This window comes from Battus philenor, unplaced genomic scaffold (genome assembly GCF_028537555.1).
Source record: "Battus philenor isolate CCGP_79_NKW_IND1 unplaced genomic scaffold, ilBatPhil1.0.hap1 SCAF_28, whole genome shotgun sequence".
NCBI lineage: Eukaryota > Metazoa > Arthropoda > Insecta > Lepidoptera > Papilionidae > Battus > Battus philenor.
This window is the reverse complement of record NW_027181691.1, coordinates 10,418,671-10,490,759: the sequence shown is the minus strand read 5'-3', so window position 1 is coordinate 10,490,759 and position 72,089 is coordinate 10,418,671.

Genomic DNA, 72,089 nt, shown 5'->3' with positions numbered 1-72,089 from the left:
AGTGGAAGTCGTGCAACAAAGTGCACCGCTCGCCAGCCCGCTGATAAATGCGTATGCGGCAAACAATGCGAATTACACAACTGCCACCGTTAAATCACTCAACACGTGTTTTTGTTCAGCTAGGCATGCTGATCTTAAATATTTAATGGAATCAGGCGTTACTTCGCAGAAGTCCATCCTAAGTAAGAAAAGGACCAATATTTAGCCACTTCCGCACATGCAGTGGCAGTCGTGCAAAAAAGTGCACCGCCCGCCAGTCCGCTAATAAATGCGTATGCGGCAAACAATGCGAATCACACAACAGCCTCCGCCAAATATTGGTCCTTTTCTTACTGAAAAATAGTAAGACAACACGTTTTAGAAGTTATAAAAACTGCACATTGTAAGCCATAACAGTACTTGGGTACTGTTTCTGTAAATTTAATAGCGTCATAAGTTATTGGTCAGTCGCATTTAAATTGAAAAAAATATATTATTGTAACATTTTTCCAACTTTATTCAGTACCCGGCGATAAATATTTGCAAGTCATCATCATCTGGAAACTTTTTTATGAGCTGTCATCGGCTTAGATAAGTTGATATTGTTGCCAGGGATTTTTTTTGGTAAGATATTGTGTCCTGTAAGTCTAAAGGAAATTTTGAAAATAATAAAGTACTATCAAAATTAGAACATTTAAATAATTTGAAAAAAGAATAAAAATCGGAATAAATTTTGATGACCTTCAATATTGAATTTTTATTAATAGACTATTTTATTTTATTTTCAAACACACACAATAGTATATATAATATTTGTAAGTAGCAACTTTTGATTTTCTCGTCGGCTCTTCTCAGCAGAACTGTCTTCCGGGCCTATTACAGCTTCCTGTAGGGACAACAACGTCGACATTAACACGCGTGACCTTGAAGTTATTTATAGATTTTTCTGTACAGTTCTCGGAAATACTAACCTAGTACTATCTCGAACTTACTAGAACCTTATCCGTACTATAAATAGGTGTACTATTCATGGCGACAGTTCAGTGTTGTTTTTCGAGTTATAAGATTAAGATCTACAATCAGTGATACAATTTGACTATTAGTGATATAATTAGACAGTGATTTTTAAACAATTTGTAAGTGTAGTTTGGACTGAGCGAAAGTATACTTTGTGTTAAAATAGGGTGACCATCTGATTTGTGAATAAAATACTCCCTGTGAACCAGTGGTGTTTCATTTCGAGTCAGAACCCACAGTACGTATCAATATGTTGAGGTTTTTAAAGTGCTTGTATAGTCTATTTTAATAAAGAATGATTTTATAGACGCTTGAGATTTAGGGAACCTGTAAAGAAGAAGTAAAAAAGGCCTAAATATGTATAAACACATTGAAAATGTACAAGAGTTTATTACCAAACTATAAGACAATGAGGCACTTGATGCGAGCAAATGGATCCATTTAACAAGGCAATGCACGATTTCCTAGTAACATAATAGCGGTCATCGTGTTTCGGGAATGAATGTACTCAATTGATGCTAAGTTTGATTGATGTTATTTCCTTGTTTTGATCCGTATAAACTTCTTAGAATACCTTTAACTAATGCATATATATAATAATTCTCAGTTGCGATTGCATCAACTATATCACTGCTATTTTAACTGATTGTATGTCTACTGTATCGTCTTTACTGACTGTACTTTCACCTTAATATTTGGTTCAAGATTATTCAATAACAACTTTGGCTTTTAAATCAAAATTTATCAATGAATTTCTTTTATTATATTATATACTATTTATAGATTTTTTATTTGTTTCTGGTTTTTTGCATTGATTCTGGCTTTAAATCATTTAATCCCATCGCACTATAAAAGGATTTTTAAAAAGGTTTTGCTTTTATGAACTTATTAAATTTATTGCATGATTCAGAGACACAAGAGGATGTGTTGTAATAATGTACACTTATGTACTTTGGCCGCAATGTAATAACTGAATCTATAAAGCCCAGAGACAGGTGTGACCTTGAAGGAGAAATAAAATTGGAGTGTCTAATTGTAATATTGAAATAATCACAATTTACTACACGTTTATATATATATTTATATATATACATATATATATATATATGAATTTTGAAACTCGTATCTGTGATGTCAGATAATTAGTGTTGTGTTCCATGTTTATCTATTGAAAATATAATTGGTTGAAGAGATTTTTAATACAACTGCAAAATTTTGCATTCGTAATATGGTATGAACATTATGAAGTGTTCACGGACTAATCTGTGTTTGTTGTGTTTTTAGAACGCGCTTTCATTTCACTTTCATTATGGATTACACTTTTCAATATGGATCAGTTCATTCTTATTCAAACTATTCTATCAGATTATATATATATATATATATATATATATATATATATATATACCAAAACTATTTTTTTTTAATTTTGGTCTATCTATTTCTTCTGACTTATCCAAAACGGTTGGATTGATTTTGACCGGTCTTATACCGGCAGATAGATCCTAGTTTAGTTCTTTTTTTTTCTTAAATTACACCCGGAAGAAATCGCGAGCACAGCTAGTAACAAATAAAAATAGACGTTATTATATTGGGCTTAGTGTACCGGGCGATCCAATCCCAAACAAATAAGGAAAAAGAAACGAGATTAGGTATCTAGAAATTGTATTTATATCATTTCGTACAGCTCTGGTACTTGACGAGCTATTTCGGAGATTCTATGGTGAAGCTTCCACGCGGACGAAGTTGCGGGTATATTTAGTCAAACATTACATTATCACCATATCTACCTAGATTTATATTGACTCTGCATAAACACTTTACTATATTATCATTATTTTAGCTGTAGAATTTTTGACCCCACTGTTGGACATAAGCTTACTCCGGATAATACACTAGCGACGTCAAAAGATCACAACTTCACAGGGTCTTTTTATAAGGTCTTTCATTTAAATTAACTTCCATACTCATCTTTCGCCCTTCTCCTTATCTTTCATTCTTTCCTCTAATTTCATTCACAATATCATTCATTCCTTTCCATACATTCCTTCCATACATCGCTTCACTTTCTTCGTCATCCCTCCAGAGTTCTATGATGTTTACGTTTATTATTTTTATCATTTGTTTAACAATTTATTTATTCTTAATTCCTATTATCTTACTATCTATATTGCACTTGATTTACATTATACTTGTTCTTTTTATTTCTTTATTGCTTTTTCCTATTACCTTTTTGGAGAAATTCAAAAAGGTCTGGAAACACCTTTACTCACCAGTGAGGCAATGTTCTCTTCTATTCTCTTTGCTAACTGAGACTGGTATTCTGCTCTAACAGCACCAAATACAGGACAGTCAGTGATCAGGTGCATCACAGTCTAGTTCACACCCGGATCACAGATGTACGAGAGACTCTTGCATTTGTAGAGTAACTCTTGAAGAGGGACGTTCTACGCTCGACGTTCTTGCTGGTGTGACCATTTGATCTGCGAGATATCTGGCCTGTGTTCTGTTACATTTAATTTTCTCATTAATTATTTGATCCTGTAGAGAAATCCAGAGCAAAGTCTCATTAAATTAGCCTATTTTTGCAGATGTCTAGTTTGGCGCTTAGAAACGCATTAGTCAATTAATTTTTATTCCAAAAGCTAACCAAAAATTTACTGCAGCTTTGTAAAAGTCACAGTCATTTAAAGAACTACGGATTGGGGCTTTGTTTGTGTATTTTTGCAGGAGATTAAATCAGGGTTGTGCAGATCTGTAGATGAATAGAAGTATCTCACATAGCTCAGGTAGTTGAAGTTACTTTGACTTAGCTATAATTACGTGCAGTGCAGATAAGATTAGACCTTAAGATTTTGAAGTAGACCATGAAGTATACATGATAGGACGTCTACCTAAAACGGACCATAGACCAAAGCCGTCTGGCCTTTGTTAAAATCGTCGAAAGTTCTTGGAAGTAGACCGCTTATAATTGTTTGTATTGTAAATCTATGGGTAGTGTAGAGACAATGAGTATCATATTGCTGAAATGTTGATGATGATAAGGATATACGAGTATATGTCGACAGGCGGGTCATATTGCAAGCATTGACAAAGAATAATGGACACCAAGGGTAGAACTACCTGGCTAGGACCAACAAATAAAAGATTAAGAGGCAAACCAAAGGAAAAATGGATTGAAAAAAAGAAAAGCCGGTGAAAACTGGATCACCAAAGTAAAAGATAGAGGAGGCTTTTACGCGTATGATTTAAAAAAATGCATATTGATTTAGATTTTTTTTAATTTAAAATTTATATACATTGAAATTATTTATTATGATTGGAACTAAAATTTAATGATTGTTAATAGTAATGTTTTTTTTAATGCATGCACATATGTTATAATTAATAATATGATATACCTGTTTAATATATTATTCATCATGAATATAAAAAGGCTTTAATAATAATAATATTAGGTGTAAAAGCATATTGACGTTTAAACCACAAGGGCATACGGATATCGATAAGGTCCTAAAGGATATAACATCTGTGAGGGTTACAAAAGTAGGTATATTTGATGATAAAATTTAGGCTGTCTTATTTAGATTTGCTAAATAAAATAAATCCACGTAATGACCGATAAAATGTTAATGCCGTCGGCCATTTTGTTTTAAGCGTACCTTCCAGCTCCGTAGCGTTTCGAGCCTAAACTAATTTGCATCAAGTTACGTTTGAAACGTTTCGTGGAGTCGATGTAACGCTGATATAGGCTGCTCGCGTCTTTCGTCACGCGTACACAGATCGTCCTATTTACATATCTATAGTACTATATTGGCCACGTTTCTTAAAGGATTAAATACCATTATTTTTATATATAACTAGCTGATCCCGCAAACGTTGTTTTGCAAAAAAATATTTCTAATTTTCAATTTAAAAATAAGGGTTGATCGTAGAGGGGTGAAAATTTAGGGTTGTATGTATTTTTGTATGCTGTATGATAAATAAATAAAAAAATAAAAATTCGTCAAAAAATTAAAAAAAAATATTAAGCCCTAAATAATAACCTATATCACTTAGGGATTGGAAAATAGATAGTAGCCGATTCTCAGACCCGCTGAATACGAATATAAAATTTGGTAAAAATCGGTCGAGCCGTTTCGGAGGAGTTCAAGTTCGAGCACCGTGACACGAGAATTTTATTATATTAGATATTAATTATTCTAAATTGATCCGTAATATTTAAAGGAATCAGGCGTTACCTCGCGAAAGTTCATCCTAAGTAAGAAAAGGACCAATATTTATCCACTTCCACACATGCAGTGGTAGTCGTGCAATAAAGTGCACTGCCCGCCAGCCCGCTGATAAATGCGCATGCGGCAAACAATGCGAATCACTTAGATCTCTCGATTAGTGCCGAACACTCTGTGTTTGGCACTAATCAGTGTAACATAACTCCTGAAGATGCCCCGTGGAGGAGTGAAACACTTGTTGAGTAATTTGGCGGTGGCGGTTGCGTGATGCGGTGCACTATATTGCACGACTACCACTACATGTGCGGAAGTGGCTAAATATTGGTCCTTTTCTTACTTGATCCGTAATGGAGAAGAATAGAGAGAAACAGAGAGGAATGGAAGTCTAGAAGAGGTCTTTGTTAAAGATAATATGTAAAACGTACTTGTTAGTAATATCTAAAATTATATGATAATATGATTGCTTTTGCAAATAATTATGGACTTGAAGTGAAGACATTGTTCATACCTGCAGCCGTTAGTGTCGTGGAAACAAGTTTCATCGACAGTAGTATTGCGCGTTCTATTGTGTCAACATATATCCTGTTAACATCATCTATGATTAGTGTTACTAGAGTGACAGTGTTCAGTTCAACAGGAGGCTTCTGTTTACTCTGTCAATGGAATCGTATTTAGTTTAATTGGTGCCTGACATGGAGTCCGAGCGTGTTCATTTGCTACAGGCTCACGTTTTATTTTATTTAAAGACCGAAGGCATTCAAATTAACGTATCAATATTTAGTTTCATACAATTATAAGGTTATATAGGTAAAACATTGTATTAGTTTCGTCATGTACATTATAGTATTTAAAATAATTTTAATTAAAAACCATGCTCATCTTTCATCCTTTTCAATGTCTTTCATTCTTTTATATAACTTCTTTCGCATTATATTTCATTCCTTTTCATTCGTCGGCTGACTTCATTTGCCTTCCGTTCAGAGTTTACAACGCATTTATTCTTAATTATTATTTATTTTCTTACTATCTTTATTGCACATAATTTGTATTTCTAATATCACAGCTATTTTATCACTTATTATTATACGCTTATTATTTTTACTATCTTTGTTCTTTTTATTAAGGTATTTTTATTATCATTTTGCAGAACTATAAGAAGACTGTATTATTGTAAATATATTAAACATTAATAAAGGCCTGTTTTAAATACTCTACTAATTACTTCCGTACATTTTTGATCCACAAAATAGATATATGATCTTGTTAAAGTAGTAGAAAGGTAGTATATATATGTTATATACATACAGCTTTGAACCAATGTTATTCTAAATATATGTGGCAAACGTGTGTCCAGCTGTGTGTCCAACTTAAATCTTGATGACAATGAGGGTATACAAAAATTTTAGAATTTTTGTTAGAGGTTGATAACAACACACCAACGGCAAAGTCGCATTGTCGCTCCAACCGCGAGAGCGTTCGGACGTCTCGTTGTTTCGCTCTTAGTCGTATATAAGAGGATTGAATGAGACAGATATATCAGACTGTAGTATCGAAAATTTTGTGATACCTTTTTGTGATAGGCTTTGTGATACCTGTAAATAGAAAAAAAAACTACAAGTTTTAAACTAAAATATATAATAGTGGTAACGGAAAGTAATATCGTTTCTGATTGTCATTTGGTAGCTCATTACATACTTGGAAGACATTTTATGCTAGATGGCAAAAGGTTGTTGATAACGAAGGTGAATATATTGTTGATTAGAAATAAAAACTTGCAGTGCAGTCGTGTGAATTTAACTTGAGAAAGCGACATTACTTTCCGGTCCCCTTAATAAATTAATATCATATACGAGTGTTTGATATATTGTATTTATAGGTACTTAAAAATAAAATCAACTTAAAATTTTCGATAATAAATTTATGAACACTTGTTTAGTTTTAAGAGCTTGGCACAGGCGTAGATAAAGTTTTCGAGGGAATATATTAATTTATTCCATAAGAAATCCTGAATCGAAACTTTTCGTATCTATTGTGTGATTTTATTCTCGACAACAATTTTATTTTCGTCAAGCCGTAAGAGAATGTCTAGACACTGTAATAGAATAACTCGAACGCAAACAAGAAATAATAATATAAAATTAAACCTTTATATAAATACTAACCAAATAATACAAGCAATCTAACTACTGCAAATTTAATATATAAAATATAACTTCATAATAAAGCGGCAATTTTTTTTAAACCTATAGGATAAAGGTTAGGTAAAATGGTCGATTACAATGACGGTTTTTTTTAAATTAACGTAATTAAATACGGCACTTCACCAAACAGGTTACATATTTTTTTCACGGAGGTCACTAGTATTATTATTTTTTAAATATTTTTAAATGGTTTTCCTTGTCTCTGCGTTTATTCATCTTGTATATAGAAATTAATCAGAGTCAAGATACGCTGCCTTTCATTAATATTATGATTCTAATCCACATGTGTCTGTTATAGTCTAAATATAATATATATATATATATATATATATATATATATATATATATATATATATATTTGGTGAGACAATATTTAACGATAGTGATTTAGTATTCAACTATCTCTTATATTGAGATATATAAATGGACAAATGCCAGTTAAAAAATCCTTTGTTGGTCTGGGTGTAAGCATATATCGTATAGAAGTATCTTAGACCTTCCGTATATTATTATAGCATAATACTATTTAGTTGATCGATATATAGATATAATGTTTTATATTATTTAAAAAGCAACTGTTGAATTTCTAGCCGGCTCTTCTCAACAGATCAGTGTTCCTAGCTGGTGGTATATTACTACTTATAATGAATTAAAATCTCATGTAAATGCCTACTTTAATAAATATGTTTTAAATTTTACAAAAAAAATGTAAGAATATATATTAAATAATTTGTCCCAGAAAAGTTACAAACGTCATGGTGCACCTACATTTTTTTATTGCCCAGTGACAAGACGACAATCTTTCTATTGGTTTCCCATGACAATGACTTCGGACAAAGCCACAGTCTACTACATGTGTCACCGGTATGACATACGGTGACAAGTGTATTTAGAAATAATTTTTGTATGCACAAAGGCCACTGTAAGAATGTGTCGCTTCCAGAAAAATAGGAATAATACATTGCGACAGTTGTCAATATGTTACTAAGCAATTTTATTTTTCTTATTTTGTTTGGAATATTTTGTGTTGTATTCCAGTGTTTCCCAAACTAGATCCCACACCCAATAGTGAGACAATTTAATTTTTAAGGCATGCAATTTTAAAATGAACTCGTCACGGGTTTAATCCTTCGGCTTCTTTTAAATGCAATGCAAGATTCAAGTACCAAATTTAACGATAAGGCAAACTCATAAATAATTGCGGCTTTTTGAGAAAATTTAAATTAAATATCCAAATTCAACCAAATCAAATGCGAGTAAGCTAGTTCTACCGTTTCGATCTTAATTTTTAGCCTAATTTGGATTTAGTGCTAGAAATAATTTACTGATAAAAAAGGAAATCGGCTATCTAAATGGGAACCTAATATTAAATCACCATGTATTTAAGATATCTAATTATATTAATAAATTTATTTAGAAAAATCTTAATTAAATTTATCAGAAATTTTAATATAGTTCTCTCATTTTTTGTAACGAAAAAAAATTTTCTTATGATTTATTCCCAAAAACCTATCATTTAAGTTTCTTTAATAAAACAATTCATAGGTGGAGAGGGAGTTGGTGTAAAAATTTTAGAAAGGTTAAGGTGGGGCGTGGTATAAAAAGTTTGAGAAACACTGTTGTATCATCTTGGAGGGAAAATCGAAGTCCGGAAACCTTGACAAGGTCATTGGAAGGCGCTAAATGTAGACCGATTCCAACTGATCCTATTGGAAATCTACCAGGAAGATCTATGTCCAGAAGTAGACTCCAGCTGGTCTTCTTGGCAGAAGATTTATGACCATAATTTTTCATTTACCGAGGAACTTCGCACGTAAATATTTATGTGCGATTCCGTGCAGGCTTTTAACGTCTATCCATCCCAATGTTGGGCTATATCTGGATTTTGAGCCGTTCTATCTTCCCTAGAAAAATCTCTTTAGGAATATCTATGAAAATAAATCCATCACCGAAATCTTTTCTATATTCTTATTATTTTCCTTACAGGATTATTTACAATTAACACTTGTGTATATCTCTTAAAAAAGTCAGAAAAGCAATATTTTAAACAAAATTAGATATTTATCGAAATCTCTCATAAATGCATGCTATATCTTAAATCCACGAGAATTCCTTTTTTAAAAAAATCTACGTGAATAATTGTTATGTTTTTTTCTATTCCATAGACATTAGCGTCGGTGCCTTTGTTTTTACAATTACGTTTAATATCAACTAACTTAAATCGTAATTTATGTAAAACTTGGTTCAAGTCAACTAATTAATATGATTTTTTTTAAATCATTGATGCCTTGTTTTTAACAACGCCCTAACAATGTTCAGTTTTTAAAATTACGTTTCTTGTGACCACTTCCTCATCACTACTCCATATTGTCATTCTCAGGTTGTTCACCAGTATCTGTGCTTTTTTGTTTCATATTTTTACATGCTAGTGTTTTAGTCTATTAAATTATTTGGTAACTTAAATCATAAATTATTAAAAATTAAATCTAGAGTTCCAAACGTGTAATTTGAGAAGAATCCAAAATAAATTAAAAGGTTTTTTTTTTTTTGGTGGTTACATTTATAATATTCTTACTATAGTAGCAGACCAATTCATTCCCAAGTTATAATATCACTTAAAGAACCCTTCACATTATAGTAGAATTTAAAACATTGTTTTAATATTTAATATTCTTTATTGTACACGCTAGAAAATATACACATAGTTGAACAATAGTAATTAAAAGGTACAACGCGGTCTTATCACACAAGGTTTCACGGAGTTTCTTATAGACAACTATAGTATGAAAACAGTAGAAGTATATATAACGAGTAGTAAACGTGTAAAAACACAAATATAATAAATTAAATCCTAAAACTAACTTATCTTAGAAAGAATAGATAAACAGATAAATAAAAACATAATAATTAAAAGATTAATAATCACTGGTCAATAAATTATACGAGTTTGTATTATAATGTCGTATATAGATGACCAAAAACAAAACTGTTAGTAATTTTATTATATAAATGTACATGTATTCTTAAGATATCTTATTTCGTTAAACCCGTGATTTATCTTAAGTCCAATCATTAACACCTGAGTCTACTATTACGTGAGATGTAATTCTAAATATAAAATCATACTTCAATGAATAAATAAAAGAAGTCGGAAAGAGGAATGAAATAAAGTGCATATTCAACGACTATCACAGATGAGTACAACCTTTTTAGAGACGATATAGCCTGGTAACATAACAGCCATTTCCGCAGTTTAAAGACTGAATTTCACTTCATAGAATAGCGTGTTCTGTAAAATTATGAAGCAAAGGACAACCTACTAACTTATCTCTTATTTTAAAGGCTATAAATGGAAAAGATTCTGTATTTCAATAGCTTTAGTAACATGGTATTATTAATGTCAAGTTAATTTCTCTTAATAATGGATGATCTATTACAATGTTCATATTATTTAAATAATTTAAATATGATTTATTGTACACGCTAGAAAATATACACAAAATTATATAATAAAGGAAAAAGTACAATATGCAGTCGATAAGCGAGGCAATTTCTTCCAGACAACCATAGTATGGAAACAGTAGAAGTAGAAATAAAGGCTAGTTAGCGTGTACATATAGAAAAAACATACATATATACAAAAACATACATATGTATATAGCATATATTTACTTATAAATAACACAGTATAATTCAATATCTTCTTAAATTTTTACCCAATGTCTCTCTCTTCTTCTCTCGCATCTCAAACTCTCTTTCGCTCTTTTTCAGTCTCTATCAATACAAAAAGAAATACTTTTATAACAGAATTTTTTTTTGTAGCCCTGGTCGCCACTTTTTTTCCCCTTGCCAATTATTTATTAATTTATGTTTATATTTTAAATTTATTTTGTTTGTGTTTTACGTTACCTTTATTTTTTTTGTATGAATTTTTTTGTCTTTGTTTTATGTTATTTATTTATTTATTTTGTTTGTATTTTATGTTACCTTACAAAAGAAATATATGATCATCGTTCTTCGCCAATCCGATCGTAAGAGGAAACGACATTGCTTGACTCAATACACGAGAATGCAGCGACCATTGTGTACACAATCTTATGTTTATTGCATCCATTTTGTTATTAAACCTAATGGCTTCACCGTTGTCGTTTAGATTCGCGGTGATGTCACTCGTTGAATATTTTGCAATTTTCTCTCTTTTATATATTAAAAGTAGAATTAGTTCAACTACTTTTAATATATAAAATAATATATAGTTTATTTGTTATATAATATATAGTTTATTTGTAATGTAAACAATTTATTTAACCTCTGTTACGTTCAATGTCAAAAGAAAATTTGATTTTTTTTCTTTGCAAATACAAATAAATAAAATTATAATGTTTGTATGTTAGATTAAAAGTAGCACTTAATCTAATATATAAAATTCTCGTGTCACGGTGTTCGAACTTGAACTCCTCCGAAACGGCTTGACCGATTTTTACCAAATTTCATATGCGTATTCAGGAGGTCTGAGAATCGGCTACTATCTATTTTCCATACCCCTTAGTGATAAGGGTGGTCCACCCCTAAATATTTTTTTTAATTTCTTGACGAAATTTTTTGTTTTAATTTTTTTATGATACAACATACAAAAACACATACAACCGTAAATTTTCACCCCTCTATGATCATCCCTTATTTTTTATTTGTAAATTAAAAACATTATTTCTTTGCAAAACAACGTTTGCGGGATCAGCTAGTACTTTATGTATATATATGTACGTGTATATATACGGTACAAATATATATACCAAAATTACGTTATTGATTTTGTAATTTTTGTCAGTCTGTCTGTTTCGGATAATCTCTGAAATGTCTGACTTATACCGGCAGGTAGCTTATGTTATAAGTAGTTAGTTACTAAAATCCTAAAGAAAGCACAACAAAATATTTTTTTAAAACTCCAATCGGACAAAGTCGCGGGCATGGCTATTTAAAGATAAGATAAAGATAAAATTAATTTATTCAATATCGGAATTTTTAACACAATATTTATTGATAGTCAACAATTTTTTAATCTCTTTTATTTTGGACTGCTTCGCAAGGTTTTATAGTTGTGGAAAATATGCAGGAGAAACTCCATAACAATTCATAATTTAATTTAATTTACGGGGAAGACGTTGTTTTATTATAGTTTACTTTAAAAAGAAGAAGGAATATTATCATCAAGAGTTTTATGTCAAATGTTGGAAAGTAAGGAATATTTAACAGAAATAATTTGTCTGAAGAACTATGTACAGTAGTGCATGTCATACAGCTGAAACGGTGATGAAATTCATGAATTTTACTTCATCATTTGCATTGTTATATCAATTGGACACATGACGATATACTATTATATCTTCGTATATTATCGCTTATAAAAGAGCAAGATATAAAAGCAAGATTTATAAGACAGCTTGGAACTATTGTCAGCTGAGCTAAACACGCGACAGCGTCCGATTTCAATAACGAATTCCTTCTCGCACATTCATATTTATTATCATGGAACTTTCTAGAGCATTTGCCTAGTCTTCTAGACAATGACATCACCGATACTAATAACGAACCATTAAAATGATAAAACCATAAAGCTGGGATTAAATAAATTTAAAATTCGCACTATAATTAAGTATATATTAAGAATATAGAATCAAGGTTTCTTTATCAGCAGCTTTCCAGTCAGGAACATCCACAGATGTACACATGCTTTTCGCTTAGATTCCCAATAAGATTTGTTGCAAATGGTTTGCATCCAATGTCTTTCGATCTTAAGGGCGCCCATCATATTATTGGTGGAGTTTCTCCACTGAACAGGCTGTCTGGGCTATTACCTCCAGTTCCTTGAGGCCCCAGAGTCCATCTGCTATCAGCGTTATGTGATCTGCCCACCGTCACTTCAACTTTAACTGATCCCCTAAACTTTATCAATAACACAACATAAGCTGTGGTAACAGCAGTTATTGAATCCCAGTTGCTTGGATTAATTATCTTTCCATTGTTAATTATACCGAAAACTAAAACAGGTCGGCTAAACAAGTATAAACAGGAGGAAATAAAAATGAAAATAATACAAGAATTGTAAACAAAATCTGAAGATAGTAAGAAAGTATATATTAATAAATCTTGCTATGAGAAAGTGTGATAACGATAAGAAAATTAGGAAGTAAAAAGCATATTAAAAATATTAAGCCTTTCCAGATAGGAATGTACGAGTATAGAAAATAAACCTATCATTGCAAATCCTATAAAAATAAGTTACTTAAACAAATATTTTTTGATTAGATAGATTTGTTTTAATAACACGACTATAAAATAAGAAATGTTTTATATCTATAACATCAAAAGAATCGTAGATAAAAATGAGAGGCAATATATGCAAGAATTGTTAAGAATGAAAGAGAACGAAAGAAACTATGAAGGAAGATAGAAGGTAAAGAGTGAAAGAGAATTTGAAGTATGACATAAGTAAAAAGCAAAAACTGAAAATGTAAATAAACCTTAAGAATAATAAAATCACTATACATGCTTATAATGACGCCATAAATAAATACGACTGGAAAATTTAGTACTACCATTCATAATATACTAAGTGTAAGTGGGTTGGTCACTAATAAAGGATAAAGAGATTACTAACAAACTAGATTACTTCTAACAAGAAAAGATCCAGAGGTAGATTGACCAAAAGATGAAGTAATGTGAAGTTAGAAGAGAGAAATTGTGGGAAATTTGTGGTCTAGATAAGAGATAGAGGACTCTGGAACAAGATAAAGGCAGATTATGTCGCTTTAAGTGACATTTAAATTAACAACAAAGCCTTTAGGAACATTAAGAACATATAATACCAGCTTGATAAATAAATAAATATTCATTGTACAGATAAATGGCATGTAGTACTCTTTTGCATTGACTTAAGATGTTCATTTGTTTTAAAAATCTTATAAATAAGATTGAAGATATAGCGAAGGCCAAATATAAAATCGAAAGGATTAGGGCAACTAACGATCTGTTCGTTTTAATACCATAAGGTTTGTTTTGGACTGGCGCCACGATACGAAGTGATTGGTGTTGTAAGATAGAAACTGTTTGCCAGTGGCAATTAAGATTTATGAAAATAAACACGCTATAACACATCTATATTTAATGAACTGACTTTTTATCTCAATTTTCCTCAACAAGGTTATTCTATATATATCTCCTGAGCATTATTAATCCCATCTGATCATGGGGTCTGCTTTCCTTATCTTCTTTCCACCTCGCGCGATTGGACACATCCTTCGCGGAAACTTTTCAGGCAGTGGCAGTGGCAATGTCTTTCGCTATGGTATCTGCCCATCTTGTTTTAGGTCTTTCTCTTCTTCGGAACCCAGACTTTTTATCTCGGCTTTTCTCTACAAGGTTACTCTCTCTCTCTCCTGAGCATCATTAATCCCATCTGATCATGGGGTCTGCTTTCCTTATCTTCTTTCTCCACCTTGCGCGGTTGGACACATCGTTTGCGGAAACTGCAGTATCGTATCTGCCCATCTTGTTTTCCGTCTTCCTCTTCATCTGGACCCAGAAATGTTTAGATCCATAGCGACATTCCTGGTGTATTCAGGAGATCTCCTCTTTACGTGTCCGTACCATCTAAGCCGACTGTCTTGTAGCTTATCAGCGATGTTAGGTACCCCGAGGCTACCGCGAAAGTACTAGTTGCGTATTTTATCGAGTCTCGTTACTCCGTACATCCACCGAAGCATCTTCATTTCGGCGACTTGGACTGAACGGATATGGCTTTGTGTCGTACCCCATGTTTAACTCCCATAAGTCAGAACAGGTCTTTATATGCTTTTGTCAAGGTTACTGCTATCTATTTATATATACATATATAGATTTTGACTGGCGACCATAAGTCGGTAGATGCTCTCATGGGTAGGGTGATGATATAGTAAAGGTCGTGAGAAGTATCTGGATGCGGGTTGCGCAGGAACCATCATCGTGGCGATTTTTGAGAGAGGCCGATACCTTGCAGTGGGTGTCCATCGGCTGAAATGAAGAAAATCCTAAGGGAAAATTGAACAGGACAAGGTTCTGGTCCAAATGTTAATAGAATGGGAGTTATTCTTCGAGTACCTGCATATGTTCAAACACAGGGAAAGTCCCTTGTGTATCTGTGATCCGGGTGTGGACCAGACAGTGATGAATCTGATCACAGGTAGTTCAGCATTTGGCGTGGTAAGATCCGAATACTAATCAGCACTTTGTTATAAGCTCATGTCATCTACCAAAGTCTTTCTTTTGTGGATCTTTTCAGTTTTTTTTGCTTTCACTTTGTAATATTTAAGTCTATAATTAAATGTTGAATGTGGATAAAAGGATTAAATTTTTTTTACTATTGTTTCTTATCAAAATCATTATTTATAGGACTTTGAAAGTAATTTCGCCATATATTAAAAAAACAGAGTACGTAGTACAACTTTTAGATAGCACTCAAAGTTTTCTGTATGGCTTGTATGAAATGACTTTTCTCGTTTGTTATCGAAAATATATAAATAAAAATTATTCAATCCGTTATTTGATTATAGACATGGCAAGTTTGGCGATTCATTTATAGCACATACAATAGTTGTATGTATTTTATATTTAAAAATATGATAACATTTCCGCGCTCGCGTGCAACTACTGGATTATTCAAATGCAATGTTCGCATATTTAAATTCGCGTGATGGTCCAGCGGAAAAGCGGTTGGTTTGATAAAAACAACAGCATTAAACAAACAAACATACAACGCTTCGTACGAAGGCTGTATAAACTTAGTACACGTGTGCAAGGCACTAATTTTATTTGCGTACACTACGGATTATCGATTTTATTTAAGACAAATGAATTGTAATTTTTTATTTTAGAAACCTTTTAAATATTCCTAATAACCTCTAAAATACTATTTAATAATAATATTAAGTAGATTTTAACAAAGAAATTTTATTTCACGAGTTGTATTCAAGGTATTTTTTTAATTTTTCTTCTATCGTAGGTGGACAGGGACATTTTTTTACAACAATATTTTTTTGTACTCTGTGTTTGGCACTAATCGATGTAACATAACTCTTGAAGATGCTCCGCGGAGGGGTGAAACACGTGTTGAGTAATTTGGCGGTGGCGGTTGTGTGATTCGCATTGTTTGCCGCATACGCATTTATCAACGAGCTGGCGGGCGGTGCACTTTGTTGCACGACTACCACTGCATGTGCGGAGGTGGCTAAATATTGGTTCTTTTTTTACTTTACATGACTTTTTATTTTCACAATCTTCTCTCATACATCTCTGTCTTCCATTCATTCCTCTATCATAAATTTCCTTTCATACATCGCCTCGTTTTCATTCTTCCAGAATAATACAGGATAATTAAAATTAAAAAATAATTTTTAAATGAAAAAAAAAATAGAAATAATTATTTTAAATAAACGGTGGGCGACAATTCATTAATAAATATTTTATACAACCACAGCTTAGACTAGGTTTTGAGAAGTCGCTAGTGCAACATCGTTCACGAGGTAAAAGGTATGCAGAGGCCTTCTATTGTCTTACATAAAGAATCAAAGCCTCATTAGTTCGATAAGTAAATTCATAGCTTCAAGTAAGACAGGGTCATTTCACAGATAGATACCCGCGAGTACTCTGTGTTGGCACTAATCGGTGTAACATAACTCCTGAAGATGCCCCGTGGCCCCTCCACGGATGGGAGGTTTTATCACATCCACCATATAGCCCGGACATAGCGCCAAGTGATTACCACCTGTTCCTGTCCATGGCGAACGCCCTTGGTGGTGTAAAGTTGAACTCAAAAGAGGTTTGTGAAAAGTGGCTGTCCGAGTTCTTCGCAAATAAGGAGGGGGGCTTCTACGAGGGAGGTATTATGAAGTTGCCGTCGATATGGAAACAGATTATGGAACAAAACGGCGCATATTTGAACTAATTCCGATCACTGTAACACTTTTTATCAAGCATTGAATAAAGAGCAAAAAAGCGGAAGGGAGATATTTGACAACCTGTTAACTCCTGAAGATGCCCCGCGGAGGGGTGAAACACGTGTTGAGTAATTTGGCGGCGGCGGTTGTGTGATTCCCATTGTTTGGCGCATACGCATATATCAGCGGGCAAGCGGGCGGTGCACTTTGTTGCACGACTACCATTGCATGTGCAGAAGTGGCTTAATATTGTTCCTTTTCTTAATTACATAGTACAACATAAAATAGTAATAATTTAAAAAATAAAAAATGAAGAGATTTAAAAATTTTTAAAATTAAAAGGTGACTAAAATCTACGGTATGATTTTTTAATCTTCTATTAAAATCCCTCTGCAGGTGAAAGCCTTCTCCAAGGACGCCCAATCTTCTCTTGATTTGGCCTTTTGGAACCAATCTGCACCGGCGACGTTAATTACGCCGTCTTCCCATCTTGCGCAGGGTCTTTCATTCTTTCTTTGTCACTTTATATAGGATAATTGAAAATAAATGTAAAAATTTTAAAGCTTTTTGCTGTAAAATGAGCTATTTAAACATACCTTTAAAAATTATACAACTATAATCAATCACACCTTACATGTGGATTCATTGGTGGGGTTTCTTCCTGCTTCTTCTCCACAACGGTAACACCTTGCGAAGCAGAGTCAAAAATAAAATAGATTAACAAAATAAAAAATAATAAATCGACGATCAATAAAAGTTCTGTTAAAAGTCCACATGTTGGATAAACGAATTTTATTTTTCACACTCCCATCTTGTAACCATTTTCAATCGCCCATCATTCCTATCGTTTGCTCGCAAGGTAAGTAATGCTATTAAAAGGAACAAAACCTAATAGAAAAACTGGAACCAAAAATGAAATAATTGCACATGTAAACGAACTTATCAAATAATAATAGAATATAAGACAAGTCTAGCAATGTATTAAAAAGTTCAAATCCAAACAAATCTGTAATATCAAAAAATAAACATAAAGATTGGAAAATAAAAATGTACCTAGCCACCTAAGAGTAAAAAGATGAGGAGAGGAAGGCGATGAAAGCAAGAAGGAATGAAAAAACAAAAATTGCAAGATATTGTGAAGGATAAAAGGAAAGAATAAAAGAATTTGATAAGTATGAAAGTAAGTGTCGAATAAAGATAAAACTCTGAAAAAATTATGTGTAAATAAAGTCCCTGTCCCAAACTAGATAGGGGGTACGAGAGGCTCCCAATAGGGGGGCCCAAAAAAAACCATTTTCAAATGATTCGATCTAAAAATTAAATTGCGTTTTGTAATTTTAAAATAAAGAATAAAATCACATGCAGACTTCATAAATTTCAACTACGAAGTTGAAAATTGAATGTTTATACAAACGCTATCAATACTGGATGTGGATTCGTAATGAGATTCCTCAGTCGGTGTCAGTTCCACAAGAACACAAATATCTTTTCTCCGGTTCGTCTGGAATAAGTTGAAAGTTATTTAACTTTGTGTTACCGAATCGACGAACTGCGTAACTTATTCTGTCGTTCATTTCAATATATACGTAAGAAGTTTTGAATGCTTCTGTTGTAGCATCAATGAAATTTAAATATATTCTCACTTTGTTCTTTTTACATTTTATATGTTGTATTGTTCGTTCTTGCCGCCCTTAAAGCGAAGTTTAAGTAATCTCCGCTCCTCCGTCTCAACGTCAAGATATGCACCTCACATCGAGCCCCAGCGGTCTCGATGCACATGTAATGCACATGACACGGCGGCCGCGTCCGTCTAACCCGCGTTCAAGCGAGGGCGGTCCGGAGAGGCCCGTGTCTCTCCCGACCGCCGAGTAGTCCTCGCTTCGTGCTACATACCCAACACCCCACTCATTACACTATACACCTACACGGATATAGTTCTCCGCGTGTGAACTTCTTCGTCGTAACTGAGGTACGATACCCAGCGTAAAATTTTTAATCCGTGGACCTCTGTTTCCACGGACTCAATTTCGATGAAGCTGCACAAAGCCTAGATCATCTAGCAGCATAACTTCAAATACATCACAAACACACACATAAAAGAAATGGGTCTTGAAAATGAAAACCGCACAGCCTCACTTTAACTATTTATTTATTGCAAAGAAGAATTATATAGAATTTAAAAAATTTAAGTGAAATGAAAATTTAAGTGTTATACTTAGGCGTAAATTCTTAATTAAGACAGATCAGAGACTGAACTATGATGCTCTTACGAACAGACCGCCTTTACTAAAGGAAAGCGAACTATTTATGGTTGACATTGTTCTGGCAAACAATGTTTACTCTTTACTTAGATAACAATAAGTACTTATATCTGTTTAAAAGTATAAATTCAGCATTCAGGTACAAAAATATAAGAACATTACAATATTATTTATTTATTTCTATTGAATAAGCACGCATACAGTAATAAGATTTTATTATTTTCAGTGCGTAGAATATTTTAAGGTATAGGTCTTCCCCAAAAATCGCCACTATGACTAGTCTTATTCTATTTAATGAAATCAGGCGTTACCTTGCGGAAGTCCATCCTAAGTAAGAAAAGGACCAATATTTAGCCACTTCCGCACATGCAGTGGTAGTCGTGCAACAAAGTGCACCGCCCGCCAGCCCGCTGATAAATGCGTATGCGGCAAACAATGCGAATCACACAACCGCCACCGCCAAATCACTCAACACATGTTTCATCCCTCTACGGGGCATCTTCAGAAGTTATGTTACACCGATTAGTGCCAAACACAGAGTCAATCACCAATCACGAGCCTATATATATATGTGTATATATTAAGAAATTCTTTAAACGTCTTCTTCATTCACAGCCAAACCTTTTACCAAACAGGTCGTTCGATTGTAAAATGAGTTACCGCTGAATACAAGACGTTTTTAGGGAAATGGTTAAGAAATGTTTACTAGACCTATGATTTTTTATCCTTTAATTTTTACATTTCTTTCCTAGTTTCTTTACTTTTTCTGAGGCAAGTGCGATTCAATTTAGTTTTAATTTTTTAATTTATTATTATATTGTATTTACAATATGTATTGTACCTTATTTATTATAAGTATATATCCTTGTATACATATGTATATATGTTTGTATATGTGCATGTTTTGTACACGTTGACTACCCATTATTTATACTTCTACTGTTTCCACACTATGGTGGTCTGTAATATATATATATATACTTTACGATATGTTTTATGACAACTATTTAAAGTAGCTGCGATCGCAGCGAATTGTACTGTTTTTAATAAGAAAAATAGCATCTGCTATTCGCACGTATTAAGTAAAGATAAGCGTGCAATAAAGCGTTATGAGATATCCAAGCCGGTTAGCGAAGAGCTATATATACGTGATGCCTCCTCCCTCCTCCGTCACTCCGACGTACTCAACTGGAGTGTTATGGCGTATTTGAACTGAAGTTTTTTTTTTTGCTTCTTTACACGCATTGATGGTTTCTGTACGTTCCATTGGAGATCTCTTTATAGGTCTGTGATTATTGAAGATTTTTTTATAAACTTGTAACGTTTTAATGTTCTAATTTCGAATACAAATCAAAAACCAGTATTACAAATGCATTGTAATATAACTTCTTCTTTTCAGCCGATTTACGCCCTCTTTATCTCTTTATAGATCATTTGCTGCGAATAAATATATAGTACACCCTGTGCTAAAGTTAATGTTTCCAAAAAATGATATATAACTTAATGGTAATAAAAAATAAGCATTTTTAAAACTCGAATAACTATTTATTTTAAATTATTTACTGTATATTATATTTACCTGTAGATTAAAAAAAATTGGCTTAATTTAACGAATATTAAGAAAAAAAAATCAAACATATAAAAACAAAAAAGACTTTTAACTAAATTAAAGAGAAAATCGAACAAAATTCTTGAAAACTGCAATATACGCGCAACAGACAATTTGTAACAAACCATAACGTTTGATAAGTCGGCAAAATACAAAAACATTCGACGACCTGAATTCTCCACTTTTTCATCTTCTTCTTCTTGAAGTGCCTCTCCAACTAGTGGAGGTTGGCTATCAGCTTCCTGCTCTCTTCCTTATTTTTGGTTCTGCGTAATAGCTCAGCAGCGCTGGCGATTCCGGTCCACTCTCTAATGTTACGAAGCCACCACTTCTTTCTCCTACCAACCTTCCTTTTACCAGCGACCTTTCCCATCATGATAAGTTGAAGGAGACTGTAGCGTTGGTGTCGAAGAACGTGTCCCAAGTAAGCGATTTTCCTTCGTTTTACTGTGAGCATTAGTGCGCGTATATGGCCGATTCGTTTCAGAACTTCGACGTTGGTCACCTTCTGAGTCCAGCTTATGGACAGCATGCGTCCATATGTCCACATTTCGAAAGTGCACTTTTTCATCGTGCTCCTCAATTTGGTCGCATTATATTCTATGTTGATTTTTCTAGAAGCATGTGGTACATTTGTATCTTGTATATACTTAAATCTTCGAAACGTATTAAATATGTCAGCTGACCATTGATTCTTTCATCATCAACTGACATGATTGAAAGATAGACGTTCACTGCGATTGACCACCCACAAAGATCACCACAACTGGTCTGGCGGGCGGTGCACTTTATTGCACGACTACCGCTACATAGCGGAAGTAGCTATATATTAGTCCTTTTCTTACTTAGTATGGACTTCCGCAAAGTAACGCCTGAATCTATTAGATACAACTACAATTTTTGTAGATTTTACTCATAAATTAAACTTTACTTACAACAATTACGTATAAAGGAAGTCCGAAGAACAATAAGATATGTTATCTGTGGAACAATAAAATAAAGATAACTCCATTTTAACGTACTCATCTCGTATCATCACGATGTATATATACTATTGTGTAACGATAATTGTTAGTGTAAAACTGTTTGCAATATTGTTGCAAAGAAAACAATATTTATTACCTTACATTGCACGTTTAACATTCGAACATTTTTTACGATTGAATAATATACGTAATGTAGTTGTTACATCGATTTATTTAACGTTTTTAAATATATCTTTAAGTTATGGTAAGAGGGTCACTAGCATTTATCTGGTTAAACATAAGAATTAGAATCTATAGTAAAAAGTATTGAGTAATTTTTGACTCGACACTATGATTACTCATAAAACGTGTAAGGAAAGTAACAACATGTAAGCGGCCTGAAGCAGCGTCTTTCAAGTACCATAACAGTACTATATATATATATATATATATATATATATATTTACATTTTATGGAACAGGCGTTACCTTGTGGAAGTCCATCCTAAGTAAGAAAAGGACTAATATTTAGCCACTTCCGTACATGCAGTGGTAGTTATGCAACAAAGTGCACCGCCCGCCAGCCCGCTGATAAATGCGCATGCGGCAAACAATGCGAATCACACAACCGCCACCGTCAAATCAATCAGCACGTGTTTCACTCCTCCACGGGGCATCTTCAGGAGTTATGTTACACCGATTAGTGCCAAACACAGACACACATATATATATATACATATATATATATATATTTATATATATATATATGTGTGTATAGTAATGTATGCATTTGTATGGTTTACACACCCTAAACTGATTCTCTTTCATGTCTCTCATCTCCATCCAAAGGTTGTCTGGTAGAGATCGCCTCGATCAATAAGACCGCCACTTGTACTTCTATATAAATTGTTTATATTTTTTAGTTACTATCTAAGGTGTACAAAAAAGAGTTATTAATATATATTATCTATAAATACTTATTATTTTTATAACTTTCTCGTTAGTATACAGAAATCACTATATGTAGCAAGATATATATTTTATATTACGTAAATACTACGAAAAGGTCAAAACAATACAATATTTAAATTTGTATTTATTGCCGTGGGGAGAGGCGCTATTCAAAATTGTCTTAACGGAACAACAGCATCGCAGTGTTTTGTTTAACGATTTCCAGAATATGCCGAGTCAGCGTTTTCGGATATAATGCTGCCAATTATAAAAGTACAATATCTACTACTTTGTTACTCTGTTATATGTACCTACTATTTTTATAACAGTAATAACTATAAAAACAGATTATACATAAAACTCGACGTACATTTAGTATGTACATTTCTTTATGTGTTATGGATTCGTTGTAGGATTGTCAAAGAAGGTTCTGTATCTAATAATTATCTATGCTGTATATGACTTTGCCTGTATACGATATATATATATATATATATATATATATATATACGTCGTCATTTCAACCAACAACACTTGTAAGGCCTTCCTTAAGAATGTTTATAGCGGAATATATTTCCTCACACTTTGCAGACGGTTTAGCAATGGCAGAGGTATTATGGTAAGCAAAGGTTGAAGCAATCTTATATATTTATTTATTTATTTAATATTCTTTATTGTACACGATAAGATACATAATATACAGAAAAGTACAATGGGCGGTCTTATCACACAAGGCAATCTCTTACAGACAACCATAGTAAGGAAAAGATAAAAGTACTTATAAAGGGTAGTTCACGTGTACAAAAAAATACATATTCACAAACAAATGAACATAAATATACATAAACATACATAGACATACATACATGCGTATATAACATATATACTTATAATAAATAGGTTTAATATATATTATAAATATAATACAATAATAAATAAAAACATCTAACAACTTACATAATTATTGCAAAAAGTGTGAATATATAAGATTGTATACTGTGCATCGAATCCACGACCTAAGATCTTTTTTCTCGGCTTATTGACAAGTTGAAGCACCAAGCAGGCTACATAGCAGAACAGATAGCAGCTGAAGTCTTAATCTTCTGGAGTAGATACTACCAACTGTCATACGCAACGTGGAATATCTACCCAACATCTTGGACCAAGTCGCCGGAAGTAGCTTAAAGCAGGGCAGTTCCCACCGGTCCTGTCGAATGAAGCAATGTGCCCAATAGTGGGCGTAATGCGACTGAAACGGTGATTATGATGATGAAATATAATCTACTAAGTGTTAAATAAAACTAAATGTAACATCTCAATTCAAAATGATAATTATACGCGATTCTTTACTTATGATATTGTATAACGAAATTATTTATATTACACTGTTATACCTCTGGGTTAATATACAGGATGATTGGTTATAGGTATAAAGGCTTTAAAGGATTCAATATATACCTTTTTTGCTGTCAAATAATGTATAGATACCTATCCCAAAAACAATGGTTCTGTAAACGTTTTCAAAATTCGTATTAATACATTTTTTTCCGCGTCTATTTGCAATTACAGACTATGTGCTGGTTTATTTTTCTTCTTTATCACGTTTAAGAGGCTCCTCAGCAGAAGATAGCTAATTCTTCTCCATCTGTTATCATGTTTTTGTATATCCTGACGTTTCAGTCGCTGATGGTTGCTAACACGTTAGCTAAATAACTTCCTGCTATTTTTATCCCCTTAACAGTATTACTGCATATTAAAATCAATTATTGTTTACCACATATATAATTATTAATATTCCTGCAAACCTTTTTGAACTGTCTTATTCGAATAGAAAAAAAATAGTGGAAAAAAATGAATTATAAATAGCTTTTATAACGATAATCATGCTATATATAGCATAGCTAATAACACTGCTAAAACATTTAACGAAATAGCGGTATTAAAAATGCATATTTATAATACGTCACATGAAATATATATTAAGCGCAGTTGAATTCTACAATTTTGGACGAACTAAGCGAAATGTTTCAGCGAATGTGACCTAACTCTTGACACGTTTGCTGTACAAAGGAAATAGCGCAGAACATTTAGAAATGCTTTCAAACCATCTGCGACGTGATATGATAACTTGGCAGTATTTACTGTAATTACAAATGTATTATTTATTTCCTTTACCGCTTATATAAACATGATAATCATTATTTTCGATATGGGTTGATTGTTTATATAGCCTATAAGCCTTTAGCTCTCTTTTTGACTGTCTGAAGTAGCGATAAGCGAGGTACATCGCTTGTCTTCTTATTCCCTGTTGTTGTTGCTGTTAGCCCGAAGGCTTTTACAGCTTCATCTGAGCTGAGTTCATGGAGCGGAAGGTTCTGTGAACTTAAAAATAAACAAAGCTGGTCGGCTTATCAGTTGCATGAAGACGTTCGGACGTAGTCAAGCGCTCTACCTGAGTAGAGCTGATTGGAGTTTGTGTTTGTGTTGTGTGCGGCTTGGAACGGTAGCGAGGACTACATGCTTGCCAAGGATCGGGATCGAACCTCGGTTTGCCCACGCTGTTCGCGGTTAGGTAGCAACAAGTGTTGTGTCATCACCGTGCAACTGATGGCTGAAGGTCAAAAGAATCTCGTGACCAGGAGCTGGTAGGTAGACCCCGTGCTAGGACTGACGACATAGTTAAGTTCGCGAGAAGTTCGCAAGAAGAATGCGGGCAGCGCTGGACCACACATCGTGGTGATCACTGAGGAGGCATATGCCTTACAGTGATGGTCTATCAGCTGATATGAGTAAGAAAAGGACCAATATTTAGCCACTTCCGCACATGCAGTGGTAGTCGTGCAACAAATTCACCGCCCGCCAGCCCGCTGATAAATGCGTATGCGGCAAACAATGCGAATCACACAACCGCCACCGCCAAATTACTCAACACGTGTTTCACCCCTCCACGGGGCATCTTCGAGAGTTATGTTACACCGATAAGTGCCAAACAGCTGATATGATTCTGATGATAGTCTTGTATCTAATGGATTCGAGCGTTACTTTGCGGAAGTCCATCCTAAGTAAGAAAAGGACTAATATAGCTACTTCTGCTATGTAGCAGTAGTCGTGCAATAAAGTGCACCGCCCGACAGCCCGCTGATAAATGCGCATGTGGCAAACAATGCGAAATACAATTACCACCATTAAATCACTCAATACGTGTTTCACCCCCCCCACGGGGCATCCTCAGGAGTAATGTTACACCGTATAATATATATTATAATCTTGTAAATTGCAAGACAAGGCAATAGATCGAATTTTACTAAATTAGAAGTCTTTTATTACGGATGGAAAACGTGAAGTCGCCATATTTGAATCTGTAATTACGAAATGTGGATGATTTTAAATTAGTTTCAAAATTGTCGCGCTTCAGTTCTGTGCAATTCGCTACGGGCTTCGGAATGAGGCATCCGAGAGAGAGCTTTTGCTGTAAATATACGCGGAACAATGCGGTTCACGGGATCTGCGCTTGACAAGAAACGGGGACGTCGTGTTGAAATATTATCATTTTTAAATGAACGTACTTATTCGTATTTTGATTTTGCATTTGCTTAGCAAACATTTTTTTTAATTTAATGTAAATTAATTATATGTCAAAACTCTCCCCTAATATATAAATACAGCGATTGATATAAAAAAGCTTTTGAACTTTGAAGTTATAGCTAGCTTATTTTCTGACAACGTATGGTATACACTATCAAAAAATCAATGGTTAACTAATGTAATAATAATGTATAAAGAAAAAGCGTTTAAAAAGCTCGAATTACTACATATTAAAATTAATTTTGTTTTACAATTAGCTCTGCACATTTTGTACTGTAAAACTTGAAGAAGCTATAGGATAATGTATTAAATATAGATACGTATATGTGTATGTATGTATATATAAGTAGTAAGACTTGACTCAAGAAGTTGACTCTGTGTTTGGCACTAATCGGTGTAGCATAACTCCTGAAGATGCCCAGTGGAGTGATGAAACACGTGTTGAGTAATTTGGGCGGTGGCGGTTGTGTGATTCGCATTGTTTTCCGCATACGCATTTATCAGCGGGCTAGCGGGCGGTGTACTTTATTGCACGACTACCACTGCATGTGCGAAAGTGGCTTAATATTGGTCCTTTTCTTACTTAGGATGGACTTCCGCGAGGTAACGCCTGATTCCATTAAATATATATAAGTAGTTTTGTATATATGTGTGTATAGTATGTACTTCTATATATGTACACTTTAAACTGCCCTCTCACTCCATCCAAAGGTTGTCAGGTAGAGATCGCCTCGAGCGATAAGACCACATCTTATATCTTTATATGAATTATTTCGTTATTTTTTAGTTATTATCTATGGTGTACAGAAAGTGTAAATAAATATATCAAAGAAAATAACTCAAAATAAACATTTTTACATACGTATAGTTAAATAAAAAAGCTTCGAATTGTATTGAATGTCACGATTATTTTAAAATTTTCATCTTTCAAAGAGAACTCGAGAATTCAGGTGATGTCTCTCACTTGGCTTTGTTGTCGCCAACATTTCATACCGCGTACAATGAGATGCGGCGCAATACCCAGCTATATTGTCTTTCTATGAATGTTTGCTGCATATTTTTTTTGTCCCTTGAGTTTCTGAAGGCGTGGACTTTTCTGAATATACGATTATAAAAAAATCCGTCTGAGTTTTATGTAGTCTCCTCTGATGACCTTTAACTGGTGCCCAAGTGGCATTTGAAGAATCCACGGGTTTAAAGTGGCAGTTCGTTAAAGTAGCTAAGTTAGAAGGCTTTCGGAAGAGCCTCGGCTCAGGCCGCTACTTGCTACTACCATACCTGATAGAGAAGTCGGAGAGGTGATGTATCTTTTTTATGATTATTATTAGGATCTGAATTATACAGACATTAGCCTTTGTAATTAATGGATTCAGGCGTTACCTCGCGGAAGTCCATCCTAAGTAAGAAAAGGACCAATATTTAGCGCACACTAATCGGTGTAACATAACTCCTGAAGATGCCCCGTGGAGGAGTGAAACACGTGTTGAGCAATTTGCCGGTGGCAGTTGTGTGATTCGCATTGTTTGCCGCATACTCATTTATCAGCGGGCTGGCGGGCGGTGCACTTTATTGCACGACTACTACTGCATGTGCGAAAGTGGCTAAATATTGGTCCTTTACTTACATAGGATGGATTCCGCAAGGTAACGCCTGATTCCATTAAATAAAGGCACGGACGGTGATGTCTGTGGAATATAGATCCCTATAATAATAAAACGAAGGTTGGGAGGAGAGGACGCCCACTGCAAGAGATCGGCCTCGCTTAAAGAGTGCCATGGTAGCCTGTCTACCATTTTTATTGGAGAGTCTACCCATGTCGCGTTTACCAATTCATGGTCCCCACGGGAGAATCTTTCAGCTTCAACGGCTATTTGTCATTCTCTTTAATATTATATTTACTAATAAATATGAAGGAGATAGTTTTGAATTTCGAATGTAATTAATCTACAGAATTTACTTCGGAATTTCCAATTAGCAAGTCTTATGATCAACTTCTTCGTATATTGGGCCTGAACAATATCTTAATAATATAAATTTCTCCCCCTCAACTCCGACTAATAGATTCTTTTCAAATTGTTCCAAAATGGCGGCCAATGTATAAAGTAATCGTGAAGATTTATCTTATAAGCGAAGTCGCCATCTTCATTAACTTTGCTAATTAAACCTAAAATTTACGATTTATTTCAAAGTGATCTTCAAGAGTTTCAAATTGGACGTTTTAATTCCTTTAATAAAATTATATTGAAACAATTAATTTACAATTATCTAATCCTACAAGCCAGGTATATCTGGGCTACACCATCACCATGTTGATGATGATAGTCATCTTTGATGCAGGTAATTTTGATTTTAAATATTTAATGGAATCAGGCGTTACCTTGCGGAAGTCCATCCTAAGTAAGAAAAGGACCAATATTTAGCACAGAAGACTCCGGACTCTGTGTTTATCACTAATCGGTGTAACATAACTTCTTAAGATGCCCCGTGGAGGGGTGAAACACGTGTTGAGTGATTTAACGGTGGCAGTTGTGTAATTCGCATCGTTTGCCGCATATGCATTTATTAGCGGGCTGGCGGGCGGTGCACTTTGTTGCACGACTACCACTGCATGTGCGGAAGTGGCTAAATATTGGTCCTTTTCTTAATTTCGATTATAAAAATATATCATTACTGTTGACCTTTTTACTAGGCTCACCGACCTACAGCTCAGAGATCACAGTACTATAATTATCTTTTTTTAAAATAAATGACATGAGGTTGTAGAAATTAAGCGGCGATAGTCCCACGGTAGTGAACTGAGACTTGGTATTGTGGTCGCGGGTTCAATTCCCGGTTACTTTGTGCATTAATTATATAGGATTGCCACTGCACAAAAACAAGTTTCCAAAGGATGGGCAGCAACGTATTCAGCAGCAGCGACATTTATGGTTAATCCTACTATAGATATCTTTGGTGGAACAGAACGAAAGGGAATGACAGAAGAATTGTGGTAAGACAGAAACGAAACGAACGATAGATCATATGATGCATGAAAGAAGAGGGAGAAAATAAAAATGTTCGTGAAAAATTAAATAATGTAAAATAGTCCCTGTACCACACAAGACAGGGGGTACGAGAGGCTCATAATAGCGGGGGCCATAAAAAAAATCTTTGGGGGAGGCATATATAAGATTATATACGTTATAGAACGTAACTAGTATCAGATCTTTGGTTTAGGTCCAATACTTGAAAAAAATATATTAATAAAGCTATATTATTGTTTCCAAGAATACTATACTGATGTTAATACGTGTAATTAAATGTTGTTGATGCCCACTCGGGTCAACTGTTTAGTTTCTCGCCAGCTCTTCTCATCAGAACTGCCTTCTGAACCGGTAATAGCTTCCTTTAGAGACACCAATGGCGACATTTTATGTTTATTGACGAAACGAATTTGCCTATTCGTATAAAGAATCTTTTAATTTGATTTGATTCCTTTTGAACTGTAAAAAAGTATAAAAAACTTTATAATAACTTGATTTCAAATTTCTTCGACTACCCATCAAAATATCGTTTAGGTGTACGACGAATTAGAATTCAAAAATGGAACAATTTTAAAATATGACACTCGTTAAATATTCACAACTCGCAGATTTCTCAAAGTATTGATTAATTGTCCGTACATTATTGTCGATATTACTTAAAACATTGCATTGTCGACTTTAAGCCGTACGGAATAAGGTACAAAGGCGTAGTTAAACTTGTTCCGTCTGAATAATGCCAGCAATAAATTTCGATTTTCAGCGCCTCCGTGATAATGATTGCCGTTTATTTGAGTTCATATCTCAGCGATGTTAGTTTTCCATTACAATGACGTTGAGATATTGGTGAAATTTGTTCCGTTACAGCATTTACCTTCCGATCGGAACTATTACGTAAACATAACTCATCATCATTATGATCACCCAGGTAAACAGTCTAATGCTCTGTATAGACATCCCCCATAAGTTTAAAATAGGACAAATGGGAAACGACTTGCATCCAGTATTTACAATGACTTTAACAAGATCTGTGTTTGGCACTAATCGGTGTAACATAACTCCTGAAGATGCCCCGTGGAGGAGTGAAACACGTGTTGAGTAATTTGGCGGTGGCGGTTGTGTGATTCGCATTGTTTGCCGCATTCGCATTTATCAGCGGGCTGGCGGGCGGTACACTTTGTTGCACGACTACCACTGCATATGCGGAAGTGGCTAAATATTGGTCCTTTTCTTACTTAGGATGGACTTCCGCGAGGTAACGCCTGATTCCATTAAATATTTAACAAGATTATATATCTAACTTGTAGTACGTTCAAATAAATAGATAAACACTAAAATAGAAAGCAGTTATAAAAATCAGAATCATATAACACAATAATGTTAAAAATAGAAAAGAAGTTATATCAATTTTCTAGACTTTACTTTGCCAAATAAGCTGTCTGCAAAGTACGTGAGGGTCATCGGATGGTCATTGCGTCAGTTCTGGGCTAGGTTCCGGAGGAACCGCTGCTCACCAGAGCACTAGATCAGACTGACAGAGTCCCCAAATCGACTCTTAGATACCTTAAAAATAGAATAAGACATATATATTCTGTATTAATTTTTCAAAAAAAAATCTCGTATTTCTGAATCTTGACTAAACTGAAAACATAGTAAGATTTAAATAAATAATGTGATACGAAAAACTGTGATAAATTAAATAGTCAATAAAAGAAAAAATAACACTATTACATTAGCCCCCCACCATATTTTGGAAGCGAAGGAAAAATGAGAGATGATGTAAAGACAAAAAATAAATATGGGTAATCACGTGAAGCTTGTAAGAAGAACAAATAGATCTTGAGAAGATTGAAAGAAGAATGCAGACTTTACAATGACCTTCAGCTCTTCGGTTCCACCCCATCTGTGGCTGTTACGAGCTCGTAAAATCATGAAAAAGAATCTCCTTTGACCTCATTCTGTATATCTACTTCTAAACTATATATATTACATAAAGAACCTATAGGGCATCGAAAGCGGCGCATAGAAAAGGGGAATTCCACAGAGATAAAATTATTCATTTACGTCGGTATAAATACGGGCGAAGCTCGAATATTCACACTTCTACTTCACACTTTCTCGTTAATAATTGTAGACTTTAATACAATATCCAAATCATAAAGGCAAAATATCGTTTTATTATTTATATGAAAAATAATTTTATTGAAATGTCGGGAAAATCCCGGAGATATTTCCTGTCTCCTTGTCTTGTCTCAGCGGGCTGGTTTACTCAACTAAGCCAACAGCCAACAACTAACCAAACCAACTCCCCTAGAAATCCCTGCAGACCCTTGATGTTGCCAGGGATCTCGGAGAGACACCTCGGAGATCCGAGATGGGTAGCCCTATAGTGTGCTACTTCCGTACACCGAAGTAGTACATGAGCAGCAGTCTCGTCCTCTTCCAAGCACACTCTGTACAAAGGACTGTCCGTAACAGCTAATGTAAATAGAAGTTTGTTAAAAAGAGAGCAGGAAGCTTATGGTTGGCATTGCCTCTTTTGCTTAACAGCTCTCCTCATGGCTCGCCCATTGCTCTCTCTGTGGACTCCTAGTATACTCCGCTACTAGACATATATTAATTAACATTAAAGAAACATCTGACTACGAAAAAAATTTCGTAGTCAGATGTTTTTATTTATTATTGTATTATATTTATAATATGTATTAAAACTTATTAATTATAAGTATATATGTTATATACGTACGTATGTATGATTAAGTATGTATGTCTATGTATGTTTATGTTCATTTGTTTGTGAATATGTATTTTTTGTACACGTGAACTACCCTTTATAAGTACTTTTACCTTTTCCATACTATGGTTGTCAGTAATAGATTGCCTTGTGTGATAAGACCGCCCAATGTACTTTTTTGTATATTATTGTAAAACTTATTAAATATATCTTAACGTGTACAATAAAGAATATTAAATAAATAAAATAAATGATTTGTATTTATTGCTAAGTTCGCTTTATATTTCGCAGTATGACGTAAGTTCATAGTTATTTGTTGGTAAGTCTCACTTAGAAGAAACTTTGCGTGGAATCCGCCTCATTATTACGGAACAGAGGCCGCCTTTATTTCCACATAAGTTCGCCCATAGAATAAATTAAAGGAAGGAAACGTTCTTTCGTTGACTTCACTAGTATCTACTCTTATATGTACATAGTATAATGTTTCAATAACCTCGTTCTGAATTCTCTTTTGTCTACACATATAATAAGTCAAAGTGAAACTTTACCATGTATCAAAGTTAATTATTGTTCACTATCTGTCCCTGCAGGCTGTACTTTAAGTTATTGGTCTGTCGTGTAATATATTTCAGATTGAACACTTTATACAGGTTGTTTTAAAATCGGAATAAAATCTTTTTATTCTTATTTATTTTTCAACACTTTTTTTGAACACCATACACAGTTAATAGAGGAAAAAAAAGAAGCAAATTCATATGGTACAAGAGACAGTCTTATCGCTAGAGGCGATCTCTACTAGAAAACCTTTGAATGGTGATAAGAAACATGAAGGAGAGGTCAGGTTTAACTGAAGAATGAGTTATACATTCAATGTTTTAAAGATTTTACATCTGTTACCAATCAACTATGTTACCCAAAAGTTTATGGACGTGATTGCGTTCTGAAATCAAATTTGATTGTTAAATAATTATCGTGATGATAACCGCGCATCTGTGACAGATCTACGAAATTCTCGCGGGAATTTCAAACGTCAGATTATCCCCAAGACATGTTCTTAATTCTCCGGACAATATAACAAAACTAAACCATAACAAATATAAACACTTAATGGAATAAGGCGTTATCTTGCGGAAGTCCATCCTAAGTATAAAAAGAACCAATATTTAGCCACTTCCGCACATGCAATGGTAGTCGTGCCAAACACAGAGTCCGTGTTTGGCACTAATCGGTGCAACATAACTCCTGAAGATGCCTCGTGGAGGGGTGAAACACGTGTTGTGTGATTTGACGGTGGCAGTTGTGTAATTCGCATTGTTTGCCGCATGCGCATTTATCGACGGGCTGGCGGGCGGTGCACTTTATTGCACGACTACTACTGCATGTGCGAAAGTGGCTAAATATTGGTCCTTTACTTACATAGGATGGATTCCGCAAGGTAACGCCTGATTCCATTAAATAAAGGCACGGACGGTGATGTCTGTGGAATATAGATCCCTATAATAATAAAACGAAGGTTGGGAGGAGAGGACGCCCACTGCAAGAGATCGGCCTCGCTTAAAGAGTGCCATGGTAGCCTGTCTACCATTTTTATTGGAGAGTCTACCCATGTCGCGTTTACCAATTCATGGTCCCCACGGGAGAATCTTTCAGCTTCAACGGCTATTTGTCATTCTCTTTAATATTATATTTACTAATAAATATGAAGGAGATAGTTTTGAATTTCGAATGTAATTAATCTACAGAATTTACTTCGGAATTTCCAATTAGCAAGTCTTATGATCAACTTCTTCGTATATTGGGCCTGAACAATATCTTAATAATATAAATTTCTCCCCCTCAACTCCGACTAATAGATTCTTTTCAAATTGTTCCAAAATGGCGGCCAATGTATAAAGTAATCGTGAAGATTTATCTTATAAGCGAAGTCGCCATCTTCATTAACTTTGCTAATTAAACCTAAAATTTACGATTTATTTCAAAGTGATCTTCAAGAGTTTCAAATTGGACGTTTTAATTCCTTTAATAAAATTATATTGAAACAATTAATTTACAATTATCTAATCCTACAAGCCAGGTATATCTGGGCTACACCATCACCATGTTGATGATGATAGTCATCTTTGATGCAGGTAATTTTGATTTTAAATATTTAATGGAATCAGGCGTTACCTTGCGGAAGTCCATCCTAAGTAAGAAAAGGACCAATATTTAGCACAGAAGACTCCGGACTCTGTGTTTATCACTAATCGGTGTAACATAACTTCTTAAGATGCCCCGTGGAGGGGTGAAACACGTGTTGAGTGATTTAACGGTGGCAGTTGTGTAATTCGCATCGTTTGCCGCATATGCATTTATTAGCGGGCTGGCGGGCGGTGCACTTTGTTGCACGACTACCACTGCATGTGCGGAAGTGGCTAAATATTGGTCCTTTTCTTAATTTCGATTATAAAAATATATCATTACTGTTGACCTTTTTACTAGGCTCACCGACCTACAGCTCAGAGATCACAGTACTATAATTATCTTTTTTTAAAATAAATGACATGAGGTTGTAGAAATTAAGCGGCGATAGTCCCACGGTAGTGAACTGAGACTTGGTATTGTGGTCGCGGGTTCAATTCCCGGTTACTTTGTGCATTAATTATATAGGATTGCCACTGCACAAAAACAAGTTTCCAAAGGATGGGCAGCAACGTATTCAGCAGCAGCGACATTTATGGTTAATCCTACTATAGATATCTTTGGTGGAACAGAACGAAAGGGAATGACAGAAGAATTGTGGTAAGACAGAAACGAAACGAACGATAGATCATATGATGCATGAAAGAAGAGGGAGAAAATAAAAATGTTCGTGAAAAATTAAATAATGTAAAATAGTCCCTGTACCACACAAGACAGGGGGTACGAGAGGCTCATAATAGCGGGGGCCATAAAAAAAATCTTTGGGGGAGGCATATATAAGATTATATACGTTATAGAACGTAACTAGTATCAGATCTTTGGTTTAGGTCCAATACTTGAAAAAAATATATTAATAAAGCTATATTATTGTTTCCAAGAATACTATACTGATGTTAATACGTGTAATTAAATGTTGTTGATGCCCACTCGGGTCAACTGTTTAGTTTCTCGCCAGCTCTTCTCATCAGAACTGCCTTCTGAACCGGTAATAGCTTCCTTTAGAGACACCAATGGCGACATTTTATGTTTATTGACGAAACGAATTTGCCTATTCGTATAAAGAATCTTTTAATTTGATTTGATTCCTTTTGAACTGTAAAAAAGTATAAAAAACTTTATAATAACTTGATTTCAAATTTCTTCGACTACCCATCAAAATATCGTTTAGGTGTACGACGAATTAGAATTCAAAAATGGAACAATTTTAAAATATGACACTCGTTAAATATTCACAACTCGCAGATTTCTCAAAGTATTGATTAATTGCCCGTACATTATTGTCGATATTACTTAAAACATTGCATTGTCGACTTTAATACGTACAGAATAAGGTACAAAGGCGTAGTTAAACTTGTTCAGTCTGAATAATGCCGGCAATAAATTTCGATTTTCAGCGCCTCCGTGATAATGATTGCCGTTTATTTGAGTTCATATCTCAGCGATGTTAGTTTTCCATTACAATGACGTTGAGATATTGGTGAAATTTGTTCCGTTACAAAATTTACCTTCTGATCGGAACTATTAGGTAAACATAACTCATCATCATCAACATTATGATCACCTAGCTAAATAGTCTAATGCTCTGTATAGACACTCCCTAGACTTGCATCCAGTATTTACGATGATTTTAACAAGATTGTATATCTAACTTGTGGTACATACAAATAAATAGGTAACTACTAAATTAAAAAAAACAGTTAAAAATCAGATGGCATATAACACAATAATGTTAAAACTAGAAAAGAAGTTACATCAATTTCCTTATCTCTACTTTGTCAAATAACTTGTCTGCAAAGTACGTAAGGGACATTGGATGGTCATTGCGTCAGTTCTGGGCTAGGTTCCGGAGGAACCGCTGCTCACCAGAGTACTAGCTCAGACTCAAAGAGTCCCCAAATCGACTGTTAGATAATTTGAAAATAGAATAAGACATATATATTCTGTATTAACTTTTTCAAAAATAAATCTCAGATTTCTGAATCTTGACTAAAATGAAAATATTGTAAGTGATATATAAATATGTGATATGAAAAACTGTGATAAATTAAATGATAAAATAGTAAATAAAAAAATAACACTGTTATATTATCCAACCACCATATTTAGGAAGCGAAGGAAAAATGAGAGATGATGTAAATACAAAAAATAAATATGGGTAATCACGTGAAGCTTGTAAAAAGAACGAATAGATCTGGAGAAGATTGAAAGAAGAATGCAGACTTTACAATGACCTTCAGCTCTTCGCTTCCACCCCATGTGGGGCTGTTTCGAGCTCATGAAATCATGAAAAAGGATCTCCTTTGACCTCATCCTGTATATCTACTTCCAAACTATATGTATTACATAAAGAACCTATAGGGCATCGTAAGCGGCGCATAGAAAAGGAATTCCACAGAGATAAAATTATTCATTTACTTCGGTATAAATACGGGCGAAGCTCGAATATTCACACTTCTACTTCACACTTTCTCGTTAATAATTGTAGACTTTAATACAATATCTAAATCATAAAGGCAAAATGTCGTTTTATTATTTATATGAAAAATTATTTTATTGAAATGTCGGGAAAATCCCGGAGATATTTCCTGTCTTCTGGTCTTTTCACAGCGGGCTGGTTTCCTCAACTAAGCCAACAGCCAACAACTAACCAAACCAACTCCCCTAGAAATCCCTGCAGACCCTTGATGTTGCCAGGGATCTCGGAGAGGCATCTCGGCGATCCAAGATGGGTAGCCCTATAGTGTGCTACTTCCGTACACCGAAGTAGTACATGAGCAGCAGTCTCGTCCTCTTCTAGGCACACTCTGCACAAAGGACTGTCCGTAACGACTAATGTAAATAGACGTTTGTTAAAAAGACCATGTCCGGATAAAGTCCCTGCCAAACGCAGTCGGGTTCCTAACAGCTGGAGAGCAGGAAGCTTATGGTTGGCATTACCTCTTTTGCTTGTCAGCTCTCCTTATAGCTCGCCTATTACTCTCTCTGTGGACTCCTAGTATACTCCGCTACTAGACATATATTAATTAACATTAAAGAAACATCTGACTACGAAAAAAATTTCGTAGTCAGATGTTTTTATTTATTATTGTATTATATTTATAATATGTATTAAAACTTATTAATTATAAGTATATATGTTATATACGTACGTATGTATGATTAAGTATGTATGTCTATGTATGTTTATGTTCATTTGTTTGTGAATATGTATTTTTTGTACACGTGAACTACCCTTTATAAGTACTTTTAGCTTTTCCATACTATGGTTGTCAGTAATAGATTGCCTTGTGTGATAAGACCGCCCAATGTACTTTTTTGTATATTATTGTAAAACTTATTAAATATATCTTAACGTGTACAATAAAGAATATTAAATAAATAAAATAAATGATTTGTATTTATTGCTAAGTTCGCTTTATATTTCGCAGTATGACGTAAGTTCATAGTTATTTGTTGGTAAGTCTCACTTAGAAGAAACTTTGCGTGGAATCCGCCTCATTATTACGGAACAGAGGCCGCCTTTATTTCCACATAAGTTCGCCCATAGAATAAATTAAAGGAAGGAAACGTTCTTTCGTTGACTTCACTAGTATCTACTCTTATATGTACATAGTATAATGTTTCAATAACCTCGTTCTGAATTCTCTTTTGTCTACACATATAATAAGTCAAAGTGAAACTTTACCATGTATCAAAGTTAATTATTGTTCACTATCTGTCCCTGCAGGCTGTACTTTAAGTTATTGGTCTGTCGTGTAATATATTTCAGATTGAACACTTTATACAGGTTGTTTTAAAATCGGAATAAAATCTTTTTATTCTTATTTATTTTTCAACACTTTTTTTGAACACCATACACAGTTAATAGAGGAAAAAAAAGAAGCAAATTCATATGGTACAAGAGACAGTCTTATCGCTAGAGGCGATCTCTACTAGAAAACCTTTGAATGGTGATAAGAAACATGAAGGAGAGGTCAGGTTTAACTGAAGAATGAGTTATACATTCAATGTTTTAAAGATTTTACATCTGTTACCAATCAACTATGTTACCCAAAAGTTTATGGACGTGATTGCGTTCTGAAATCAAATTTGATTGTTAAATAATTATCGTGATGATAACCGCGCATCTGTGACAGATCTACGAAATTCTCGCGGGAATTTCAAACGTCAGATTATCCCCAAGACATGTTCTTAATTCTCCGGACAATATAACAAAACTAAACCATAACAAATATAAACACTTAATGGAATAAGGCGTTATCTTGCGGAAGTCCATCCTAAGTATAAAAAGAACCAATATTTAGCCACTTCCGCACATGCAATGGTAGTCGTGCCAAACACAGAGTCCGTGTTTGGCACTAATCGGTGCAACATAACTCCTGAAGATGCCTCGTGGAGGGGTGAAACACGTGTTGTGTGATTTGACGGTGGCAGTTGTGTAATTCGCATTGTTTGCCGCATGCGCATTTATCGACGGGCTGGCGGGCAGTGCACTTTGTTGCACGACTACCACTGCATGTGCGGAAGTGGCTAAATATTGGTCCTTTTCTTACTTAGATATAAACATATTTCAAAGCTATTCTAATACATGCCACCCTGAAAGGCCAGATAGATTTATATACTTCAACCTTCTGCTGATCATATAAAAAGAAGCGTCACTGAAGAATCTTCTGCATAAACTCTTCTTCTGCCAGCGTTAACGGTTCAAAAAGTGGTAAGAATTTTAGGTATGAAATAGCAATCGACCAAGTAGAGGGCGCCCTTGTATCGCTGTGGTGTTGAGAGACAGTCCAAGCCTACATTTCCTCTCACAAGCGCTTGCCTTAGGGTACGTTATGGAGCACCGACCTGAGCGACATATGCCGCCTTCAACCCAATAATACCGTGTTATATATCGGCCTGAATATAAGTCACAAAGCAAGCCTTCTAGCTTTGCAACCTAAACCTATATAATTAACGCACAAAGTGTAAATTACGTAACATTATAATTAGAGAATCGAACCCGCGATGTGGGATCACAAGTCTCTGTGCTGCACCAATGGGATACCACCGCTATGGCGTTATATATTTCTTTATACTCTTTCCAAAATCGGACACCATCTGTTATGAGAAATATGACACAAGGAAGAAGATTCTGTTAAAAATTATGGGAGATAGTTTTGAAAGAGGAAAAATGACCAATATGAATTTTAAAAACAATAGATATTTCGCCTGTAAAATCACGTCAAGCTCTCTGGCTACGATATATGGATATCCTTACCAATTATTATTAGATCAACACTCACTTTGTATGCGCTATGTGAGTAACTCTATGTTTCTGACTCCAACAAAGGATCTCGGATATCTGATACTGCTGTAAATGTTGGAAACATTCTATTAAAGAGATATTGGATTCCAAATTTAAAAAGTTCGTTAATTTATTACTTATTTAACTATGTATATATATATATATATATATATATATATATATATATACACATATACATATATATATACATATACATATAAATATATATATATATCCTAATAGGCGAACCACAGAATGGAATCCTCAAGAAAAGAAAAGACTTGGCAGCGCAAAGCAAACCGGGTCGATCACTGCAGATGTGAAGGCAGTTGGAATGACGTGGAGAGAAGTAAAGCGCGGGGCTCAAGACCCTTCGGGATGGTGATGAACTGTGGACGCATTCTTGGTGACATAGGAATAAATGATGAATCTATTATTATTAGATATATCAAAATGAATGTCTTTCGTATTAGATAGACGTAGAGATTTAAATCTACAAAAGGACAGGATCGAACTTAAAAGGTAGAGTCCTTTTGAGCTTCAGTCAGGAATCAATTTTCCTAATGGACTCGACTTTATTATATTATTCTTTATTCAGGGCCGGCTTAAGCACCATCTAACAGTGAAAGCTCTACCAAATCCGTTAAGTAATTTTAACACGATGCCAATAAAAGCATCAAAACGGTCACATTTATAAAGATTGAGTTCACCCACTTTTTTAAACAACTTAAAACACATTAATGTTTTCTCTTACATTTTTTTTATACATTTCTTCTCTATTTTACTTTTACTTTAGTAATTTATTAAATCCAAAATAGGAAGTCGATCATTGCAGGGATATTTAAATAAATACATTTAAAAAACTTTTAAGTTTAACGGTTTTCTGATACCCATATTGTGGTGGTTGTGGAAAAATATGTACCTAGTCCGCCATATTGGAACGGCGTCCATCTTGAATTTTAAATTTTGACATAATCATCGTGTTTTACTAGGGTAGCCCTTTCATTTGATACCCATATTGAAGGGGTTAAGGAAGAATATGTAATCCGCCATTTTGTATCGGCGGCCGTCTTAGATTTATAATGTTATTGATTTTATTATATTGTATTGTCATCTAAATTAAATGTGTGTGCCAAATTTCAGATCAATCTGACAACGGGAAGGTGCTTAAATTTCAATTTCTAATTTTGGCCCATATAAACAAATTCCGTACGGGTCGAACTAAATAAAACCGTTTAATAATAATAAAACAGTGAGATTGGTAACGCGCCTGCCAGGCGTGGTGATTATGGTATATCCTTACATATATATCCATTGGCTAGAACGTCCCAACACATAAGGAAGTTTTTTTTTCTTTTTCCTTGAAAGACTATCATCATTGTTTTCCAAGAAGTTCAAGTTCAAGATTCCCTAGATACGATGTGATATTTATCCTGCGCAGTTCCTTTCTTTGGCATTTGAAGGATAATATACTAGATATATAGATACAAGTGGATTTAGTTCGTAGAAACAATCGATGAATATATGTGTGATGGACAATGGATGTTGATACTTATATATACATATATAATTTTACTTCCTGTCTGTTATTACATAGTATAGTTTCAATGATCATTGATGTATTATTAAGTGTTTTAAAATCATCGTTGTGAGTTGATTTATGGCAGGAATCAGAATATTTTTTTTGTCACTAATTATAAGCACAACTCTTCTTCAATATTTTTCTTTTTTACTTACCATCCTTCTATTATTTCTCTCTCTCTCTCTTTCGAAATGATGACAGCTGTGAATTAAAAATTGCTTCCTTTCTAGCGGAGATCTAATATTTCATCTCTGAATAAATAACAAGAGAATTATTAAAACAGTATTGTTAGCTTTGATAAAAGCAAAATTAATATTCAGTAATGACTTTTTCATATTTAATTACGACTTGTTTTTTATTATTTAATTACATCACAAAATGTCCGATAAGATTAATGTTCTTTAATATATTTACAAATACTGTAAAGCAAATACTGAAATTTAATAACACTGAAAACAACAAAGAGAAAAGTTCAAGAGAATTTATTCAAACAAATGATGCTCATGAAACATCTGCTACGAAATTAATGTTTCTGTAGCCGAAGTTACCGGCTGCACTTTATTGGTTTAATGTTTGGATCATCTGAGACATTTTCCCTTTTCATCTTAAGGAAATTTCACTTCGGAAATTTCTTAATATCTCTCAGAAAGAAAATAGCTAAAGTTAATTAACTGCTTAATATGTGACTTCAGTCTGTCTGTGAGATAGAGTTAGGACAAAGGATTAAGGTAAGTAAAATTACTTCCTCGGTAGCCGACGAATAATATCGCCCCATGTTCATAAGGTTCTGCATGAATAATATACGTAGTAATGAGACTTAGTTACGTAAATCAGGGTCAGGTAAAACTGTGATTTAAAAAAATATAAACTGAGATGAAATTTGATTTTAATGTAGATGTTTATAAAGAAGAATTAAGTAAAAACAAGATACGGACGCAAGTTGTAAACCAATAACTAAGTCAATAGCTAAGTAATGTGATAGATGAAACAAATCTGTGATATATTGGGAATGCAGGAGAGGGAGAGGGATGAAGGGTGTGGTGAAAAAAACGAAAACGAAAAATGATAAACAGAAGAAAATCCGAAGCACAAAAGAAGAAAATAAATCGAGAAAAATCATTTAACCCTGTGAAAAAAGTCTCTTTTCCTCACGTAGGAGTGAACGAGAGATCACCAAAATACGAGAACCATTTAAAAAAACTGCTTACACTGCAATATTTTATTTGTATGTTGTTATATTACTTGTATCTCTAAATAATATATGGAGGTGCAGGAATAAATGTTTGAAATCCCTTCAACCCGCAATAAGCATTTTACTACTACTTTTTTATTGCGAACAGGCATGAAATGGAACAACCTTCCTGCGACGTTTTTAGGTAACTTTAACTTATGAGTCTTGAAGTCAACGGAGAGTAGATATGTTAAAGACAAGAATGTACTATCGTAGACCTCGTTGCTTAATATCAGATGAGATGGAGGTCAAATGCTTTGCCCATAACCGATAAAAAAAAATTGGTTACTATTAACATGAATCCGAATTTTCTATATTTTTAAAAATTTTTACTATGGCTATATAATAATCTCAAAACAACAAGAAATAATTGTAAAGTAAATAAAAAAAACTATGCAATCTGTGATAAAATGTAATATAATCGAATTATAAAATGTAAAATAAAAGATAAGATAAAGTAAAAGTAACGTGATTACCAGAAGCTGTGATAGTAAGGAACTAGGCGAAAGAAGTGAGGCGAAGAATGAACGGTAAAAAGTAAGGAAAAGAAAGATAGAAATTGTAGAATGTAAGTAGAAGAAAGATAGACCATGTGAAGTATGACAGAAGAGCATGGAAATTAAAAAGAAAAGAAAGTAAATCGTTACAAAATTAAAACGTCCCCGTCCCATATATATACATGTAAACAAACACAAGCACACACGCATATATATATATGTAATAAGTAAATATAATGTAATGGATCAGTTTATTCTTATTCAAAATATATATATATATATATATATATAGTTTGAATAAGAATAAACTGATCCATTTTAAAAACGAGTGTATCAAGAGCGTTCTAAAAACACGACAAACACAGATTAGTCTGTGAACACTTTCATAATGTTCATACCATATTACAAATGCAAAATTTTGCAGTTGTATTAAAAATCTCTTCAACCATTCATCACAACATTAATCATCTGACGTCTCAGATACGACTTTTCAAAATTCTGTTCCGAAATACATTCCACCCACTATTGATGTTTTTATGAAATATATTAAGTTTATAAAAGTTACCGCAATACAAGTTTCTATCTGACAGGATACTATATCGTCCTTTCGTGTATCATACGAAGGTCCATAACTGAAGTCGTTAAATTATAACGTATCATTGGATTCTGGAAAAGCAAGCAATCACGACCGGCCGGTATAAGAAAATACTTCTGCCTATTATGCTGTCTATTTTGTTTATTTATCGTATATTCTACCTTTATTATTACCTTTACATAATGTTTTTCTATTGTTGGTCTTATTTATAAGATCAATTAGGATAACTGTTTTTAAGCCTAATTTAAATCTATCATTACCATATACAGTAGTTTTAATGATTTCTGTATTTTATATCAATGTTTATGTACCAAGTTTTTGATGTATCTTTCAAATGAAATGATAAATTTTATCTTTTGTTGTCTACATTTCAATGTGCCTATTGTAACTTCAATATGCCAACCTCCTGGGCTTTGTCAGTGACTTTCGTTCTTTTACGGGCCTTTCAGCTTTTAATTTAATCTCATAGTGAAATATCCACGTGGCTTGTTAAGCGACTATGTAGTCACACCATATTTTAGTGCTGTCGCTTCAGATGTGTAAATAACCCAACTTTTATCTGTCAATCCACTATATTCGTAGAAATAAAACCATACCGCGAAGTAAAAGACTAGTGGCGCCATCTGTTATTGTATTGTTGAACTAATGTAAGAAATCAACCAAATTTAGAATCGATTTAAACAAGTGCCGTAATTCATCGCTGATTTAGCAGTGATAGAACATTGTAGGTAGCGGGTTCGATTCTGACTTTGTTCATTGACTACATAGGATTGCATTTGATCACAAATAAGTTTTCAGAGCATATACTGTTGAGTTCTCTGCGTACAATAATACCACATTATCGCCAAACTTATGTATTTATTCTATACTAATTTCTTTCTTATTTAGCTCTAATATTGCAGATTGCGTTAACAGCTGAGCAGTAGTATCCCAGTGGTGGAGGACTGAGATTTGCAATTGTAGGTCGCCGATTCGATTCCTGGTTTATCTTATATGATTCACACTATGTGCATTAATTATATAGGATTGCCACTACTAATAAATAAGTTTTCAGATTATAGGAGCAGCAACATTGTACTACTGCTACATAGCGGAAGTAGCTATATATTAGTCCTTTTCTCACTTATGGGAGCAGTGTCTTCTGCGTAACATAATACAATACTACGATCGATCAACCAACCAATTGCGATATTGTTATGTTCCCCATAGATATCTTTGGGGGAGGCAGGCAAGGTAAACCTTGCAATAGGTGGTATGCGTTGTAATGACGAAGTATTACCAGTAACACATATTGGTTATAGACACATTACCAGTAACACATATTTATTCTTTAGATCCTACGGGACATTGAACAAGAAGGTATAAGGCAAGACCTGATTTTTTTTGCATTATATTACCTTGTAATATTAAAATTTAAGTGTACTTTTAGACCAGATTGTTTCTCTTTAGATGAGAGACAAAAATAATCTAATGTTATGCAAATTACCATAGCTTTTCCTTCCACTTGACAACTCATATTGCTATTGTAGTAACTGCCAATCATTTTTTTTAATGTCTTTTCATGTTTCAGGAACTTTACGAATCCACAATACAACTTCATCAAATATAAGGTCAGTAATTCATATTAAGTTTAATATTAGGGGGACCGGAAATAAATGTCGTTTCTGTCGATATATGTAAAAAAATCCGATTTGTTACCGCTTCGGCATTGATTTGTATACTAGATGGCAAAAGGTTGTTTGATAACGAAGGTGAATATATCGTTGATTATAAATCAAAACTTTTTAAAAATCTAGTCGTGTGAATTTAACTCAAGAAAGCGTCATTACTTTCCGGTTTTCCTTATATATATATATCATCATAATTTTAGCCGTAAGGGATCCCTTGCTAAACATTTGTCTCCCCCATTTATTTCAAATAAGACCGGTTGGCAACGGCATCTAATATTTCCCCTGCTCAGCTGTTTATTCAATCTGCAACATAAGAGCTAAATAGAAAGAAAATTTTCGTGGAGACAAAATATCGCCATACCATAATCGCCTTACTGTGCAGACGATTTAGCGTTGGTAATGTCCTATTATGGTACGGAGAGCACGCATCTGCCCATGTTTTGGAAACTTGTTTAAGATCTGTGGAGATCCAATATAATTAATGCACAGAGTGAGAATTACATAATATTGTATTTCAGGAATATAAACCCGCGATACAAATTTAATCTTTAATATTCAAAATACAATAAATAATAACATATAAAAGTTAACATATATAGTTGCTAAATACAGGAGTTACGTAACTATGTCGCAGTTAACAGCGCCATCTTTCGGATAAGTATATATATATATACATACACACACACACACATGTATATATGTGCGTGTGTGTCTGTGTACGTGTGCGCGTGTGTGTGCGTGTGCGTGCGTGTGTGTGTGTGTGTGTGTGCTCATTTCAAGAGTAAATTCAAAGGAAAGAAAAACGTACAAACTAATTTTAATATTAATAAAATAATAACTAAGCTTGTGTGAGTGAGTATTTATATCTCTGTATGTGTGCGTGTATATAAAAAGGAAAGCTTGAACAAATAAACCAGAAATACTTATTAAGACCTATGTACATATATCAGGCTCATTAGTAAAGCATTTGGAATTTTTTACACCGTTTTTAATGTTTTTTTTAGTTTGGGGTTTTATCCTTACTAGCATATATCAACCTCATTGTGTTTACTATTAAACCATTCAACTGAGGAGACATGCCGCAAACCTGCTTAATATTTTAGCAATTTAATCTCATAGACTACCACTGCAATACATAGCTTGCATTGGCTCCCCAAAATATATCTATAGGAGGATTTACCATAATCGCCACACTTGGCAGGGCGATTAGCGAGCGCAGTGTGTTATTATGATATGCAGAAAACGTTGAGTCCTCTACAAAATTGTTTGTGACCTGAAAGTACTATATAATTAAAGTACAAAGTGTGAATTATATAAGATTGTATCCCGTATATCAAACCCGTGACCTATGATCGAAAATCTAAATGCTTACCGCTGTGCTATCACTGTTTAAATCAAAATAGAGTATTAATTATGTAAAATCTTTCGAGAAAACAAATAACTTAGTACATAACTTAATTAAAGTCATTTACTTCGTTTAATATTTAAGAATTACCCAAATTAAACTTCGTAGTTTAGTTTGAAAATTATCACGAATAAGCTTCACAAATTTCAAATTTCCAACGAATATCATTAAAAACAAAGTAATCGATTTGTAGAAATGATTCTAATTTTTTAAATATATATAACTGTCCTTTAGTCGTATTATTCAATGAAATACATAGCTACAAGGTCACCAAACTGTTGTGTTTTCTTTGTGATGTATTTCACAATTTTTCTTATTACAGTAATACTAGCTGTATCATTTATATATATGTATCTAATATATAAAATTCTCGTGTCACGGTGTTCGAACTTGAACTCCTCTGAAACGGCTTGACCGATTTTTACCAAATTTTATATGCGTATTCAGTAGGTATGAGAATTGGCTACTATCTATTTTCCATACTCCTAAGTGATAAGGGTGGTCCACCCCTAATTTTTTTTTAAAACAAATTTTTTGGTTTTTATTTTATTATGATACATACCAAAATACAACCCTAAATTTTCACCCCTCTACGATTAACCCTTATTTTTTATTTGTTAATTAAAAACTTTATTTTTTTTTGCAAAACAACGTTAGTTATATATATGTAAATAAAATCTGAATGTCGCTTTGTAATATTAAAATAACCACTTTTTACTATGTATACATATACGGTAAATATACCAAAATATTTTTTTTAATGTTGTCTTTTTGTCTGTTTGTTTCGACTAATTTAGTAGTGGTAGAGAACTGAGATTAACAATCGTATATCGCAGGTTCGATATCCGGATGCAATCTTTATAAATAAATAAAATTTTAGTGTTCATAGTAATAAAATAACCGCTATTTACTACATGTATATAAATGTAATAAAAATACCAAAATTACCTTTTTAAAATTTTTGTTTCTCTGTCTGTTTGTTCCGGCTAATTTCTGAAAGACCTGGATCGATTTTGACAGGACTTATACTGGCAGATAGCAGATGTAATAAGGAGTAACATAGGCTAGTTAAAGTCGTTGACAAAAAAATAAGATAAATATGTTTCTTTGTTAAACACCACGCGATTTCGCGGACACGGATGGTAACAAATAAAAACAGAGATAATTATATCTGGCTTAGTGTAGCAAGCTTATTCCAATCCTAAACAAATAGGGGAAAAAGAAACGAAATTAGCAACGTAATAATTGTATTTGCGTCGTTTCGTTAAGCTTTGGTAGTTGACGAGTTATTTCGGTGAATCTCAGTTTGTTTATTCATTGTGAATAATAATAATAATAGTAATAGAAAGCTTTATTTTATTACATACAAATTACTTAAAAATTAGTAATTTTAAATAATAGTTTGATATAATATAATAGACCAATATTGATGTATGGCTGTGAAGCTTGGACGCTAACTTTGAAAGAAGAACAAAAACTGCTAGTGACGGAACGCAAAATCATGCGGAAGATCTTAAGACTAGCGAGAAATCAAGACGGATCTTGGAGGCTCCGAAACAATGCCGAAATTCACACTATAGTAGCACAGCCAAATATCATCATCATCACTTGGAGTGAATGGGATCGGATCGGAGCGTGAAGGTAGCGTACCTGGAAAAACCGAGTGGTCGAAGACCAGTGGGTAGACCCAGGTATCGCTGGATCGATCGCGTTGAGGCAGACTTGCGCGAATTGAATATCAGCCAATGGCAGACGATGGCGCAAGATAGAGGAAAGTGGAAGTCTCTCGCTTCGGAGGCCAAGACCCACTTTGGGTCACTGAGCTAGCGGAGTAATAGTAGTAGTAAATAATAGTTTGATGTTTTTGTATGGATCTCAAGGTAAAAGCCTCCTCCAAAGCTTTCCATTTTTCTCTATCTTTGACAACTTGGAACCACCCATGATCTGCCGTAGCCACGATCTCGTCAGCCCATCTGGCATTAGGTCTTCCTCTCGCTTTAGTACCTCGTGGTCCCGTCCATTTTAATTTTTTTTTAATTCAATCACAATCAATAAATACTCATTATAAACAATGGATGTAATAAAAATACAAAAGGGACAAATAATTATATAAAATATCGTAAATAAACTGAGAGATCATGTGTATGCTGGGTTCATAGCGTTGACTGACCGCTAACAAACTACATTTATGGTTTTTAATGGAATCAGGCGTTACCTTGCGGAAGCCCATCCTAAGTAAGAAAAGAACCAATATTTAGCCACTTCTGCACATGCAGTGGTAGTCGTGCAACAAAGTGCACCGCCCGCCAGCCCGCTGATAAATTCGTATGCGGCAAACAATGCGAATTACACAACTGCCGCCGTTTAACTCAACAAATGTTTCACCCCTCCACGGGACATCTTCAGGAGTTATGCCACACCAATTAGTGCCAAACACATAGTCAACTTGTTGAATATAATTGACTATCTGGTCTATATTAGCAGGCTGGCGGGCGGTGCACTTTATTGCACGACTACCACTGCATGTACACCATAATGCTACACTGCGATCACCAACCCGGCTATATATATATATATATATATAAAATAAAGAAAAAAACAGCATATTTAAAATGTAAAACCCAATCCAAAACTTATATTCATCGTGTAGATAATAACTAGCGTTCATTTTCTTTACCATTGAAGAAGAAACAAATAAGTGAACGCTTCTATAAATCGGTGTACAATCTATGTCTTGTCCCGTTTCCAAACCTATATCTATAGCTTGTATCATTAGGCTACATGCGTCTTTGGCAAGGTGTGTACCCTTTTTGCGTGTACGTTTATGATCCATAAATTTATTTCTAGATTACTATATTAGTCCGGTGCTCGCATAGATCAACGTGAAATGCAGCTGGCGTGAGCATGATATACCTAAACAGGGAGGGCAATGTAAAGATCGTTTGATCGACGGAAGATTTATAATTGGCAATCAACGTTCTAGTCGTTGCAATGGATGTACGACTTTTGGACTTGCTTTTATATTCAACGTTTTATATTACATATAACGTAATATATACGTAGATTGCTTATAGATTTTTAAGATCAATATTCGTAAAAAAAATCAATGTTTTTATAAATAATTAATATCGTAAAAAAATTATTAAACTACCATTTACGAAATTTAAAACGCATATTAAAAGTAAATAGACCAGTGATTCCCAAAGTGGTCTATATCGACCCCTAGGGGTCTGTAGGAGTGGTCGTAGTACCGTAGCTTCTTGTTCTTCGGTAGCTTCTTGTTCGTCGGTTGTATCTTGTTCGTCGATTGCTTCTTGTTCGTCGATTGCTTCTTGTTCGTCGGTTGCTTCTTGATCTTCAGTTGCTTCTTCCTGCGTTGACCGCACCTCCGCTAGCCCTTATAATGAGCGCGGAGACTCTCAACAGCACGATGCAGATTTTCGTTGCGTCTACTGTGGCGCCATCTGTCATGTATCTGTTTCACTGCCGCCGCCGCCATGCGATTGACGGTCACGTGGGTAAGAGAGCTTGGTGTTTGAGTGGCGCGCGATATGCACGCCACATCACTCCCCCGCCCAGACTGTAACTATGGTCGAAAACAATTTGGTAACCTTACTCTTCTGCCGCTCCGGGTCCTCTTGTCTCCGTCTGAGGTAGTAGCAGTTGAAGTGGTTGAAGTGGCTGATTAACGGACATGGGGAAAGTGACCGTCTCCGTGGTGCGACCGATTATTGTGCTGCTTCTCTCAGATGATAATGGGAGGTCCTGTTTTGTAACCTCCTGTAGAGTTGTTTCGGGCACAGGAGTTGTAGTAGGCAGAGCTGTGGGCGTGGTCGTGGGCGCGGTCGTTGGCGCTATTGATGGTGATGTAGCGATCGTCGTTGGCATTGTAGTGGTAGTCGTTGTCGTTGTAGTCGATGTAGTCGTGGAGGACGTCGTCGTAGACTCCGTCGTAGAAGTAGTGGACGGTGTAGTCGTCTCAGCAGCGGCAGACGCTGAAGCGTTGCCGCGACGCAAGTTTTTGCCCCCCCCAGATACGGCGGGGCTGCCTGGGCAAGGCCCAGGGGTGGATTCTCCAGCATCGCTGGTACCACCCTGGGGAAAATTTGTTTTTTTAACTGCGTCCATTATTTTTTTTTTCCTTTTAAGGGTGAGGTCCCTTCGCGCTTGTGACTGAACTCCCTTCCAGCCATTCATCCCGTCGGCACGGTCCAACCTTGGGATTAGGGTTATTTTTGAAGAGATTTTCTTCCTCGCAGCTCCGTACAGGTACGGAGCCCCCGGTCCCTACTGGGATTACGGGTTGTCCGGTGTCGGCAGAAGCCGAGTGCACCTGGCACATCACCGCACTGGTCACATCCTCTGTCCCATCTCTTAAAGATGGGTACGGGATGCTACCTCAAGCCTGAGAGGCTCGTCTCTCGGACTGTGCAGTCCTTGGCCGTTTCTCGGTTCTGGGAAGAACCGATGGTACGCCCCTAACCCTGCCAGTTTTGGTCCACGCCGGAACATGCCCAATACCACCCACATCTGGGTGGCGCTCCCCCATCCGCCACCCGGGGGACGCGCCCGATGGAAGGTCTGGCAACTCCACACGGGCGGTCGTCGTTACTAGGCTGACCTGACTCATATTGTGGTTTATCTGCGCGTCTTCCGAGTGTGGTATCAGCTGGGTCCGGAAGGTGCTTCTCGTTGTCCTTACTCGGGGTCACCAGTGTAGGAGTGGTCGTAGTACCGTAGCTTCTTGTTCTTCGGTAGCTTCTTGTTCGTCGGTTGTATCTTGTTCGTCGATTGCTTCTTGTTCGTCGGTTGCTTCTTGATCTTCAGTTGCTTCTTCCTGCGTTGACCGCACCTCCGCTAGCCCTTATAATGAGCGCGGAGACTCTCAACAGCGCGATGCAGATTTTCGTTGCGTCTACTGTGGCGCCATCTGTCATGTATCTGTTTCACTGCCGCCGCCGCCATGCGATTGACGGTCACGTGGGTAAGAGAGCTTGGTGTTTGAGTGGCGCGCGATATGCACGCCACAGGTCTATGACAACCTGCAAGGGATCTACGTCAGCGAAAACAAATTTGGGGGTCTATGAAATGAAAATGTGGGTCTACGATAGTGGATCTCAACACATACACTGATAGTACCTATTTACTTACATCATACTATCTCATAATATCAAAACATTTACATTATTTATAAAAGTACCTAGGAAGTAAAAAAATTATTATATATGTTTATAAAATTGTGTAAGTTGTAGGATGCTGGTATTCGCTTTGTAGTCGCAATACATTTTGAACTTGTAAAAACCTAATAAATGTATAAATTAACACGTGTTTTTACTTTAAGTTTTTAACACTAAACTTCACTACAGTTAGAAATTTACAGGAAATCAATATCAAGTAAGTAGAGGGTCTACCCAACATGGAAAAACATGGCAAGGAGTCTACGACACAAAAAAGTTTGGGGAACTCTGAAATAGACAAACAATCCTTGGTAGTGATGTCGCTTGATTATTTTTATTCCATTTAGGCTATATATGATAAAGTGTATATATATAAATCTGTATTGTTAAACTTTATTAAAACATGTGTTGTTGTTGAGTTTCTTCCTGCTTCTTCTCCACAACTATAACACCTTGCGAAGCAGAGTAGAGTCAAATATAAAATAGATTGAAAAAGTTTATTAATATAGTGTTGAATATAAGTAATATTTCTATTATAAATTTCAACGTTGAATAAATGAATTTTATCTTCATTTTTTGTCTAAGAAACCAATTTCTACACCTTAGAATATCAACCTTTATGAGAGGCCGTGATTTAAAGTGTTTAGAAATGAATTTAAAATAATATTAAGAGACTTTTTTTTAAGCTGTTTTTTCATATAAAAATTTGTTTGCAAAAAGAAAATAATCAAGCGACATCATTGCAATTGCCTTTTCGGTCAATTTATTTTTGACATGCGTTTTGAATTTTGTTAATGTTCTGCACCATTTTAGTTAAAAATCTTATTTCGTTTATTATAAATGAATTAGACTTTGCAGTCGATACAGACAGGTTTTCACATTGTCTTGTAAATACACAACGGTGGTCCTCTTTTATAACTTATTATAATTATTAGAGGTAAACATAAACGTTTGATTTTTAATGCGTGGTCTTAAAATTCACAGTTAATAATTAACAGGCCCTTATTTAAAAACTTTGAAGATACTTCATAAATTGTTTTTTAGTAGTTTTAGTTATATTCAGCTCTTTATATATATCTATATTCGCCTAACCTAACCTTTTTTGTTCTATCCTCCACCTTAGCCTTCTTACCCCCCCCCCCTATGTACTTACTTACTCCTCTAGCTCAGTGACCCAAAGTGGGTCTTGGCCTCCGAAGCGAGAGACTTCCACTTTCCTCTATCTTGCGCCATCGTCTGCCATTGTTTGACATTCAATTCGCTCAAGTCTCCCTCAACGCGATTCATTCAGCGATACCTGGGTCTACCCACTGGTCTTCGACCCCTCGGTTTATCCAGGTACGCTACCTTCACGCTCCAATCCGATCCCATTCGCTCCAAGTGACCAAGCCAGCGGATTCGTTGAGCTTTATATTCGCCAATAATATTTGGCTGTGCTACTAAAGTCTCAATTTCAGCATTCTTTCGGAGCCTCCAAGATCCGTCTTGATTTCTCGCTGGTCCCAAGATCTTCCGCATGATTTTGCGTTCCGTCACTAGCAGTTTTTGTTCTTCTTTCAAACTTAGCGTCCAAGCTTCACAGCCATACATCAATATTGGTCGTATTACGATTTTGTAGATTTGTATGTCGGTAGTCTGTAGTCCCCCCCCCCCCACTGAAACACTGGAATAACCACTGCAACATTAGAAGAATGCGAGATTCCATTTCATTGCAATCAGATTTATTTCACCTACAATGACATTGTTCAAATAATCTCTAGTTCCTAACGCTTTGGTCTAAAACAATCCTTCAAGAAAAAAAATATGTGTTGTCTTCGATATCCTTAATGCAGTTGAAATTAATGTCTACACATAGTATTAAGATTTTTACATTATTATTCAGACTTTAAACAGTAGTGTTTAGTGAACTGTACATGATTTAATTATTTTATCTAATAGATTCAAACGTTGGTTCGTGTAAGTCCATTCTTACTAAGAAATGGACTAATAAATAGCTACTTCCGCTATATATTACTCCCTTTGCCGGTCGTTAATAGCGGTAGTAGTTATATATTAGTCCCTTTCATAGTTGATTATTTTATATATAGCTCGTGTGTCGATCTGCAGCTGAAAATCGTGCGTCGATAGCTTTTTATTTCTCCATATTTTGCTGCAATATTTGTCGTGTACCTTTCATATTCTTTTCGTTTTAAATTTATAGATAAGTTTTTAATACGAATCCTATAGATTGTGTGGTATAGAAAAGTAACGAATTTAATTTCTATTGATTTATATAACAGGTTGTCAAATATCTCCCTTCCGCTTTTTTGCTCTTTATTCAATGCTTTATAAAAAGCGTTATAGTGATCGGATTTAGTTCAAATATGCGCCGTTTTGTTCAATAATCTGTTTCCATCTAGACGGCAACTTCATAATACCTCCCTCGTAGAAGCCCCCCTCCTTATTTGCGAAGAACTCGGACAGCCACTTTTCACAAACCTCTTTTGAGTTCAACTTTACACCACCAAGGGCGTTCGCCATGGACAGGAACAGGTGGTAATCACTTGGCGCTATGTCCGGGCTATATGGTGGATGCGATAAAACCTCCCATCCGAGCTCCCGTAGCTTCTGACGAGTCATCAACGAAGTGTGTGGTCTGGCGTTGTCCTGGTGGAACACTACACCCTTCCTGTTGGCCAATTCTGGACGCTTCTGGTCGATCGCCGGCTTCAAGCGGTCCAGTTGTTCGCAGTAGATGGTAGAATTAGGCGTCTGGCCATATGGGAGCAGCTCATAGTGGATGATTCCCTTCCAATCCCACCAAACACACAGCAAAACCTTCCTGGCCGTCAATCCCGGCTTGGCCACTGTTTGGGACGATTCACCGGCCTTCGACCACGACTGTTTTCGCTTGATATTGTCTTGCTTTGTACATAGCCGCGAAATTCAAAAGACAAAAAGGCGGAAGGAAGATATTTGACAACCTTTTATATATATATATATATATAAATATATATATATATATTAGTGTGGATGTGTCTGTCAATCTCACTGTAACGTATGTATATACGTAATTATTTAAATATATTCTTTATTTACAGCTAGTGTAATAATACATAAATGTATTACTATACATAAATACATATTTGTACTCATAAAAAATATATTTTTAATTTACGAAGCTTGTCTCTCTTTAGCTCACATATTGTAGATTGCAAAAACAGCTGAGCAGTGGTATCCAAGAGGTAAGAATTAGTACTTGCGATAGCAGGTTAGATTTTCGGGGTACAATGTTACATAATTCACACTTTGTGCAATAATTGTATAGGATTGCCGCTGCTAATAACCAAGTTTCCAGAGGATGAACAGCAGCGACCTCTACATACCATAATACTAAGCTGTGACCTGTCATGCGTGGCGATGATGGTATTTACCCCAAAATATGCCTGTACCTCGCAGGGGCGTTTTGGGCTGAAACTAAATTATATTTCGATTGTATATTAACTGTAGCTTGGTCAGTTTTTAATGTTTTCCAAAAGTATGCGAGAACAATATATATTTATAAAAATGAATGTGTCAGTTTGACTGTCTGTACTTGGTAGATTTTAAAACCATGCATCCAATCGGCGTGAAAATGAAGTAAATTATTAAATGTATAAGACTTTCTGTGTCCGCGACTTCGTTTGTGTGAAATTTAAGAAAGCAATATATTTTTTTGTTTAAAATATTTTACTAAATAAAAGTAGCCCAGTTACTCCTTATTGCATCAGCTACTTTCCAGTGTAAGTCCGGTAAAAATCTGTACAGCCATTTCAGAAATTAGCCGGAATACACAGACAGACAGAAATTTTAAAAATGTACTTTTGGTATTTTTACTTTATATATATTTATATTTATGTAGTAAATACGGTAATTTTAATATTATAAGAACTTTAATTTTATTTATTTGTATACACTGCATCCCGGGAAAAGAACCTGCGACCTATGATTGTAAATTTCAATCCACCACATCACTCCACATACCTTTATCACTTAGGGGTATAGAAAATAGATAGTAGCCGATTCTCAGACCTACTGAATACGCATATTAAATTTGGTAATAATCAGTCAAGCCGTTTCAGAGGAGTTCAAGTTCGAACACCGTGACACGAGAATTTTATATATTAGATATATATATATATATATAGCGAGCTAAGATGACAATGTAAATAAACATATGTATTATTAGAATGTAATGTACGTGAGCGCATTACGGAATTGCCCGTTGCTTCCCTAGCGACATTTACATTTATTTCTCAGACAATACGCTCCCTATATTACCGATATCTAATAGGCACAAAAATACAACGCGTCCTATAAGACTATATATAATCTGTTTAATCAAGAAACGACAATACTATAAGGTTTTATAAATCAAATTTATCTTTGCATTCTTCAGTGACATCAACATCTGTTCCTCGGACTATAGGCTTCCTATATTACAGTCATCTGTTAAGTTGAAAAATACGATATGTCCTACAAGACAAAAAATATTCTCTTTAATCAAGAAACCTCTGTACTGTCACGTTTTATCTATCTTTAAAATTTTATTCTTGCTTCTCTTTACAGCAGACTTTACAAGGACTACGGTCTACTTACCACATGTCAAGGTACTTCAGTTTCTGTTCTAGATGTGTCTTTGTAAAATCTAGATATGTCAATTTTTTTACTTTTAATAAATCATAAGTTACTATATTTTTAATTATTTATTTAATGGAATTAGGCGTTACCTTGCGAAACTCCATCCTAAGTAAGAAAAGGACCAATATTTAGCCACTTCCGCACATGCAGTGGTAGTCGTGTACACACACAGACTCTGTGTTTGGCACAAATTAGTGTAACATAATTCCTGAAGATGCCCCGTGGAGGGGTGAAACACGTGTTGAGTGATTTGGCGGTGGCGGTTGTGTAATTCGCATCGTTTGCCGCATACGCATTTATCAGTGTGCTGGCGGGCGGTGCACTTTGTTGCACGACTACCACTGCATGTGCGAAAGTGGCTAAATATTGGTCCTTTTCTTACTTTTTAATTATCATCATAACAATGGTCTCTTGTATAGACCTTAAATTAGTAAGGGTTCAAAGCGACTTTAATAAGATTTTCTATCTACCTGTTCAACGATGCCTTAGCCACTTCGTTGTCACTACTATTCAGAACAGATCATAGCTGCTATTTGTTCTGCACGCTGCACTTCGTGTAATTTCAAGTCGCTGCAAGTCTTGTTGGAAGTACAAATAATCTTCCACTGGAACTGCAGACCTTCTTAGACGCTCTTGAGTCAGAATGAAAGAATCCATTGGTGTCCATTCCATTCCTTCATAGCCGATCTAATTGGTGTAACATTACTACTGAGGATGCCCCGTGGAGGGGTGAAACACGTGTTGAATGATTTAACAGTTGTAGAAGTGTAATTCGCATTGTTTTCCGCATGCGCACTTATCAGCGGGCTGTCAGGCGGTGTACTTTATCGCACGACTACTGCTACATAGCGGAAGTAGATATATATTAGTCCTTTTTTTACTTAGGATGGACTTCCGCAAAGTATTGCATGAATCTATTAGATATCTTCAGGAAGCTTTTAAACTTTGTTGCATCCTACTCTAAAGATCACTATGTTGACTGGTCTTTTGCTATCTGCATCTAGCGACTTCAGGCAACCTTAACTATTTCAGCTTGTGGTTGCCACACGATAACCTTTCTTCCTCAACAGCCTTTGATTGCACGAGTGATGTGCGCTATCCGCTGCTACTTCAGACAGGCAATTCTTCAGGCTAGATCAGTGATCTTGGTCCTTTTGCAGATCTCCTCATTTTTGATTTGAACTCGCTATGCTCCGAGCATAGTCCTTTCCACTATTCTCAAGATGATCTTGAGCCTCCGATACCATATCCTAGTGAAACTCTGAGTATGGTCCTCTCCTAAGAAAGGTCTTTATTGTAGTAGGTGTTCATAATTTTTGTTACCTATTAAAGAGAGATAGAGAGAGAGATAGATAGGCTCAGAGGCATGCACTCCCGCTTCAGCGTACTCCGTCAAGTATAATTCTCACATAATATACATCTACCGGGAATTATATGTTGCATTTAATCACGAAGCTACCTATATTATTATACATACAATTATAATTAAAAAAAAAATTGTAAATTAATTTAAAAATGCCACATCCATTTTTAATACATCAGTGTGCTCATTCAGTGATGTGCTCACAGCGACCCATATACCAATGATTGCGCATTGAAGCCGCTGCAGCAATTGTGACAGGCTCGGCATGCACTTTGTGCATTCATGTATATGTCTATATTTCCATTCATCTCATATGGATTTACATCTTCCGAACATCTGGTCACCTTTTATTTACTTTATAGGAGATATACAGTAACAAAAGGCAGTAAGAAAGTACAAACTTAGAAGCTTAGAAACATAAAATTAATTACAGTTGTTACCTTATAACTATCTCACTGAGAACACATAATGATTTATAGTCAAACAATGAAAAAACAAATAAAAATAAAAACATTACTAGACAGGGAAAAATTTTATCTAATATTGTCCAAAAATATTTTTGCGTACATACAACTTAGTACTTGTGTTTGTGAATGTACAGATTACTTAATATAAATTAATAAAACATTTTTCTTACAAAACAACTTTGTACTTGTATTTGTGAATGTACAATGTACACATTACTTAATGTCAATTAATATATTGTACACCTTATACACAAATGACGTAATAGATATAAAATATCTGTACTATTATCCCTACAGGAAGTTACCACCGGTTTGCAAGGCTGTTCTATGCCGGCGAGAAACTCAGCAGTTATTCCTTACAAATATAATTTAACGGAGGGTCCCGTCAAGATGTCTTCGTTTTAGACCATACCTAACGATATGGCAATCGCAGTGTGGTATTGTGATACGCGGAAAACTTTCCTGTCCAACCTTTAGAAACTGATCTGTGAACATTAAAGCAAACAGTGTGAATTATATAACATTACTAGCTGATACCGCAAACGTTGTTTTGCAAAAAAATTAAAGTTTTTAATTAACAAATGTAAGATAAGGGATAATCGTAGAGGGGGTGAAAATTTAGGTTTGTATGTATTTTTGTATGCTGTATCATAATAAAATAAAAACCAAAAAAATTGTCTAAAAAATTAAAAATAAAATTTAGGGGTGGACCACCCTTATCACTTAGGGGTATGGAAAATAGATAGTAGCCGATTCTCAAACCTACTAAATACGCATATAAAATTTGGTAAAAATCGGTCAAGCCGTTTCGGAGGAGTTCAAGTTCGAACACCGTGACACGAGAATTTTATATATTAGATATCCCGATAATCGAAACCGCAACCTGCAATTGTAATTAAATAAATCATTTATGGCACAAGATATACGTGCAATTAAATTTAATTTTTAATTTCATATCTGCCACTGAAGAGATTTAAAACGAATATTTAATCCTTTTCTTGATAATGTATCTGTAGAGATACATCAGAATTAAAAAAAAAATTGTGGCATCAATTTTGAACGCAGTCATCATGTATGTGAATGTTTAGGTAATTTCTTAATTTTCGAAGGCTTGTTCAGTTTTTTCTGTTGGCATCCTTGGGTTTTAAAAGTCAAGTGGTATGAATATTAAATAAAATCTGCCAAGTCAAGAGTTAAAAAAAACATATTATTTTAAAAAAGCATATTATTCTATCTAATAATACTATACAATACCCGGCGATAAATTTGCCTTTTTTTTCTGATTGCACATCGACCTTTGGAAAGAGACAATCAGCTAATTTTGGCTTCATAGAGCGTTATCTCTGTCACACGAAATACAACAATTGACAAAACGTCACATAGGTAGAGTGGTACAGAGATAGTGGTCTACGAAGCCGAAATTAACCGATTGTCTCTTTACAAAGGTCGATGTGCAATATATATCGCTGAGTATTGTACTGATGTTAATGTGTGGAGTTAAATGTTGTTGATGCCCAAAAAGCTAATTATTGTCAAGCACTATTTATGAAACTGTATTTGTAAAGAGCAACTGTTGAGTTTCTGGCTCTCAGCAGAATTGACATCTGCACAGATGGTAGCTTCCTGTAGCAATAAAGATTGACGATTCGAAAGCATTTATAACAACATACACAAATAAAGAATAGATTTATATTTTGAATGTATTTAAATAAAATATTAAGATACTGTTCACATAAAAGTAATTTTTAACTTCAATAAAATTGTATTTTCATTTCAGAGGAATAGTCATTTGCGGACCGAAGAAACTCGATTCGAAGTAATTGACTAGAGTCCTCCAGTTGGCTGGGCTTGAGTCGCTTTCCAAGTCCGGACTTTATTCCCATACCGAGCTCACTTCGCGTTCCATTATACAATAAGTACTCGGACAGAGCCGCTCGATCCCAGCGGTAATATAGACTTACTTAAAATCATATCTATGAATATTATATTTGTTCTTTTGTTCAAGATTATACAGGCTGATTATATATATATTCAAAAGCTTTAAATGACTGAATGTAGAGAACATTTGCTATCATATATATATAACGTAATAAAAACGATATCAAAACTGGAATTATTACATAATAAAATTAATTATTGTATGCTATCTATCACTGCAGATATTTGATGATTTTTTTTGGCCTTGCTGACTTGCTAATAACTTGCTTTTCTAATTTCTACTAGCTCTATATATTTTACAATGACATATACTAATTTGATCATACTTATATTTATTTTACATTTTAATTCTATAGTTGACTACTTTTATTGTTGTTCATAGCACTTTTGATGACTCTTACTGTAAACTAAAAATACGTGACGGCACTGTGCGTCGTCTAGGATAGAAGAGATGATATTCCTCTGTATGCTGACGTCCATTTCCATTTTGCAATCATACCTTGACCTTAGATTTACTACTGCCAGAAGTTATTGAACTGTCGCATTCGAAAAGAAAACATATTTACCATACACCACCATAAGTGCACCGGCCGCCACCCCGCTGATAAGTGCGCATGCGGCAAACACAGAGTCGCTCTGTGTTTGGCACTAATCGGTGTAACATTATTATTGAAGATGCCCCGTGGAGGGGTGAAACACGTGTTGAGTGATTTAACGGTGGTACTTGTGTAATTCGCATTGTTTGCCGCATGCGCATTTATCAGCGGGGTGGCGGGCGGTGCACTTTATTGCACGACTACTGCTGCATAGCGGAAGTAGCTATATATTGGTCCTTTGATTACTTAGGATGGACTTCTGCAAAATAACGCTAGAATCCATTAGTTATTTACAGGGAATTTAGATTAATATCAACAGGCGATTTCTATGCAAAAAGATTCTTCTTATTTTTCAGCCGATGGACGTTCACTGCAAGGCATACGCTTCTTGCAAACAACGCTACGATGACAGGTCTTGCACTAGCCGTATTCAATTATGATGATAAAAATAAAACTTCTTTATCTCAACAAATAAACTTCAACTACTGGATAAAGAACTCTACCATTGAGTTCCAATAACTGCAGTAAGAAGTGATCTGTATACAATATTTACAGACGACTTAAATCTATCATCTGTTCACCTTGGACGTACGCTGTACTTGCTTGTTCTTTATCGTTTGATCAAATTAAATTGACATTCGACATAAATACCCCAATTGTTTACAAAAAACGGGGAAAAAGGGGAAACTCTACCATAGTACTTCCTGTGTTTGTAAACTCAAATGAACATTTCTAAGAACTTATTTCACGTAATAGGGGACGAACACGGCATCGGACAATTTGAATAATGTCACTAATTTTAGACTTAGAGCGGATTTCATACTACTCAGTTGGTAAAGAGCCAGGGTTTACTCGATTTCTTTTATTAGTTTACTGTGATAGGTGTCAATGACTTCGCAAGAGTGGGCTGCCAAGCAGACATGTACGTGATTATTTATAATTTTTTTAACATTGTCAATTCGCAATATCTAATCACGTTTAAAAATAATTTGTGCTAATGGAAGACCATCAACTGTTTTAATTACAATCGCTACTAATAGTAAAACTACATTTCGTGCCAATACACTACTGTTATTTACCTTATCAGTTAATTGTACAATTGATATATATCTATTGCAATATTTAACATTTCATTTTATTATTTTAAGGTTCTGTGACGTACACAGCCTTGTTGTCAGATGAGAAATTATTTACGGTCTTTATTGTTAAAATTGCTAGTCATAAATTAGAAATGAAAATAAAACCAAAAATAAATATTAAACAAGGAGTTGAGTGGTTGTAAAGGATAGAAGGAATTATAGAAGAAATTGTAAGATATGTAGAATAAGGAACGAATGAAAAAATGCATAACCTAACTTTAACGTCCTTGATATGTCTGATTGTAATATCCTAACTATGATAGGGAAATTAAGAGACCCAAAAAAGGCATTGGGATAAAAAAGTAAGGAGAATGCAGAATAAGAAACGAATGAAAATCTGCATAACCTAACTGTAACCGGCGCGGGGAGGTGAGAAGTAAGAAGAATGCAGAATAAAGAATGAATGATAAAACGCATAACCTAACAGTAACCTCTTTGATATGTCTGACTGTAATGCACTAAATATGATAGGGAAAACAAGAGACCACAAAAAGAGGCGCGAGGGGGGGTGAGAAGTAAGAAGAATGCAGAATAAAGAATGAATAATAAAATGCATAACCTAACAGTAACGTTCTTGATATGTCTGATTGTAATATCCTAACTATGACAGGGAAAATAAGAGACTCCAAAAAGGCATGGGGATAAAAAAGTATGAAGATTGCGGAATAAAAAACGAATGACAAAATGCATAACCCGACAGCATAATGTCCTAGCCATGATAGGGAAAACAAGAGACCTCAAAACGGGTCAATTAAAAATGTGTTTAGACACTGGCCGCAGGCCGATTTCAACAACTCTTAATGGAAATCTACATTTAGTTTATATTCAGGTTAAAATAATGATGATGGTAAAGACTTAATCATCACCATAATTCCAGCCCAGCAATAAATTAATTTAGGCTAATAATGACGTAAATCTAATGGATGTATCTTGTTCAAAGAAAATACATGCAAGTAAAGAGAAATATATAATCTGCCAGGATATCATTAGCGAAACTAAAATTGACAATGAACGTTGATACGGCCACGTGTGAACATTCCCACACACGACGTCATCTGAACGAACCTAGATCAAAGAAAAGCAAACATGAAACCTATGTACGCAATTAGGTCTAAGTTTATTTAGTTAGTAGTTTTAACTGTAAATTACAACTTGAAAACTCTTAATTAGACCCTTTGGGTGAGCGTTAAACCATCTCATTAAATATATCAGATCATACAAAACTTTCTGACACTTGTGACACGTTCAAAATGATGATATATTATTTCTGCTTTAGTCAAATATATTTTATATTTTGAGTGTTTTAATTATAAACTTCTCTTAAAATAAGCAAATCTAATTTAGTGATCACAAAATATATATAAAGTATGAGTGTGATGAGTCAAAATTTTTTCCACACGAATACACTATCAATCAAGAGTAAACAACCTTTTTAATCAATGGAAAATTTAAATTTACAAAATCGTTTGGCGGTCCGCATTTAAAGTAACATTTATTAATAATCCACTAAAATTTATTTTACAATAAACATTACATTGCAAAAATTCTAAAATATATTTTTTTACCTACAGATTCAATACAATAAATCGTAATGCATGTTTGAAAAAATCGCTGTGAGAGTAACTCGTTACATACAAATCATTTTGGTTTAGTACGTACCATTTTGTTAGAATAAATTTTATGGTAATATATTGATAGAAGAAAATCGATAAAATAAATTCAAATTTCGAATGCTAAGTGGACCGCATAGTTGTTGTTTAAAGGGCCGCAAGATGAGCAGCGAACTGCGTGCTGCTCATCCCTGCTAGATGAATTCTAGATAGACTTACTTACATTCTCTTCTTCTTTCAGTCGTGAAATATTATCAGCGTGATCGTGGTGATACTATTGCTTCTGGTGCACTCGATCCACTCGCTATCTGATATAAGTATGATTCGTTTTAGGACATGTTCCATAACAATGAGCTTTCCCTCGTCATTGAAGGCTTTGATATTTCATGTGACGACACGGAAGTCCTGACGCAGTTCAGTATAATACACTACATTTTGGCACCAGATATGGTTTAGGACACCGCAAAGACGGCATCTCAATCAGCAAAGCCTCCACAATGGCATTGTTCTTAGTACAATAGAACCTCGCGTGTATTGATTAATGTTGCCAGCATTGTATTCCTTGATTCTATCGTTTAATTATTAAATCCGTTGCAATCGGGTCGGATTTACTTAATATTGCTTGCTACTAATGCATATCTATTTAAATATTATTTACACATATTGTAGAATTAGAATTATTAACATTGGTCACTATACGTTATTAGAAGCTGGAAGATAGTTACCACTTGAGCACGTATCTGATTTACCTTCTATAAAGTTGTACCGTTTCTAGCTGTGGGTGGTAAGGTGAAAATAAAACCAGCAAAATCGAGAAAAGAATGTGGTGGTAGTGAGCAGAAATCCTGGTCTGATGGTACATCGCAGGTCGGTACTCCCCTGATGGTGGTGATAAGCATCCGCACGATTCCTGGTCAGGCGGCAGCAGGACGAAACGAGGAGCGCTGGTAGTAGACAGGATGTATTCGTGCCGGTGGGTCATACAAATATATTCAAACTCAATGACCGAAGGTTACTTTAATTATATCGCCTCGCATCCCAAAAGGAGTAAAGGGTAAAAGATTGTGGCGTGAATTTAAAGATACTTCGAGAGTGAAGTTAAAGAATGGAGACGAGAATTTATAACATAAATTCGAATCAGTCTCGGTGCGTGAGACCACATCACCTAGCTAGTGAACGCGACGAGGCCAGGGTCCTTCTTCCGAGTAAATGGATCTAAACTCCTGTGGCTGGCGCGCGGGCGCATTCACTGGAAATTGTATAAATTTCCCTTAACAACTTTCTACATAGCATTTGTATTGTATTACAAATTTTCAAATCACGGGTAAAAGTAATCTGATTGCTGAAATGATACTGATAATATTTATGTAAAAAATTAAAAAAAACTCCGTGGAGGGGTGAAACAGGTGTTAAGTGATTTGACGGTGGCAGTTGTGTAATTCGCATTGTTTGCCGCATACGCATTTATCAGCGTGCTGGCGGGCGGTACACTTTGTTGCACGACTACCACTGCATTTGCGGAAGTGGCTAAATATTGGTCCTTTTCTTATTTAGGATGGACTTCCCCAAGGTAACGCCTTATTCCATTAAATATTAAAAAAATACATTTCTCGTTTCAGGAAATTAGAACAGAAACATATAACTTCGTATAAGGTCAGTATTTCATTATTATACTAACTTGAATTGATCTCATCATCTCTGATTAGATTTTTAGTTCACTGCTCCTATTATCTTCTAAATATAATCGGCCGTTGGTTGCAGCAGCGATGTGCCACGCCCACTCCCACTTCAAACGAATCATTCTTGGTACTACTTCGGGGGTCTTGGTTCTTCTGCAGATCTCCTCATTTCTGGTTCGATCTCGCAGCGAAACTCCGAGAAGGCTTCTCTTCTATGTGACCATGAAATTTCTTATGAGACCCGTCGTAAGTGATCTCGCGTGTGATCTCCGACACATTGGTCAAAGACAATCCCGGATGCCATCTCAGCTTATCGTGTGCTCCATAGTATCGAGGTGGACGCGGGTTTGGTCCAACTCTTCACGGGGCACGGGGGATTCTCGTACATTCATCGGTTTAAGCTCAAAGAGAACCCCTCGTGCTTCTGTGAACCGGACGTGGACCAGACTGTGCTCCACCTAGTAGCCTACTGTCCCGCGTTTAGAGGACTCCGGATCGACTCTGAATGTAGGTAAGGCTACTGCCTTACCTACATTCAACCTTACTAGGTTAGCGAGGACTCAATGGCCTCGCTAATCAAAGACAGAGGTAAGACCAACGTTCCTAAAAATGTGCAGAACGATACCGGAAAACGTAATAAAAAGGAACAAGGGTTGAGCTAAAATTAAAAAATTGTAAATAAAATAATACATCTAAAAATATATACCTAGAGTAGATAAAAAACGTGATATAAAATAAAAACATAGAAATTGTAATAGTATGAGGAGAAGAAAGAATGATATCGAATATAAGGAAAAATAGTTATGAAAGCCAAAGAAAGAAGAAAATAAAGGAATTAAAGATCATAGGAGAAACAATAGAAGAGCGCGAAAAAATATTAAATAATAACAAAGTCCCTGTCCCACAATAGATAGGGGGGGTACGAGGGAGCATAGAAGTGGCCTTATTTAAAAAAATTGCTTAAAGACCTACATCTTCACTCTGTGGTATTTCTTTTTGAGGTTCCCAGCATTGGGGACCTTTCGTTCATCCTTACCTGGTGAGAGACAGAGTCTTTTTATTGTTCAAATATTTTTTTTAAATGTTATATATATTTTCTTTCATTTCTTACATTCTTCACAATATCTTTCATTCGTCAATTATTTTCCGTCACAATATTTTGCATTCCCGTTCTTTTCTTTTTGCTTCCTTTGCTTCCGCTTCCAAAATTTAATAGTAGGTTCTTTTCTTTCTATTTTACAATTTTCGTTTTCTTACATTGTGGTATTATAAGAGATTTCGGAGTTTCCTGAACGCTGCCCATGCGAGTTGTATTCGGCGAGTGATCTCTTTCTCAAAGACAGGCTTTCAGTCTTCTAGAAACTGACTATATATACATAGTATAAAATGGTATTGTACAGTCATCAGCGGCGCATCGAAAAAAGGAATTCCACAGAAATATAATTATTTATTTACATCGCTATAATGGCAGCAAGATTACGTCATAGCCAGAGACGCATTGAAAAGGGGAATCCCACAGAAACAATACTGCATTTACATCGATAGCATGGTGGCAATGTTAAGTCATCTTCAGCGGCACATCGAAAAGGGGAATTCAACAGAAATATAATTCTTTATTTACATCGGTATAAAATGATATTGTTCAGTCATCAGTGGTAAAAAGTTTTTATTTCAAATACACACACGATTGTCTTTTAGTATATAGTTCTCGGCCACCGGACGAGGTAAATGAGGTCATTTGCCATTTTTTGCAGCTCTTGCATATAGACCTACCGGCATAGAAAAGCAGAAAAGATTTCCCTTTGACTTTGTCGAGTGGAATTTTTTAGTCGGAACAAGTGCTCGGTGGAACGTTTCACTTAGAATATTTTTTTTTCGTTCTATTAAAGTTTTCATTTGTGCTTTGTTAACGAGCTTTCGGTGTGCTATGGTGGAAGCAACTTGATGCCTATTTTAGTTTGGAAAGGGATAAATGTACTACATAATTGGTCTAAAAAAAAATTTGTTCCAAATTTGAATTTTTATTTTTACAATCCACAAGCAGTTATAGTATCAAGTAGTTAGGTGTTATATGTTTGTAAATCCGATAGTACTGGATAATTAAGAATAAAAAAAATAATAAAAAAGTTCTAAATGTATCAGCGTATTAAGCCAATTGAATGACACCGTATTTGATTACGGCAGGGTTGCAATTTTTTGAACGAAATGATTTCAAAAATGTCCACTCCGAGGCATGTCCCTCCCAAATATAGCCCCTATAAACAGTATTGCGTTGCCGGCATCCAGCGAGTTCAAGTGACCTTCATTATATAGTTAGTCCACTAAAAGGGGGACAAACCCGGGTGGACTGATGATGCAAGACCTTGCAACTTAATAATTTACTTAAGCCAATAATAGAGCAAATAAAGTTCTATAATATAGTATAAAAACCTATCGTTACTTACAATAAATAAATAAAATAAATATAAACACTGTGATAAAAGAAGAACCTGTGATAATTATTATAAAAAAACTGTGATCTAGGAATTTAGGTGAAGGAGGAGATGTAAGAAAATCTACAAGCTACGAATGACAGATCATTTGAAGAGTAAAAAGAATGAATATAAGATAATGTGAAGGACGAAAGAGAATGTTAAAGAAAAATTGAAAAACTCATTTTACCCGAAAAAAAGGCAGAGGGGATAAGAGGCACCCAGTAACGTGATTTATTTATAAAATCCTAACTTACATATATGATTTCGCTAATAGGCTGTTCGATCCATTACCTGAATTTTCACTTTTTAGACACGCGCTGATCGGTGAAATTTTCGGTAAATTTTAGACAACATAAAAGGCAGACAGGTGCATGGAAAGGCATTATAATAACAATTAAAAATAACAGTTAAATATATGTTTAAACTATTTAAATATAGAACACAAAGAATTAACCCAAAAAACTTCCGAAATTGTAAAGACAACTAGGTTGCTCTATGTGCGTACTGCGCACCACACTTGCATCTACATAGCTGCTGAAAGCCTTCACACTTTCCATTATGAATTAAGACAAAAGAAAATAACCAAGCGACATACAAAATAGTCCTAGAAATGTCCTCGTGTTACATTATCATCTTTTATTTAATTAGATCGGTCATGTTAGCATGTATTTTTTTTACATTTACATTTACATAATATTTAGATGTATACATCCGAGCTGTTGAAAACTATCGAAAGAAAGACATTATATACCTCCGCAACTTGAACTCAGAGGCACTGTAAGAATTCAGTCACAAATATCAGCGGTTATTTGAATAAAGACGCTTACAATAACCAAGGTCCATCAGAAACAAAAAGTAAAACCCAAGTTCTGTCGGCAAGCGTTAATAATACTTTGTCTGTGTTTAAAAACGAGGACTTCACTTGTGACGTCATATTTATTCAACTCCGAAAACCGTGTTAATCAAATATATCAGTACAATATTTTAATTGTTAATTGTAATAAAAAAATAAATTTATTGCTATTATGTTTACAGTTACTTCAAAATAGGGTTCTATCTTCAAACGAGAACATCTGCAATCAATCAATTGAACCATATGTTTTCAACTCAATATTATGCAATCTTAAGATGAATGAGGTTTTATTGATTCTATATATATAGTCTAGGATTAAATTTATCTCATTTTTTCCACTTGACATTGGTAAAGAGAGTCAGTGCATTTTAATTTATTTACTTCATTTGCATTAACATTGTAGGGGAAATATGTTATCATCAGCGATGTATCGAAAAGGGGAATTCCACAGAAATATAATTCTTCATTTACATCGCTATAATGGCAGTAAGATTACGTCATAGCCAGAGGCGCATTGAAAAGGGGAATTCCAAAGAAACATAACACTGTTTTTACATCGATAGCATGGCGGCAATGTTACGTCATCTTTAGCGGCGCATCAAAAAGGGGAATTAAACAGAAATGTAATTCTTTATTTAAATCGGTGTTATGGCAGCAAAATTACGTCATAGCCAGCGGCGCATTTAAAAAGGGAATTCCACAGAAATTAATTTATTCATTTATGTCGATATAAATACGGGCAAAGATGGAACGATTATACTACACTACTTCGTACTTCTTGTTGTTACTATCACCTTGAGAGCTACCAGCTCTAGGAAGAATCCCATAACAAGTGTTTATTTTTTGTTGTATCATAAAAAAGGTTCTAGATTGGTGACCACCAAGCCAGTACGCAGTGAAGGTAGGCACCTGACTCGTTGGACCGACGACATAATAAGGGTCGCGAGTAGTCTCTAGATGCTGGTAGAGTAAGACCAGATATCGAGATGGTCTTCAGAAAGTCCCATGTCTTGCAGCGTGCATCTATCAGCTGACATGAATGAAATAAATATATTTATTTATTTTATTTTTTCTTTATTTAATATTCTTTATTGTACACGATAAGATACATAATATACAGATACAATAATATACATAAAAGTACAATGGACGGTCTTATCACACAAGGCAATCTCTTACAGACAACCATAGTAAGGAAAAGATAAAAGTACTTATAAAGGGTAGTTAACGTGTACAAAAAAATACATATTCACAAACAAATGAACATAAATATACATAAACATACATAGACATACATACTTAAACATACATACATATGTATATAACAGATATACTTATAATAAAAAAGGTTTAATACATATTATAAATATAACACAATAATAAATAAAAACATCTAATTTATATTTCTACTTACTCTAACTTTAAATCGCATACTTATGTCAGTTGTGATAGACAAGATTCGAAATAAAAATTCTTATGTATTATACATTTAAAGTAAAAAAATCATTACTCTTAAAGATGCAGACTTATACGTAAGAACCAAAACAAGAAAATTCCATAAATAACTAAATTCGCTTCACCGCGTCCATTTCAGTTTTAACGATCTAAAACAATAAGATAACATCTATTACAGACCGTTTTAGAATAAACGATATGGCTTCAAGAAAATGCAGTTAACTAATTCGAGTGTTCTCGAATAAAATCAACTGTGGTTTTCAGTCACGTGCGTTTTGTTCCATAGTTCAACGTAAATTGGATTTACTCAATGTTTATATTATTATCAACCTTATTACATATAAATAAGAGTCTAATTTTGTAGAAAATTATATAAAATTGAGTACATCTAAAAGGCTATCAATAAATGAAAGTACTGCAATGGTTTCAAACATACCCTGGTCATTTAATGCTATGCAATAAGGATGATATGGACAGCACCCAGGATGAATTCACGAGACTCAGGGCCTAAAAAGAGGCTGTATAACAGTGTCCGTGCGGCGGTAGCAATATCACGTCGCACACGTGCGTGTATTGCTCGGACGAGACTCAAGATGCGATCGCAAGGTTCATCGATGTGAATACGTCAACCGCTGCACAGATACTGGCGCACAACGTTTCTGTGCAATAAAATTTTATTTCATCGGAATTCCCCTTTTCGATGCGCCCATGATGATAACACGCTTAAACAGATTTTTTGTCGCATCTAGCTGTGCATATACCTGCATATTTAATGCGGTATTTATATTGGGTAGGACGCCAGAGGAGTATTGTATTATTTTCAGACCGGAAATATCTTACTGCACGTCCAACGCGTCATGCATCTGGCATCACAATGGCAATTCATGCCAAGATAACGATGATGATATAAAATTTAATTTTAAGAGGATTTCGTAGTGTTTTAATATTAATTGGTTCATTATATAACATATAGTCGTTTACGTAACCACTTATATATATATATATATATATATATATATATATATATATATATATATATATATATATATATATATATCATTAAAACAATGTTGGAAGAGTCCAATTTAAATTGAAACTAATGCTTTATAATGGTATCTTTCAACTTATACCTGTAGACCACAACAAACACATGCGTGTTTTTTGTGGTCACTCATGCAATATCATTAATATAATGTAATGAAACATTTGATTCCAAAGCTTGAAACATTCTTCATTATATCACAGGTTTTTACTACAAAATAATTTAGATATATTACACGAGTGTGTATAAACACCATAAGTCGTAAGCATGTTATATATATATATATATATATATAAAAGTCATTATTGTTTAATTATACCAAAGCCATGTTCATAATTATTATAATTACGTACGTATAGAAATAATTAATATGTCAATTATAAACACTATAACACCTTGCGAAGCGGAGCAGTCAAAAATAAATTAGATTAAAAAAAATTGATTAATAACAGTTCTGTTATAAGTTCAAATGTTGAATAAGTGAATTTTATTTTTATCTTTACCATTTGATATATCGAACGCTTAAATTATAACGGTTGATTTAACTGCAGCCCACACAGTTTGGTGACCGATAACGACAATCCTGCTCGCAAATGGCCGCCCATTATCCTTGAAGGAGTAATGGACCGTTTAAAATGCCTTATTTGACGCAAGGAAGCTTTCAT